The sequence below is a fragment of the Equus quagga genome, chromosome 5, assembly GCF_021613505.1.
Source record: "Equus quagga isolate Etosha38 chromosome 5, UCLA_HA_Equagga_1.0, whole genome shotgun sequence".
In the NCBI taxonomy this organism is placed as follows: domain Eukaryota; kingdom Metazoa; phylum Chordata; class Mammalia; order Perissodactyla; family Equidae; genus Equus; species Equus quagga.
Window position 1 is genome coordinate 34,884,430 of NC_060271.1, and position 70,170 is coordinate 34,954,599.

A 70,170-nucleotide genomic window follows, 5' to 3' on the forward strand; every position below is an offset into this window, starting at 1 on the left:
GTGAAGGGCCTGGCTGCTTCCCTGAGCCCTCAACTCCTCCCAAAAAACCAGTGTGTTGGCAGCCTTCTGCTGTGTTTCTTTCGTCACCTGTGGCACCAATCTCTAATTGTCTTTCACAAAGAACTGCACTTGTGTCAATTATTATTATTGCTTTTTAAATGGATTTTGTCAGTAACTGTTTCATTTCTTGTAGAATTTTGCTTGGTGGTTCATCCAACTGTCTAAATAAGGGGTAGAGGATTCCAAAGGCACCACAAATATTAACACTATTACTTTCACCTCCAGGAGCTACGAGAACAAATGTTACTGTGCCTGTGTTTTAAATGACCCTTCATAGTCTGAGCTCCCGCAAGCCATGAGCTTTGGGACCTTTCTGTTTACTATTAGCTCAGAGTCTGAGTTAGTACTGGACTTCACCCAGGACAACAGAGCGTCACCTATTCCATTAGGAATTGGTGTCACTGTCCGAGTTTTAGAGATGGTAGAGATGTACCCAGCCCACACAAGCTACTGCTGGAGAACATTGTTATTTAAATTGCCAACCTGGCAGGAGATCCCAGCCCTTAAGGATCGCTTCTCCCTGCTGTCCGCGCATTTCAGGAGTACCTGCTGATTGTACATGACCCCTCTGCAACGTTTCTTTCCTGCTTGTCTTCACATGGTAGACTCTCAGATGGTCTCATGGGTTTTGGCTGGTTTTTCTTGTCAGGTGCTGCTGAAATTGTTCAGTTACTGTGTGAAGGTGAAAGTCAACCGGCAGCAGCTGGTCAAGCTGGAAATGAACACTTTGAATGTCATGCTGGGGACTCTAAACTTGGTAAAGAGTGTGGACTGCAAATAGGAAGAGTGAGCCTTGGAAGTCCTGGGTGGGGGAGGACATCTCAATTCTGGACTCAGATGGAATGGATTTGTGGTCTCTTCAAGCCCTTCATTTGTCTAACTGACTTCCACATAGACATGGATCGTTCAGGCTGTCCCTTCTCCTCCTGCTGGCTCACCCCTGTGCTACTGCCATGACACCAAAGAGCTTTCTTGTCCCTTCCCTCAATTCAGATCAGAGACAAGAGGAAGTTAGTGCCTGAAACAGTCCAGACTGCACACTGATGCAAGTACCACTGTCCTCAGGGCAACCAGGAAAGAAACACACACACACACACACAGCTTTCTTGTCACCTTCCTCAATTCAAATCAGAGACAAGAGGAAGTTAGTGCCTGAAACAGTCCACACTGCACACTGATGCAAGTACCACTGTCCTCAGGGCAACCAGGAAAGAAACACACACACACACACAGCTTTCTTGTCACCTTCCTCAATTCAAATCAGAGACAAGAGGAAGATAGTGCCTGAAACAGTCCACACTGCACACTGATGCAAGTACCATCGTCCTCAGGGCAACCAGGAAAGAAACATACACATATACACACACACGCACAGTCTCTGGGAAGTAAGACCATAAAGGAGATCCTTGAGGAACAGATCCCATCAGCAATGAGTGGTTGCAGTCTTATCCCCAGAGTGACTGGGTCTTGTTCTCCCACAGGCCCTTGTAGCTGAACAAGAAAGCAAGGACAGCGGCGGCGCAGCTGTGGCCGAACAGGTGCTTAGTATCATGGAAATCATTCTGGATGAGTCCAACGCTGAGCCCCTGAGTGAGGACAAGGTGAGTGGGGCCCCGTGTTCCATCCACAGACACTGGGAGTCTGCACTGTCTCACTGCCAGCAACGGGCTCATGTGTGTCTTGTTGCGTTAACCAAGAATGATTGAACCTGCTCAGGTCACGGGAGTGCCAAGGCTCAACTAAAGATGACATCCCTGGATTGAAGCCTGAAATCTATGGATTCAGAGGAAATAAAGCTGCCAGGGATATTCTTTCACTCAGAAGCTGCTCATTAATAGAATCTTGGCGTGTTCCAGCTAATAGGGGCCTTAGTCCAACCCCTCATTTCACAGTTGAGGAAACCCCAAGCCCAGAGAAATGAAGTGAGCTGTTCAAAGTTATATAGTTGGCTACTGGTAGAATCAGGCCTAGATGCCCTGTCTTCAACTCCCAGTTCAGTTTCTCTCCACTTACTGCACCCATGCCTTCCTCCATTCTTACTGGTGCTGATGTTTTGGCTGGAGATGAGACCAAATGAATAGCAGGTAGCCTTCATTCACTTGGGGGAGGAGAGATTGTATTGGTGTATTCTGACCACCTGAGACTATTAACAGAGCCATCATAGAAACTAATTTATTAAGTGGAACTCAGTATTGATTATTTCCCAGGAAGTGCTGAGGCACAGTTTCAGGGCCACTTCTGATGGCTCTGATGGACGTGGATGACCTTTGGGGATCAGATGTTGGCTGCAGCCAAAGTCCTGACTCCATTGATGGGTCTTCCTTGCTCTCTCCTGTTGCAGGGCAACCTCCTCCTGACGGGTGACAAAGATCAACTCGTGATGCTCCTGGACCAGATCAACAGCACCTTTGTCCGCTCCAACCCTAGCGTGCTCCAGGGCCTGCTGCGCATCATCCCATACCTCTCCTTTGGAGAGGTGGAGAAAATGCAGATCTTGGTGGAGCGGTTCAAACCATACTGCAGCTTTGATAAGTATGTTGGTTGGACTTCGGACAGCTAAGTGAGAGTCCCCATGAAAACCCTGAATTAGTTCCTTGAGACTGAGGAAGAATCCCCTGAATTTCTCTTAGATTTTTGTGTGCCAGGGGCTTTTTTTAAGGGGCTTGTCTAACTGGGGAGTCAATGATTGAAATAAATTGTGTTAAAGTAGCAATTGGCTACACAGAGAAGGTGAAGTGGTTGGTGAGATGGGAAAAGGGTATGACGAGATGGAGGAAGTCACATGTGCAAAAGCATGAAAATGCAAGAGAACGTTAGGAGTTTGAAAAAGTAGAAGTAAGAGGGAGGGGTAGCAGGAGCCAGATCAGCAGGGTTTTTATGTTATGCCAAGGAATTTAGACTTGATCCTATAGGCTGTTGAAGATTGTTAACCAAGAGAATGATGTGATCAGTTTATGTTATTCCTTTCACACCCTCGGACTCTTTGCTCTTTCCTCCTAGGTATGATGAAGATCACAGTGGCGATGATAAAGTCTTCCTGGACTGCTTCTGTAAGATAGCAGCCGGCATCAAGAACAACAGCAATGGGCATCAGCTGAAAGATCTGATTCTCCAGAAAGGAATCACCCAGAATGCACTTGACTATATGAAAAAGCACATTCCTAGTGCCAAGAAGTAAGAAGCGTCTGTGTCAGTGGCTGCTTTCCTTCTCCTCTTCCTGGTTCCTTTTGAACTTCTTGGCATAAAGTATCACATGTTCCCCTTTACCCTTTGTGGGGTCTCCTTCCCCTTCTGGAAACTACCAAGGTGGACCATTCAGCCACTGCAGAGCCTTGTGGGGCTATGGGAAGGATGGCAGCTTTTTGGTTTCTATTTAAGATTATTCTTTTCTATTTGGCTCCTCAGCTGAACTGGCTGGTCCTTTGTGATTCTTTATGGCACTCTTAAAGGGTCATGTTTAAACATGCCATAGTCAACACCTGGTTTCTAGGTAGCATTTGCTTCTCTGGCCTGCTAATAAGCCTTCCTTTGCTTTGTAGTCTGGATGCTGACATCTGGAAAAAGTTTTTGTCTCGCCCAGCCCTACCATTTATCTTGAGGCTTCTTCGGGGACTGGCTATCCAGCACCCTGCCACCCAGGTGAGTAGCCAGCGTGCGTGTGGACCTTATTCTGGAGAGAGGACATGTAGTGTGGGGGAACCATGCACTCCCTTCTCATCTCCCATGACTGAATGAAGATAGCACCTCGACTAGCCTTGAGACATGACTTCCTCTAATACAGAAGACTCATAGAGTAGAAGGGACTCGGAGTCATCTGGTTCGTCCCTGTATGCAGAGAGGATTAGTTGTAGTTATGATTTCTTCATTCAACTCATTCTTACGTGGGGCTTCATTATCTCATGGGTCAGCTGAGCAGCAGGTAAATGGTGAGGGTCTGGCTGGCCAGAGTGTAAAACAGTTTTATTTCTGGCCAGTCACTGGTGCATTTGTAATACCATCACCACCATTTCTGTTCTGCCTCAGGCAGCTGAAAACTTTGTTCTCAGGAAGCCCATCTTTTCTTCTCTGCTGCTCATTTCTGATCTCTTCCTCACTGGGCTGAGGTATCTGTTACCCTTCATACATCCCAGCTGGCCCAGACTGGATCTTTTTTTAATTAAACTTTTTATTTTGAGATAATTATAGATTCATATGCAGTTGTTAAGAAATAATACAGAGAAATCCTATGTGCCCATTACCCAGTTTCTCCCAGTGGTAACATCTTGCAAAACTTATACAGTACAATATCACAACCAGGATATTGACATTGATACAGTCAAGATCCAGACAGTTTCATCACCTGAGGATCCCTCCTGTTACACTTTTATAGCCCCCTCCACCTTCTGCTATCTCCTCGCCTCTGACCCCTGGCAACCACTGATCTCTTCTCCATTTCTTGAATCTTGTCATTTCAATAATGTTACATAGATGGGATCATACAATATGTAACCTTTTGGGACTGGCTTTTTTCACGCAACGTAATTTTCTGGAGATTCATCCAGCTTATCGCATGTCCCAATAGTTTGTTCCTTCTCATTGCTGAGTAGTGTTCTATGGCATGGATGCGCCACAGCCTGCTTAATCATCCCCCCGTTAAAGACATCTGGATTGTTTCTAGTTTGGGGCTATTACGAATAAAGCTGCTATGACCATTCATGTGCAGGATTGTCTGAATGTAAACTTTCATTTCTCTGGGGTAAATGCCCAAGAGTGCAATTGCTGGTTGCATATTTAGTTTTGCAAGAAACTGCCAATCTGTTTTCTAGAGTAACTGCACCATTTTACATTCCCACCAGCAGTGCATGAGTGATCCACTCCACACCCTCGCCGGCACTGGGTGGTATCACTATTTTTGGTTGTATCCATTCTGATAGACATATAGTGATTTCTTACTGTGGTTGTAACTTGTATTTTCCTAATGGGGAACGATGCTACCCGCCTTTGCATGTGCTTCCTCTCTGTATCTTCAGTCATTCATATCTTTTGTTTTTCAAGTGTTGAGTTTTGGGAGTCCTCAGGGCTGGGTTTTTTTCTGTTTATAGTGTTCTGCCTTGAATATAGTTCACATTCTCATTTGGTAATCTTCTGATGACACCTTTGAAAAATGTGGTAATTTGGTTACAGTAAAAATTCTTCCATATGTCTTATTCAAATCTATATTGTTATTTTTGTTCAATTCAGGGGAAGTAGTCATAATTAGTACATCTTTGTGGAGATAATTTTTCCTACATGAGAGTCTTCACGTATGTTATTTTCTCTATCCTCTAACATCTCTATTTTGAATGTGGATAACTCAAGGAACAGAGTTATGATTTGACTAGTGGCAGCACAATGAGCCTAGAACTCAGGTCAGGGGATTTCCAGGCTGTTCTTAGTTAATAAATTGAATTATTTTCTTTAGAATCAGGGTTTATCTGGTTAGCTACTTGGTGTTCATACTTCTGACCATTCACTTTTTTTTGAACACATTTATTTAGCACCTGTTGTGTACCTGTGCTAGGTTGAGGTAAAAGTGGCAAACAACACAGTCACAGCTTGTGCCTCTGGGAATTCACTGTCTGGTGGAAGATAGAGCCAAATACATAGGGGTAACTGAACACTGAGGTAAATGCGCTGTGGAAGGGGTCAAAGGAAAGAGGATTTTTTTTTTTTTTTGCATTTTTTTTTTATTGAGTTATTGATAGGTTAAATCTTGTGAAATTTCAATTGTACGTTAATGTTTGTCAGTCATGTTGTAGGTGCACCACTTCACCCTTTGTGCCCACCCCCCACCCCACCTTTCCCCTGGTATCCACTAAACTGTTCTTGGTCCATAGTTTTAAATTCGGAAAGAGGATTTTTAAGAAGACAGTATGGCGTCTGCAAAGGCTCAGAGGCAAGAGAGCTTAAAGCATTCCTGGAATTGAAAGCACTTGCATATGGGAGGTGATGCATGGCAGGAGCTGATGGTGGAGACATAAGCATGGGTCCGGATCACACTTTCCAGGGAAGGAAGTGTGGGTTTTCTCCTGAGGGCAGTGCTCCTGGCCATATTATAGAGGGTGAAGTGGAGAGGAAGGTAAGATGAGAGGTAGGAAAAACAATTGGCCGGCTTTTATCATAATCTAGGTGAGAGATGATGGCAGCCTGAACTAGTTAGTGAGGTGGACAGTTGAACGGATTCACCAGAGATCTGGGAGGTGGAATAAATGGATTTGGAGATTGCTGGATGAATCAAGAATTCTGCATAGTTTCTGGATTGGGTGACAATGTGAGTGGTGGTGCCGTTAAAGGAGGTGGAGAACCTAGGAGGTTTGAGGTGAGGTGGAGGAGAGTTCATTACACTAGACTTGATGTGTGGTCTGTCCTCCTGACTAGAGTTTAAGCTTTAGGAGGGTACGGTCTTTGTTACCCCAACCTCCAAAGCTCTGCTTCACACATAGGCACACAATAAACACTCGATGTTGAGTGTGGGGGACCTGTGGAGGAGCTCAGTAGGGAGTTGAACTGTGGGTTCAGCGTTTAGGAGTTTGAGACGTGAGATAGCCTGTAATTTTGCTGAGGCACAAATTTGAAGCGTACCTGCTATGAGAATAGATTTATGAGCTAGGGAGTGAGCTGAGTTGAGTGCTGAGCTGTCACATTGCAGGTTCACTTTGCTGTTTTCAATTTATTGTCAAATATGTAGTTAATTGTCATCAATTCACTTGTGGTGAGGGTGGTGCGGATTTCAGTGATGTGGTGGGATTGCTCAGTGAACTCAGCTGGAGAGCTTTTTCAGGCTACACCTGCCTTCAGTGTTCTGATATTCTCGCGTCCCTGTTCACAGCGTGGTGCTGTAGTGCAGTGACTGCCAACCTTTTCAACCATGGGGGTTTCTTGTTAATATCTACTTCTTAAAAAGTGTTTTCTTATCCCTACTCCTGCTTGTGGTGGTGCCTCTAATGTCTCTAGGTTGAGAAGACTCCTGTGCTCCTGGGTTTGCTGGACCCAAAGGGCTCCAGATGAAGAACTTAGCAGAGTCCTTGGGAATGTCAAGGGCCTCCTCTGCTAGGCGTAGTCACTGAGTTCACCACTCAGGCCCCATCAGCGGCTGCTTCTCCAGGGAATCTTAGCCCCCTTCCCTGTGCCTGAATGCTTCACATATGTGCTCTAATCATCATCATCACAGCCACCCCATTTTATAGATAGAGATGCTGGAGCTGAAGTGCGTAGTGACTGGTCCAAGGTCAGTGGCAGAGCTGACCCCTCCTCCATTTGTCTGTATCTCTCTAAGTGTGGAATCAAAGGATCTAATTGAACCTGAACGGAGAACATGAGATTGTGCACATTCCATTGATTTTTCTAAACCTTTAAGCTCCTGGGAAGAATCCTTATCTACATAATTGGAGGCATGCATCTCTCTGGTCCCTTCTTGGCAGGTTCTGATTGGAACTGACTCTATCACAAACTTGCATAAACTGGAGCAGGTGTCTAGCGATGAGGGCATTGGGACCCTGGCAGAGAACCTGCTGGAGGCGCTGCGGGAGCACCCTGATGTGAACAAGAAGATTGATGCAGCCCGCAGGGAGACCCGGGCTGAGAAGAAGCGCATGGCCATGGCGATGAGGCAGAAGGCTCTGGGCACCCTGGGCATGACGGTAATGCCGCTCCCCAAGTCCCATGTTCTTGCCCTCACTGTTGAGGAGCTGGCTGTGGCACAGGCGTTTGTGCTTCAGGACAGAGCTGGGGTTGGGGATGGTGAAGGCGAAGGCTGGACAGGGGGAGGAGGGAGCTAGGTGTGCAGGCACCGTGCTAGGTGCTTCCCCTTCAATCTTCCCAACAACCCTGAGAGGTGTGACTGTTGTCCCACTCTGCAGATGAGACTCAGGTTAACTGACTTAACAGGGTCACACAGTGAAAATGATGATGCTGTCCATTGTTTGCCTAGGGTTTATTTGCCAGGCACTATGCTTAGGTACCTTACTTGTAAGATTTTATTTAAGCCCTTATGTGCTTCTATGAGGTTGATGTTATTTTACCCATTTTTCAGATGAACTAATTGAGGCTGAGAGGTGAAGTAAATAGGCCAAGGCACATAACTAATAATCTGTTGACAGGAGTTTGAACTTGGGTCTGTTTGACACCAAGGGCTCTGTGCCGTTTTCTCTGTCCACCCTGGAGGAAGCAATAGTCCTGTCCAAACCAGCAAACTTGGGTGTCAGCAGTTTTCAACTCCCATGGGAACAGTAAATGAATCATAGTGCAGCAGCCCTTGGCAGCTGAGCCTTGGTATTGCTGGTACAAAGAAAGGGGGCTTTTTTGGTGGCAAGTGGCAACTTGCCAAAGTTCCATCTGGATGGTTTCCTCTGCTTCAGTGGTTCCTGTAGGAAGAGAATAGAAGAAGAATCTGGGTCTTTACCCTCATTAAAGCCAACTAAAGAGATTTCCTTTCCATGCAACAGACCTTTTAGTGTATGTGGAAGGTCAGCCCTGTTCCGAGCGTCCCTGAGCTTGGGTGGGAGCCTGGGTGGAAGTGCCTTTCTCACGTGCTGCCTGGGCTCCCCCTACAGACGAATGAAAAGGGCCAGGTTGTGACCAAGACGGCGCTCTTGAAGCAGATGGAAGAGCTGATTGAGGAGCCAGGCCTCACGTGCTGCATCTGCAGGGAGGGCTACAAGTTCCAGGTACAGCTTGCTGGGCCTGCGTCAGGAGGGCCTGGCCTTGACGGTGCAGCCTGGCCCCTTGCTCTGGTGGCATCGCTGTCTGGCAGGCCGTTTTCTTCTTAGTAGACCAGGGTCAAGCCTTGCATCTTAGAGCCAGCTGTCCTCTTTAAAGGCAGGAAGGCAAACTGACCTGAGCATTAGCTATCTTTTCAATATTAGTCGTTGTCTTCATCGTCATCATTGACAACGACCACTCATTGGATTCCTTCTGTATCCCAGGCTCTGTGCTCAGAGCTTTATGTAACTGGATAAGTTTATCTTTAAACCTGTAAAGAGCCCCAGTTTCTGAATGAGAAAGCAAAGGTCCATAGCAGAGCCAGAATTTTAGCCCAGCCCTCTCTGACTCCGCACCTGAGCCTTTTAAAATCACACTATCCTGCTTCCATTCAGGACATCTGGAGAGACCTTAACTTTGTAGGCTCTGCCAAAATAGATTTACACCTGAAAGGAGCAGAACAGCAAGTGACCTGTTTATTCCCCTGGGGACTTTTTAGGCTCCTCTCCCATTCAGCTTGGATTTACTGCTTAGCACCCAAGCTGTTGAAGGGCAAGTGCCCTGGGCTGCGAGACTTGTAAGTCTTCTGTAACAAGGCTCCTCGGAGCTGCCTGATAAGTTTTGAAAAGCAAGTGACTTATCAAAAAGGCACTTTATTCTTCATTTTCAGATAAATGAGGCAGAAAGAAAAGAATGACAGTTCAGACTTATATTGCTGCCTTTCCATCTTCTTAATTTCAGTTGCTCCCCACACTGCTCATTTCACTAGGGCTGTGCCTGGCCAAGTATGTAACCAAGAGTCTGAGGGCTCACCGTCACTCCCTCTTCTGAACACATTCCTCCCCAGGAGTGTTAACACCTGGGGCCCCTCGGCTCTGCTTCACCTCCTTCCAGCGCTTGCTTGGCGTTTTTCTTTTTGATGTTGTCTTTGTAGCCTACGAAGGTCCTGGGCATTTACACCTTCACCAAGCGGGTGGCCTTGGAGGAGGTGGAGAATAAGCCCCGGAAACAGCAGGGCTACAGCACCGTGTCCCACTTCAACATCGTGCACTACGACTGCCATCTGGCCGCCGTCAGGTAGGTCCTGCCTCTTGCTGAGTGACTCCTGCAGTGGGCCTCTTCCGCATGTTGCTTCAGCTCTAGACACCTGTGTTACTTGAGAAGGGAGGGCAGCTTGCCCAAGGCCCTGGACTGGGAGGGCGAGGGACCGCCAGCCCTGAGGTTTTAATGCTGTTCCGTAGTCTCTGGGGTGTAGGGTGTTCAATCTTAAACCGTAGAGGCCCAAGAGCCATTCTTGCCATGTGGCTAGGAAAATACACTTGGCTCTGGCCCCAGGCTGGTGACAGCCATCTGAAGCAGTGAAGATATGGCATTTACCATATCGAGGCTACAAATGGCTAATCCTCTCTGTCGAGGCAGGAGTGTGGGCTCACTTACTTCCATAGTGATAGCAAACCCTTCTCTACCCCAACTCACCCAGGCACCTGCTCACCAAATTAATTCCAGCAGTCACTTGTCTCTGCTCTCCCTGTCCAGGCTGGCTCGAGGCCGGGAAGAGTGGGAGAGCGCTGCCCTTCAGAACGCCAACACCAAGTGCAACGGGCTCCTCCCCGTCTGGGGGCCGCACGTCCCCGAGTCGGCTTTTGCTACCTGCTTGGCAAGGTGAGTGTTGAGCGTTTTGCATGGTAGAAAAGAGGGGAATCCCAGGCAATGTGGGGGAAGGTCTGCGGTCAGCCCAGCGGTGGTGACACCGTTTCCTGTCACCTTCAGTGAGAACCATCTCTTTCTCTGCTTCTGGCAGGGGAGCTGGTGGAGCAGAGAGGACCTCTGCTGGGGGAAACCAGCACCCTCAGGGTCTGGTGCGCCGCCTAGGATTTCTAGTTATCTGCTCCCTCTCCATTGTCAGTCTTAGGACCTGAGACACGGGACCCCTGCCTTGACTCTTGAGGCCAGAATTTCCCCAGGTTCACTTCTACAGTGTGTGCCTCTGAGTTTGAAGTAGCGAGCACAAATAGTCCAGTGGCGTGGGCGAGTCAGGCTGCCCTCAAGGCCTCCTCCTCCTGAAAGTCCAGAGTAGAGTAGCTAAAGCTTCTCAGAGAGCCTGTCTCTTGCTGATGCCCTGGGGAACGGCGCCCCACCGCCCAGGCCTGTTTTACAGCTCAGGGATGTAAAGGTACTTACCATAAAACAGGTGCCTGGCAGTACTAATGGTGAAAATAACAACAGGCAACATATTGACATGCCTACCATGTGTTATTATAACATACCTTCTTCAGATGAAATTGAGGCACAGAGAGGTTGAGGAACTTACTTGAGGTCACACAGTTAATAAGAGGCAGGGCCCAGATAGATGGCGATGTATATTGACATAGAAAAAAACTTGTATTTGAAGGTTGAGGAGATGATTCTCAGGAATAGATAACCTTGTCAGTCAGAATAGATAAGTTCTACATTTCTTCTTCCAAAATGTGGAAGTGCATTTCTACTTTCAGATGCGGCCATGGTAGGTCCTGTGACAATTGTCCATCAAGAAATGGGTCACCCCAGAACTGGCAGGTTCTCGTCAAAGCTTGGAGAGCATCTCATTCAGTCACGGCAGAAATGAGAATGCCTTCTGCTCTTGTCTTCCTCCTAGGCCCAGCCCTTGTCCTCCACTCTCCCTGTCATTCCTCTAGCCGTTTCTGTAAGCTTTGCAGCCATCAGGCAGGGAGCTGCCTTCCAAACTGGGTTTTCTGCAGGGAGCTGGCTTCTGTTTCAGCGTTTGTTCTCCTTCTCCCTAGGCACAACACTTACCTCCAGGAATGCACAGGCCAGCGGGAGCCCACGTACCAGCTCAATATCCACGACATCAAACTGCTCTTCCTGCGCTTCGCCATGGAGCAGTCGTTCAGCGCGGACACCGGTGGCGGCGGCCGGGAGAGCAACATCCACCTGATCCCGTACATCATTCACACTGTGCTTTACGTCCTGAACACGTCAGTATCTTGCATCCTACTGGCTGGCCCACCCTCTGTCCTTCTCCCCAAGATCTCCCAGCTTGTCCATATCTGCCCCAGTTAGTTCCAGCGCAGATGTCTGACCTAAGGCAGCCTTGACTGAAGTAGGAATGTGCATCTGCGGCTTTTTGGTGACTTCCTTTCTAAAACTGTCCCATCTCCCACCATGAGCAGCCAAGGGCTGCATCCTCGGACTGACCTGCAGCCAGGAGGGGAGCAGGGATGGGGAGAAGCCAGACCATGGACCCTTCCACATTGATGTAACCTCTGCTTCTACTCACGGGACCCGTTCTCTTGGGTGGGGGAGGCCGTGGGCTGGAGCTGTACAGTCACTGTGAAGGCGCACAGGTTCTTACGGCTGAGGGTTTCACAGCTAGGGATCCGCAGAACCAAGGACCGTTTCATAAGGGGAAACTGGACTTGCCATCCCTGTTGTCCCGTCAGTGAGTAATGCTTCTGGCAAGGGTGAGAGGAGAGGGGGTGTTGCCGATTCTCTGGGAAAGTCAACTGAGAAGGAGGGCAGCCAGGAAAGAACAGATTTGTATTTTTGCCGTATGTACATTATGGAACAATTAGTTTGATCCCTACAAGTGTAATTTTAAAGACGCACTTAGCGGGTAGAGAAGAATATTCTTTCATCTCACCGCAGATTTTGAAAGCAAATCAAGAGGTTTTGTGTACTTTAGCTTTTAGATTTGATTTAAATGGCTTTTAGACCCCATCTCCTAGCAAGACTCTTAGAAAGTTCGGGCAGAGAATTGACAGGCTGTGTATAGTTCACCCAAGGTGGCTGCAGTTCAGTTTAGGCTACAGGACAGTGTTTCTTGTCCCTTCTGGTCTTCTCTCTGTAAGAGTATTATTTTCTCCTTCCCTCCCATTTTCTTGTGAGATAAAAGGCTGACCTCAAGACTGCAGGCGTCGTTAAAAAGATGCACAGACAGGTCTCCATCAGTGCGTTACATCATCTGCTGAGCTGTTTAGACTGTCAGAAGACACACCTGCGTCGCTGACGGCACACATGTCCCACTATCTCAGCTGTGCTTCAGGCCTGAGCCGTGCTAGTTACCATTGTTTGTGGGCCTTTGACAGAGCCCTTGGCTTTGCAGGGACATGTCTCCTTGGCAGGCATGGGGTAGAGTGGACTGCTTCCTTCTCCAGGAAGACAAGCAGACCCAGAGAGGCAGCATGATTGCCCAGCAGAATAGAACCGGTGACTTAAGTGTCACTGGGTTTCTCAAATGCCAGACATTTGTAACTCATGCTCCGTCCCTTAGTTGGAGAGGGAGTTGGCTGGATCCTGGTTATCTTGGTCAGTTAGAGGCTGACCCAGAAGCTTCACAGAGAGGCACTCTTTGCCAGCTACAGACTGCTTCCCTAGCTAGTCGTCTCACACTGGTGTGAGCTTGATCACAGGGGGGCTAGGTAAGGCGGGGCTAGCCGATTTTGGTGGAACATTTGTATATAAAGGCAAGGATGTCACACCATGCGTCAGAGCAGAGTTGAGCAGGTCCTGCAGTGGCAGAAAGCTTCTGATTCCCAGTTCTGGGAAGTCAAGTAGAGTATCCTCATCTGCTCCATCCGTGCCTGTTCTTCAGGGAGCGGAAGGAAGCAGGTGGCTTTGCACCTTCCCCTCCTGTTTCCCCACAGTCCAGTGTCTGCCGGCGCCATCTGCTGACCTGGTAATTTTGATTCTAAGGGCTGCCAGTGTTGCGTCTTGTTTGTTTTTCCCCAACAGAATTAGGCTAGGGCATCAGGCACTCTTGGCCTGAGAGCACCATCCAGGTTCTAAGGAGAGAGTGTCGCCAGAGATGTATGACCAGGAAGGACTCAGTGATCTCTCAGTGCCAATTCAGTGACCGCTAGTCAAAGCAGTGTCATGGAGGGAAGATGGAAAGTTAACGATGGATAGGCTCTGGAGCCAGACCGCCTGCCTTCGAAGCCCAGTTCCTTCACTCCCCAGTGTGTGACTTTGGGCAAAGTATTTATTTTCTCTGTACTGTGGTTTCCTGGTCTGTAAAATTGGGGTAGTGCTAGTCCCTGTCTCATAGGGTCATTGTGGGGATTAAATGAGATAATCCGTATAAAGCTCTTCGAACAGTGCTTGGCATTGTATGCTCATCATTATCACTGTAGTTTAGGCAAGAGCAGGAACAAGAAGCCGTACTTGCCTGGAAGGAACGGTTCTAATGAAGGAGAGAGGACACAGATACAGAAGAAAACAAACCAAAATAGCCCAGGGACAGAACCAGATGTGAATGCAATGTGAACAAGTTAGCTATAATGGGTCTACGTGGAGTAAGGGAGAAGGCAGGCTGTGGGCTCCGAGTCAGGGATTCTGGACTCACATCAGCTCCATCACTTACTGGCTTGGTGACTGGGCAAGTCATTCCACTTTTCTGGGCTTCAGATACCATGGTAAGAAGGTGCTAGCCGTCACCTTCCAGAGTGGGTAGGACACTGCGATGGCAGAGTGTTCGTGAATGTGCCTGACACCTGCAGGGTGCTCGAGAATCGGTAGTTGTTTGGAATTGTGTTGGAGCTGAGCTCACGGGTGGGGAGGGCAAGGAAGATGCCCACCACAACGGACTTGGAAGGGGAAGCAGCACGTAGCTTGCCAGGGAGGAGGTGGGAGGGGTCGTCCAGGATGGGCAGGAAGCTTCAGTGATCCAAGTGTTCAAGAAACTTAAGATGAGAAATTGAGCAAACCCTCCTCCCGTCTTGCTGCTGGTGCCCGGCTTCTACCCTGGTTTCATCGTGCCCCTTTTGTTCCAGAACCCGAGCAACTTCCCGAGAGGAGAAGAACCTCCAGGGCTTTCTGGAGCAGCCCAAGGAGAAGTGGGTGGAGAGTGCCTTTGAAGTGGATGGGCCGCACTATTTCACACTCCTGGCCCTTCACGTCCTGCCCCCTGAGAAGTGGAGAGCCACACGTGTGGAAATCCTGCGGAGGCTGCTGGTGACCTCTCAGGCCCGGGCAGTGGCTCCAGGGGGAGCCACCAGGTCAGTGCTTGCTTCAGGAAGCCGTGTTCTGGGCTGCCTGGTGCCTGGGTTATGTAGTCCCAGGGTGTTTAAAAGCTGCCTAGCAGCATCTGCGTGCTCACTGAAGGTGTGCTTATTTGACTTGGTAATTGATCCTGACCCTTCTCAGTCTGTCATGCTGAGAGTCTGGGTGCGATGGCTGGCAGGTGCCTGGCCACCTCTGGGTCTGGTGTTCAGCCATTAGAAAGGTGGAGCCGGCTCACCTCTGTGGAAAATTTCAGAGAGGAAGCCAGCCAGGCTCAGGGTGGAACTACTGACAGGAGAATTTCGGCCAGCAGGGGCTGAGATGGCTAACCAGGTCTCCCCTGTGTTGCTGGTCTGGGCATAAACTAGGAGAACTTCTGCATAGCTATGCTTGGGGATTTTCTGTTCTGATCATTAAAAGCTCGTCACCTCTCTCCTTAGTCACATTCCTATCCCATCTGTCCCACGTTCCATGAACCCTTCTTCCTCCCTTATTCCTGCGGACACCTCCCAAATAAGGAATGGCGTTTCAGGAAGGAAGTGGTCTTTGTGCTCATGACCTTGCTGTGAGTTGGGTCAGATGGCAGGTGTCTTGAGAGGAACAACAGCAAACAACAGCTACAAGCCCTCTGAGAGGACCACATGGATTGCCACAGGCTGAGTGGACTCGTGGACACCACTCTTGGATCATGGTGGCCCCGTGCAGTCTCTGCCCACCTGGGCTACCGGGGAGGGTATGGGTTTGTCGGCTTGCCTCTGCCACTCAAAGGAAGTCTGCTTCACTTCTGGAAGATTGGTCCCTGTGAGTCTGCTTTCACTGGGGTCCGAGGGAACATTTCCATACTTGTAGGCCAAAAAGGGAGCAGAGGGGAGCTTTCAGGTCCCTGATGATGACAGACCAAGTGGAAACAGCCATGTGCCTGAATTGGCACACCTGGTGTCTTCCCCTCCATCAGCTCTGATGTATCAAGCATTGCTAGTCTCAGGTGCCTCACACCCCCAGGTGGGAGCTCTACTGTTGAACCTGGCCAGTACAGGTTCTTTTGTAGAGTTGGCGGGGGGCAGCGGGGGTGGGGGGGACACGGACGAGTCTTATTAGATTTGTACCTAACCCCTGTCCCCGTTCCAGACACAGCGCTTTCCGGTGTTTCCCAAGAGTCGGAAGCATTAATAGTTAACTAGCTGCTAGAAATCAAAAGTTAGATGTAGAGGGTAGCAAGGTGTCGATGAGCCAGGCTCAGCCTGCATCCGTAGCACATACAGTGGCTGTTGACTGGGCACAGGGTCCCGGTGGCAGGGGTGAAATTTCAACCCACAGGAGCTGTTTTGTTTTTGTTTAGGAGACCAAAATTCATTACTGTTCCAGGCAGTTAAGGAAAAGCTGATTTGGTCATAGCTTAATAAGGAAATCCAGGGTGAGCTCTACTCGTGAGTTGCCATTTTCTCTGTAGTAGTTTAGTCACCTTTACTAATTAGCCTTAAATAATTAAGTTGGGCTGGGCCACTCAAGATTCCTCCTTAGCACAGCAAAACAGTCCCAGAGAAGGACCAAACCTGGCGTGGTTGGGGGCTTGAGTGGGGTGTGTCTGAAACAGACTGCAGGGGTGCTGGGTGCCAGCACAGAATTGGGGTGCCCTCCCAGGAGAGACCATGGCTGGAAGGACATTTGAAGGTGTCCTCCTGCTGGTTGGGGCAGCGTCATTGGAGCAGACTTTGTCCTAAGTCCATTATAGGGTGGGAGGCAGTAGCAGATACACGACAATGGAGCTCTAGGAACATGCACACAAGATGTTGACCTCTTCTGCTTGTTTTACATTTTGGAAAAAACGGTCCTCTGCCAGGAACTTGTAAGTTTTTAAGCCTGGGACTTTCTTAGGCTTTTGTCAGAGCCTTATCTGTTACCTTGTCTGCCAGCATGTAGAACTGCAAAGAAATGGATTACCGTCCTCATCCACAGGCCCGCCTTACAGTGATTTTCACTTTAGGCTGCAGCATCGTCACACATGGCAGGTGGGGAGAAAGTAGGTGTTTCGGAGGATGTTGGGGTGGAGGGAGGGTATGGGAAGCATATTTTAGCAAATGGGATTGTCTTATTTTACTTTACTTTTGTTAATGAATTGAGCATTACTGAATGCAGATATGGATGGCCTGTCCCGTGGCGGGCCGTCCCTTCACTTGAGGCCCGTACAGTGAAGTTCAGCCTCTATAATGACATCTCTGCTTGTTTCATTTTTATGATTCTTACATATACACACGCATGTGCACTCACACGTTTTAATACTAAATTCTAGTCCCTTTAGTTATGAGCTCTGTTCTAAGGTGTAGACTGTCCATGACAAGGGTTCACCCAGCCTTCATTGGCCGGTTACAGATGTGAAGGCAGTTTGCCACCAAAACGTCTTAGAGACTTGGGCAGTAGACACCGAACCCCAGCACCAGTATTCCACTCGCTGTGCACGGGGGAGTCTGGTCTTTTTGTGTTTCACAGTGGCTCTGCCTGGTTTAACCATTCCTCACACCAGGAGTGTCTGCCGAGAAGGCAGTGGATGTTGTCACAGACAGCCCCCGGGATTCCAAGGGACTGACTCGTCTTTAATCCTAAGCTGAATCACTGGATTAAGCAGAGATGATGCTGGTTAGAAACAAAGGGGTGAGGTGAGCAGCTCCAGGATTATCCAGGATTTAGAATGTGTCGGGGAGGTTATATCCTCCGTCCCAGATGTTACTATTGCTCAACACGTTTTCCACCAGCTTGCTGTTTTTAACATGGCACATGGATGACGAATTACTATATTTGGCTAGTTTAGGTCTGCTGACTAAAAATTTTCCCAGTGGGAATGTGAAGACTGAAGTTGGCTTTGTTTCCTGCTTCATATGAGGTCTTGTCAATCCAGGAGCTGGTGTTGGGGAGGAGCCCGGGAAACACGGTCTCCTGGGCATCTGTTTAAGGCTGTATTCGGTTGCCATGTTGCAACTTCCATCTCCCCTCTTCTGGTTTACCCTGATCTGGAGGGAGTCAGTACTAATGATGAGCATTTCATGGGACGTTTTGTAGTAGATAAGCCGCGGGGTCCAGGGCTTCAGAAGTGCTTGCGCACAGATGCTGTTTCCCGAGAAGATAGGCAGGTGGCTGGAGTGAGTGATGCATAGATTCCTGTGGCTCTCCCCTTGCTCCCAGGATGCTCTGCTCTGTCCTTGTAAGTGCCCTTCCAGGGTCTTCGTGGGTATGGAGTTTGGTTTTCTCTTCCAGGCTGACAGACAAGGCAGTGAAGGACTACTCTGCTTACCGCTCTTCCCTTCTCTTCTGGGCCCTGGTCGATCTCATTTACAACATGTTTAAGGTAAGGATCCATCGTGGGCTCAGCTGGTTTCTGCCAGGGTGTAAGATAACCTGTGCCGCTGGCTCTGCCCTTGCCTCGGCTGCCGCATGGCCGCTCCTCCACTGACCTGTCCTGAGAAACAGGCTGAATGTGCCCTGAGAAGGGTCTACCCTGTAGCTTAGACCCCACGTCTGTGATGTACACTTGTGGCCAAGATCCCTCCTGCCGCCTGCTGCACACACCCTTCTCCAGGCAGCTCTTCCTCCCGAATCCCCCTGGTTTGCTCCCTCCCCTCTGTCTGCAGAAGCTCCATTGCCCTGTGTGCCTGTGACGTGCTCCAGCCCAGCTTGTGATGGGGCCTCCTCTCTGCCTTGAGAGAGTCAGAGGGCTGGGGGGTGGTTCCTTTTATAGTCTCAATGGAATGGCTCAATTGAAGATGTTGATGATTCCTTCTCTTTGGGAAATGCAGATGTGAAGGATGTAGGGAGGCAAGAACGCAGTCGCCTGTTGTGGCTTGTAGGTTCCCGTGAAGCAGTGTGTAATCAAGGGGCTGTAAGAGGAACTGAATGAAATTTTGTTGTTCCTGGAAGCAAAACATCCTCCAGGGAAAACTTTGATGTCTATGGGAGGGCTCTCTTTTCCCTGGATTGGAATGGCCTGACGGTCTTGAGGCATTAAGTAATCCTTCCTCTGGGCCTGTCTCCTGTTGGTTCTTGTAGAAGGTGCCTACCAGCAACACGGAGGGAGGCTGGTCCTGCTCTCTAGCGGAATACATCCGCCACAACGACATGCCCATCTACGAAGCTGCTGACAAAGCCCTGAAGACCTTCCAGGAGGAGTTCATGCCAGTGGAGACCTTCTCGGAGTTCCTCGACGTGGCTGGTCAGTGTCAAGGTTTTATCTTCCAAAGATCTTCTGCAGTCAAACCCATGTCTGTCTGAGTGGGGCTGGCCATAGCACTTTCACCCTCACGTGCCAGCAGAGACAGGCGGGAACCAGCCCGTGGGCCACCACCAGGAGGCCTGGGAGAGATATGTAAGCCCCGGTGCTTGTGACGAGAGTAGCAGCTCCAACATGTGTTGTGTACACTCTACACCCCAGGCCCTCTGCTGCTCATTGTGCATGCATCTCCCAGTCCACGAGACACCCCTGTTATGGGGTAGGAACTGTGGTTATCCCCACTTTACAGATGGGGTAACTGAGGCTTTGGAGATGAAATAAGTTTCTAACGGGGCAAAGCTAGAAAATTGGTAGAGCCTCTTTGATTGCTGGTTTTTTATGACAGTTCAGAGAATTAACACGGACCTTACCTGTCTTCCTTCTGCCTCTTGGGGACTGAGGTCTCCTAGCCACTGCTGCTCCCGGGCAGACGTGGGGATTGCAACTCTGATTCTCAAGATAAATGATAAATGTCGGAACAGAGCAAAGAGCATCTCTGATTGTAAGAATAGGGCAGCACTTTGCATTGGTGCCCTATGCGGTGTCTTCAGACCACCCCTCGTCCTGCAGCTAGTAGGAATGAAGTTCACTGTTCTCACCTGTGTGTGGAGTCTTTATGCAACAGATTTGTTATCCTGATTGCAAGCACATTACAATTTGTTTGGATTTTGTAACCAAGCATCAGGTGATAGCAGGGGGAGGTGACTTGGGCCGATGCCTGGGACAGTCCACCTAGGATTAAGAATTCAGTGCCCTCTCAGGTGGTGGGCACCGCTGTTTTGCAGTCCCCGTCACTGCCGTCCTTTCTGAGGTGAGGCTCCCAGAGCCAAGGCAGAGGTGACCGAACCCACCTAATGCTGTTGGGAGATGTTTCACTTCTCCCTGATGGTCACTGTGGGAATTCTGTGAAGTGTAAAGAAGCAGGAAAAAAGTTCTCCGCTGATCCCACTGTCAGAGAATGCCTCTATTAGCACTTTTCCTGTCTGTCTGTATCCTCTGGGAACTAAACCCTCAAAGGTCTGAGGTTGGTGCTCTGTGAATTCCTGTCTCCTCCCAGCTCAGCGCCAACCGATGGAGTTTCTCAAAAAGCCCAGGGGCTTCCAGTTTGGCCATCTTTCGCCGTGGCCTCACTGGAAGCTGTGAACCTGGGTGGGCCTTCATGGGCCTCGTGCCTCCGCATTAGCGACAGTCAGTGTTAGCGCCGCTCCCCTCCGCTTCCCTGTGAACTTCACTGACTCGTCACTGATCCCACGAGCATCTTTTCACCCTAGGCGTTTTACCTTAACTACACTCCTTGCCTTCGTTCCAGAAAGTGACCCCTGACTGAGAGCAGGTAGCCTGTGTGTTTGTGTCCTCAGTGCTGAGCACCGTGCCTGTCCCCCGTGGGTCTGCTGGATGTCTGAACAGACTGTCAATATGAATGCAGGGGTCCGAGTAAGAGGAGGAGGAGGTTGGCAGGCAAGGAAGGCGTTCTCCTCGGTTCAGGGCTTCGCGTCAGCCCTGGAGCTGGTGGCAGCCCTGGCCTGAAGCAGGGGAGAGCGAGAGCCGTTGGGGGGCCTCTGTGGCCTTCCCTCTGAGGCCAGGTTTTACAGCGTGACTTTGTTTAAACAGGAGAAAATCTCACAACATCAGATGCACCCTACTCAAATGCAACGACAGAACGCCTCCCCAAACCTGCCCGCGATGGTCGGTGCCCCTCCTCCTCCATTAGTGCAGACGCTGCAGAGAGGGCGCCAGGCCTTGGGGTTGACAGCTCCACATTGGTTAAATGTGAGCACCCTGCTTGGTGACGGAGGGGCAGGGGCCACGGGGGACCTGATGCCGACTGAGCACCTTCTGTGCGCTGGGCACTTTCACATTCATGGCCTCACTTAATCCCCATAGTAACATAACAAGGATTTGTCGCTGTCCCTATTTGATAGGTGAGGTAACAGAGCTCCTGAGCTCTAGCAGCTTGCTTGAGGCCCAGGGACTAGTGGTTGGGTCGAAGCTCAGAGGAGTCCTCTGCTCTGCTCCTCCTAGCCTCTAGAGCAGTGGGATATTAACCTTTCTTTGGTCCTATATCCCCTTGAGGGTACGCTGACGGCTGTGGACACTCTCCCTCTGCAAGACCCCCCTCCATTTTGCACACGGTTATCAGCGGACTCACAGACCCCCTGCGGTGGTCTCTGGACCCGGGTTTAGAACCTCTGCTCCAGGGAGATTGTGAGGCTGGCCTCTGCCACTTTAGTGCTTTACCTCAGGCAGCAGCGCCTGGTTCCAGAGCACGACTCCTCTTACACATGAGAGTGTTTGCTTGGTGACTGGCCCCCTAGTCATGCTGATCTTCAGGGAGCGCCCGTGTTGGGGCTTGTTGGAGCACAGTGTGTTCTCTGCGTGGATGCGGCAGCCGTGACTCAGTGGGGCTGGGGGCTGTGCGTGCCTGCTCCTAACCAACCTCTGTCTCTGTGTTCCAGGTCTCTTATCAGAAATCACTGATCCAGAGAGCTTCCTGAAGGACTTGTTGAACTCAGTCCCCTGACCATCACATGGAAACTGCAGCTGACAAAGATTGAAGCTAGCTTGCCTTCCATCCCTCTGTGTTCTTCCCTCCTGTGCGTTGATCCCCCAACGGGATGCTGCATCGTTACCCCTGCCTCCTCCCCGCCCTCATTTCTTCTTGGAATGGCTTGGGGTTTTTAGGCTTCCTGTTTTATCTTGTGTGTGTGGTGCACTAGCTGTGAAGTTGTCTGTAACCCCAGCCATTGAAGGACCTGTACATACCTAGGAGCCACGAGTTGTCCTGGCCACCCTAATACTTGAGCGTGCCCCTCTGGAGAAATAAACGAATGACTTAATGCGCATTGAGAAAGAAGGTGTCGACTGTTGCTTAGACCCGTCCGTAGTGACACTGCAAAGACGTTCCCTGACTGCACAGCCCTTACGGTATCCGCACAGGACTGATGTGTCAGAATTGCTGTCTCTGGGCCTCTTGTCAGCACCAAATGGAGCCTGTCTGCTCTTGGCCAGCAAGTTGGGGCACCAAGTTTGATAGCTCTGATCGTTCCTCAGACAAACCCCTTGGCTTCTTAGTTTTTTGGTCTTAAGAGCTGGAACCCAAAGACACGTGGAGCCTGACGGTTTTCTAGTCCTTGGCTGAAGGCAGGCTCCGTACAGTAGGGCATCGCCTTCCTATACAGAGGCATTTGATGTGTCGCTGCTGCGCCATGTGAGGAGGCCTCGGGGCCAACTTTAGAAAAATGAGTAGCTGCCCTTTACTGAGTACCTGGGCACCCAGTGTGTGTGTTATTCCTAGTCTTTCTAATAACCTGCAAGAGAGGACCTGTAGACTAGCGTCACTTGCCCAGGGCCACCCAGCCAGGGGCTGCCAGAGCTACAGCTGTGTGCCTGTGAAGCCGTGGCCTGAGCCACTATGGCTGCTGCTTCTGGGGGCCTTGAGACCTGCTTCCCCGTGCTGGGGGCCGTGGCCCTCTAGCTGGTGAGGCAGCATGACTCCTCAGAGCCTCTCCCCAGATTTTAGGGCAAGGCTGACCCAGGTAGCATGCGCGGGCGAGCTTGCCAGTGGTCATCCCCTTTTGTTCTCCGTGGGCTGCTCTGCCAACTGCTTCTCCGAGTGGCAGCCTCCTCTATCTCAGTGTCTAGTTTATGGGGCTCCATCCTCAGGCCAGACCATTTGGGACAGGAGGTTCCTCTGGGCCCTTTAGGAGACTGCCACAGCTAAGACTTCGTGTCCCTTCCCCAGAGCCCCTGACCAGGCACCCACGAGCAGGCATGAGTGTCATGCTTGGGGCTAAGCCAGAGAGACAAAGGTGATTTGTTGCAAGAGCCCAGCTGGAGGCCCTGGCAGACGAGAGCGTGTGTGCCCATGTGTGCGAGTGCACGTCGGTGTTGGTGTTGGGTGACACGGGTTTCCGAGGGACTGACCTGCCTCTGGGAGCAGGGTGCAGTGTTGTCTAAGTGGCGTCAGATGCCCTTCGCTCAAAGCCCGGCTCCACTGCCTTTTGTGTCTCCACAGTCTCCTTACCTGTAAAGTGAGAATACCCGTATCTGTGGGGTAGGCTGGTTGCCAGGTTCACATGAGGTTATTTGCCTGCCGTGTAATAAGGAAATGGCTACTTTTATTATTAATGAATTCATTTTCAGTCTTCAAGATTTTGCCTTTTTCTTTAACAAAGCTGCATGTCTCCGGTGAGGTCCAAATGTGTCTGGTGGAGAAGGGAGAAGGACCTTGATCTTGGGACACTGAACACAGCAAGTTCATCCCTTCTCGCACGTCCGTCATCTCCCACGTTGCGGTGGTCTCCCCGGGAGACCATACTAGGTACACGTCAGCGTGTGGAATCGCTGTTATATAACATCCTGGCAGGGAGTAAATTGGAGCAGCTTCATCTGGGCCAGCAAAGCAAGAAGGGAGAGTGGGGAGGTGCCAGTATAAACAGGATTGTACCTGCTTACCAGGTGCCGGGCTTGCTGTTGGGGGTGGCGCCGTTGTCGGCAGAGCCACGTTCGTAGCGACACTTCAGGGCATTTGACACCTCGGGGAGTTGCCAAAGCTCATTACAAGGTGTGCACTTATTTCTCTTTGCCTTTCATTTTTTTATTTCCTGCAAAGACCTCAGAGAATTTTGGCCCAACCCAAGCACATCAAGTTTCTTGTTTTCACTGTCCCAGCTTTTTTGTGGTGACTGCGCTGGGTGCCTCCCAATGGCTCTGCCGCAGTCTCAGATTGCTGACGCGGTGGCCATGCAGGTCTGTGACAGGTCCCAGAGCAGTGCCTTAGGCAGAGCTGGGGCAGGAGTGGCAACTGGTCTGGGGAGAGAACTCCCCCCCCACGCCCACATCTCATGGCTGCAGCATTGAAGGACACCAGGCGAGAGCCAGTTAGTGCCTTCCTTCCCGAGCCATTTCTGGGCCAGTTGTCTTTCTTAACCTGCAGCCCCAGTTGGGGAATTCCAATGATTCTAGACTGGCTACGCCTGACGATGGCTGCAATATTTAGGCCCCTGAAGTCTGCGTTCAGCAATAAAGCCAGAGAGGGGGTGTCAACCCCTTCTAGCATTGCTGAAGCCTGTGGCCTTGCTCGGTGGGCCTCACATCTCTCCTGGCGCCCAGTTCAGTACTCTGTAGGGGCTGAGTGGGAGGCTAGGTGGCTCCCTTCTTCACGAGGCCCCCCCTCTGCCCCTCCCTGTCCCTGGTGGTTTGCTGAGACCATGGGCTGTGCTAGATTCTTCGCATTTCATTCTCGCGTCGACCCTCCCAGTTCACAGTGGTACTTGCGCCTTGCAGATGAGGAAACGGCCCCCAGAGGAAGTGACTTGCCTGCTAGGAAGCCAGGCACTGATGGGTGAGTGGGACTCCAGAGTCGTCTGCACATCGCCCACTGCCACTGTTCGCTGGAGTCTTTAGTGTCTACTTGGTGCCAGGCGCCGCCGTGCCAGATGCCAAGGGTGCAGCAGTACGTCAGCAGTCTGTGCTCCTGGAGCTTGGATTCCTGTGAGGGGCGACGGGCAGTAACTGGGTAAAGACAGGGATGCAGATGGTGGTGTGGGGCACGGGGCTGTGGCCACCATGCAGTCTTCCAGGGTGGACGATCGGGTCAGTGCCTCTCCACCTCTAACCTACCCGCCGGATTCCCATGCCCAGCTATAGTGGGCGTCCTGTTGGTCGGTCAGCAAACCCCAGTGGGGCACCTATTTGTGTTTGCCTCCTGGGCAGTTAGTACTGCTGCTTTGGCTGGGTGGGCCCTTGGGGATTGGGGACAAACCAGAAAGGGAGATTCACTCTGCTTTCTGGCTTCAAACTATAGCCTGGCTCTGGCTGTATTCTCACCACCTCTGCGCCTGTCTCGGGGGCTGTGGAATCCTCCTTGCGGCCTCCCTGCTTCCTCTCTGGCCCCTGCAGTCTGTTCTCCAGGCACCAGAGCCGTCATTTACAAGTGCCAGTCAGACTGTTGCTCCCTGCTCGCACTTGTTCAGCTCACGCATTCACCTTTAGAATGGAGTCTCAGCTCCCTGTCACGGCCCCCAGACCCTGTGTAAGCGGCTTCCTCACCTAGCCCTTGGCCTCATCGCCTCTCCCCCTCCCTCCCCTGTTCCACACAGGTGCCTCCTTGTCCCCTCAATTTGCTGTCTCTTTCATGTCCCTGTTGATGGTTTCTCTCTCTCAGCTCCGTACTGCTGGTGGCTGTCGCTTATTTACTGCTGTAACTCCGGTGCCTAGACCCGTGCTTGCTCCGTAACGGGCACTCGCTGAAGATTTGTTGAATGGACGATGGCACCCCAGGATCTCCTTAGGGGACTGTTGGGGTCAGCTGTGCTCACAGCCCTATGTGGACTCTGGGGCCACGGGAGCAAATCGAAACCTCCTTCTGGTAACAGGCTGGAACGGGGTGGGCCCACCGGGTCCTTCTTCACCAGCCCCTCACAGAGACTGGGCCGAGGTCCCGGAACGTGCTGGCGGCAGGGCTGGGCTCAGACCTGGTTGGAGCCCCCAGGTCCGAGTCCCTACTGGGGCTCCTCTACCCGCTGTCTCCTGCCACAGGCAGCCCCAAGGGCAGGGCCATTTCTCTGCCTGCAGTCAGCTCTGCTCTCCCAGGTCACAGCGAGCCTTTTTAAGCTGGGCTGGTCCCAGCAGGAGCAAGGGGACAGCAGACAGAGACAAGATAAGTCCCCAGGCTGAGCTCCCTGGAGCCGACTGCCGACCAGGGCAAGGCCAGGACCGAATTCTCAGCTTTTCTTGACCCTCTTTCTGCCTCATGTCTGGTTGGTCGTAGCCCGGATGCAGAGCAGGGAAGAGGGCAGCCTCCAAATAGGACAGGGGATGGGGACCAGTCTTTCCCAAGCGCCCGTTAGAAACTGGCGCTTCTACAGCTCCTCGGTCAACCCCTCCTGCCGTCCTTGCAGCAGGTGGCACCCCCTTTTCAAGACAAGTAAACTGAGGTGCAGAGAAGCGAACAGCCTGCCTGGGTTCACGCAGCTGAGAAGGGCCAAGCCGAGATGAGAACTCAGACATCCTCGTTGGAGAGAATGTTGCTGGCATAGGGAGAACTGGTTGCAATTAATGCTGGAGGGGGGACCAGAAGGAGGATGAGGGTGTGCAGGGTGACTTTGAGGTTGACCCAGCTTGTTCCCTCCTGTCCCCAAGACCTGGGGAGACGTGCTCAGGGGCCTGTGCCTGAGGATGCTTTTCCCAAGCCTGAATGAATGCACCGCGTGAGCTCTGAGTCTGTCACCTTGTCTGCCCCAACTGTCCCCCGGTCTGCTCGGTCTCCACAGGGGCTCCTGCTGGACCTGCTCTGGGCTGAGTGCTGTGCCAGGCATGACCTCTGATCCTTGGTCACTACTGTTCTTCCTGTTCCACAGATGAGGAACCTAAGGCTCAGAGAGGCAAACTCACTTGCCCCAGGCTGCACAGCCCCTAAGCAGGGTGCTGCCGCTGTCCAGCCGAGCCTGGCTTGTGCACTTGGTCCTACCCCCATCCGATCTCAGCACAGATTTGCTTAGCTGGCCCAGCTCTGCTTAGCTGGCCCAGCTCCCAGCAGGAGGGCACAGCTCTGGGAGCCAGGGCTTGGCTAGGGGCCCCAGGCGAGTCGGGAGCTGCAGCCACAGGTTCCCTGGGCTCGCGCTGGGTACCGTGCACAGGGCTGGGACCGATGAGACACGAGGCCCCAGGAGTCAGCCACGGACGGGGACAACCAGGCAGAGGCGCATGCCCATCAGCCCTGATGCCAAACAGGGCAATTAGGAGGCGGCTTTTGTTCGGAGGGGCCTGCGTGCCGGGCGAGGAGCTGCAAGCGGCAGTGGCCCCGGTCACACGGGCCCCCTACCCCGCCTCTTCACGTGGCGGGCCTCTGCTCACCCGTGGGGATGGGGTCACAGTCCGGCGGAGTGGGACTGCACACGGTGACACAATGCTGCTCTGTCTCCTGTCAGGCTCCGGGAGAGGCGGGCGGCGGGCGGGGTCTTTTCACAGCACAGGACACGGATCCTTCCCTCCCCGCCGGCTGCTCGCAGCCCACAGGGCTCTGGCTGCCTGGAGAGTGACCTCGAAGGGGGTCCCAGGCCCACTGCTCTCACACTTCCCTTCCTCTGCACTCACAGCCTCGGCAGCCCCCTCCTCAGGCCTCTGGTGTGGGGGGCTGCCCTCAGCACCTGACAGTCACCTCCCTTACGCTCTGGCTGGCGGAGGTAGGCGTTGTCAGCTGTATCAAAACGAGGGGATCGAGGCTCAAGGACGGGGGTTCTCCAATGACCGTTGCCAGATGAAATTCTGGGTGCTGAGCCAAATCTGCCTTTCACGTAAACGACAAATAATTTTTTTAGTATACAATTTTTTAGTATAAGTTTATCCCATTCCATAGTTGGGACATACTCCGACTAAAAAAAGCGCTTATCATTTATCTGAAATTTAACTGCACAGCCTGCATTTTTATTTGTTAAATCTGGCAAGCTGGCTCAGGGCGTTGTTGAACCCACAAATTTAAACAAACTCTGGCCCTGACATCGAGGAAGCCGCCTCTACTTCAGTGGGAGAGACAAGACCCAAAAACAAGTCCCCGTGGTGGGGGCCGAGGGGGCAGCAGGTCCCCTGGCCTGGAAGCTGGGGAGCTGGCATGTCTGGGGAACTTCAAGGTCGGCAGGCCTGGGGAGCAGGGGAGTGGCGTGAGGGGCTGGTGAAGAGGCCCATCCTGGGAGCCAGGAGGAGCCTGAGGGGTGACGAGCAGGGGAGGCAGGTTCCAGAAGCCTCTGCTCTGGCCTTTCAGCAGCAGCTACCCCTTCACAGGACTGGGCTGAGACCCCCCCGTGGGCCAGCCCCTCCCCTGCACACCTGCGCTCCTCTACTCCACCAAAGCTGCTCGACTCCGGGGGTGCCCGAGAGCCAGGGGTGGGAGGTAAAGTGGTTGGCGTCGGAGTGTGGGATCAGATTTGGGTTCAGAGCTGGCTGTGCAGCCTCGGACCAAACCCCTCTCCTCTCTGGGCCTCAGTTCCTTCATGAGGAAGATGGCCATACCTCATTGGGTTGTGCAGCACCTGGTGCCCAGGAGGCTCTGGAAACCTGAGCTGTCGGTTATGAGTGACTCACCCCCGGGAAGGGCTTTCAGATGTGATTTGGGTTCCATCTAAGGAAAACACAGCTGACAGCAGGGCTCCTCTGGTGGCAAGAGCTGTTTGAGGTAGTGAGTCTCCTGTCACTGGAGGCATCCAGGCAGAGGCTGGTCCACTGGCCGTGGGTCATATGTTACACATGGATGCTGATGTTGAAAGTTGCTGCCAACCCTGAGGGGTGGAGAGCGGGTAGACGTTCCCGGGCTTTCGAGTCAGATGGTCCTGGGTTCTAATCCTGGCTCCTCCGCATTGTATGACCTTGGCAAGCTGCCTCGCCCTGCAACCTCAGGGACGTCCCCTGTAAAGGCAGAAGCAGTGGTGCCTCACGGGGTCATTGCGACCAGGTTTGCAAAGTGCCCAGCTCAGAGCAGGTGCCAAAGAGTTGTGGCTTCTAAGACGTCTCCTGATGTGGGAACAGAGCTTCCAGGAGCCTTTCACAGGGGCCTGCTGGGAGCCGCCTGTCCCTCCGGGTACTCTGGCTGTCCCCCAGTGGGTGGGGCTGGCTGTGGGGACAGTGGCCGACAGGTTTCTCAGAGTCTGAAGGGAACCTGGAGGGAGCCCTCCACCCTCCCCAGGGCCTCCCAACCCTCCGGGTGGGGCTCGTGGGGCCCAGAGCCTGGGCTCTGTGGTTTTCTCCCTGCTGGGGACACTGAGGCAGCCGTGAACCTGTGGGGAGGTCAGTGCTGCTCTGGGTTGCTCGCGGCCTGGGAGAGCTGTCAGGACAAGACACACGTACAGGCGTGGATGTTTTCATTTTATTAACTCTTGGAGGGTGGAGGGTGGACAGAGCTCTGTCCAATTAGCAACTTTCAGGAAACTGAGCCCCAGAGGGGCAGGGACTTGCACAGGCTCATGGGTACCGGCCACTGCGGGGCACGCAGCCTCATCAAGAGGCTGGTGGAGGTGCCGTTCAGAGGAGGCCCCAGACCGGGGCGGGCGCCAGGCGCTTGCCCTCATCGTGACAGCCAGCCAGCACGGGCCTCGCTCCGTGGCAAGTGCTGAAGGAGCATTTAGTCCTCAGTGCCCATGAGGCTGGCACCGTCACATGCCCCTTTCATAGGCGAGGACACTGAGGCCACAGTCCCCAGCCGTCATCTCTTTGCCACCTCATCTCTGTCCAGGGGCGAGGCAAATCTGGCCTGAGAGGAGAAAGTTTGTACATCTTTAAATGGTTGGAAATAAAACAAAGAAGACTATGCAACAGAGACCTTGTGGCCCACAAAGCCTAAAATATTTGTATCAGGTTCTTTGCAGAAAATGTTCACCGAGCCCTGGTTCAGGCGAGGGTTCCAGAGTGGGTTAGGGAAGACACACAGTCTGGGACGCCACTGCGGCCCCATCAGCCGATTCAAGTCCCTGATGCTCTATGCCGCCCTGTGTCTGAGGTCGCTCTGCCCAGCACCCCCAGTCTGACCCCCAGCTTGTCTGCAGTGCCACTTGCCCAGACAATGCCCAGGTTCTGGCCCAGGGCTGAGGCGAGCAGACAGTGTGACCAGTGATGAGGGTGGTGGCGTCGCTGTGGGAAGGTGGAGCGGCTCTGAGGGTCGGAGGACCCGACGCCAGCCGGCCTGAGCAGTTGGGGGAATCCGTCGTCGTACCAACAGCTGGCCCAGAGGGGAGACCCAGGAGGGGCTGGTCCAGCGGCTCAGCCAGGCTGGCAGGGACAGGGTCCCCGAGCCAGCGTGTCCACGGGCCTTGTCTGTGGCTCTGCCCCCAGGCTGGCTGCTCTCCAATTCCCAGGGGTCCAGATGTCACATCCAGCCTGACCCATCCAGAGGAAGCCAGGGTGCGCATTCCTGCCTCACTTCTTGGGGAGCCGCTCCTGGAAGAAGAAGCCCTCAGAGGCGTCCGATTGCATCTCATGGGCCGAAGATGAGTCCCTCTCCTATCTCCGCCAGTCCCCGTCAGGAGACACGGGAAGGCTGAGCTTGGCTCAGACCAAAGGGCCCCTCCCTGGGGGCACAGGGTGGGCACCCGGGCTCCGAGCAAGCAGAAGCAGTGCTGTCGGGTGGGTGGCGATGGTGCCTTCCCTGGGCATCCTGTGGGCTCCCAGCCTCCCTCAGCCCCTTCATGCTTGCTGACAGCACTGGCCAGCACAGGCCACCACACTCCAGACAGTGGGCATGCCTGTGCCCCATGGCCACGGCCACCACTGCTGGCCCCTAACGGCGTCCCACATTGGTCCTGTTTCTGTGCTTCCTGGCTCTGATTCCAAAGTCTGGGCAGGCTCAGGGAGGCTGCGAGAGCAGGGGCCTGGACAGCCCGGGGCGTGGGGAGGCAGGGCCCCGAGGCTCACAGGAGGGTTCAGATGAGGCGCAGTCCGAAAGTGGGACAGCACCGCCTCAGACAGGTGGCGTCAGACGCCTGGCTCACCCCAAGTGGTGACCTGGAAGGTCGGAGAGTGATGACGAGGAAGCTCTGGTGTCAGGCAGCCTGGGTTCTTGTCCCAGCGCCGCTGCGCGCCACCGCCTTGGGCAAATGGCTTCTCCGCTCTGGGCCTCAGTCTCTTCACCCGTGAAAAGGAGATAGTAGTCCCTACAACACATTAAATGAGCCTGTTACCAGGAGCCACCCTGGGTACCCGGCACAGGGCAGCGTCAGCAGACGTCCACCGAGCCCTCTGTTCACAGGAGCCGGGGCCAGCATCCAGAGGAGGCAGGAGGAATACCGAAGGAACGAGCGGATGGGACTGGGCCCCAGGGGACTGGGGTAAAGGACAGCTGGGATCTTAAGGGAGGGAGAAACCACATCAGGTTGAGGGTGATGTGCAACCCTCGGGGAGGGCTTCTTGGAGGAGGTGGCGTTTGAGACAGGGGTTCCTAAGTGGAGGGAGCAGAGTCTGAAGAGGGGCCAGGGACAGCTGTGGTGGAGAGCGTGTGGAGGGAGGCCAGCCCCTGAGGTCTGGGGCCGGGAATGTCTTGGGAAAGGCCTGGGGCCAGGTGTGCGGGTGGTGTGAGCTGGGAGGGGCTGCAGGTGCAGGACGCAGCTGGGGCGGCTGGGAGGAGGTGCAGGACAGTGAGGAGGGTGGCCTGGCCTCAGTGGACACGACCGCTGTGTGACCCAGGGCATGCCCTGCCCTGTCTGGGCCCTGCTCGTCCATCTCTAACTTGAGGGGATTGGACGAGACCAGCCCTGCTCCTGGTGCTCCTGGAAGCCCCCAGAGGCCTCCCCCTCCTTCTCAAGGACAGCGTGGGAGCTGGGCCATGATGCAGACTTCTGGGCCCCCCGGCCCTGCCGCCCACATGTGCTGGGGGTGGGCATGTTTTTCTGATGACGATGGTGATGACAACAAAGGTTTATTGAGCGCTGACTCTGTGCCAGGCCCACTTGACCAGCATCATCTCCTTTGACTCCTTCATCCTTATAGTGACACCTCAAAGTACATGTTAGTCAGGCCTGGTGCACAGCGGTTAAGTTCACATGTTCCGCTTCTCAGCTGCCGGGGTTCAGATCCCAGGTGGGGATATGGCACCGCTTGGCAAAAGCCATGCTGTGGTAGGCGTCCCACGTATAAAGTAGAGGAAGACGGACACGGATGTTAGCTCAGGGCCAGTCTTCCTCAGCAAAAAGAGGAGGATTGGCAGCAGTTAGCTCAGGGCTAATCTTCCTCAAAAAGAAAAAAAAAAAGTAGATGTTAGTATCCTCCCACTGTACAGATGAGGAAACTGAGACTCAGAGAAGGTGAGTATTTTCCCTGGGTCACACAGCAGGTAATGGTAGAGCAGGAATGTAAATCCTAGTTTGTCTGATTTCAAAGCCCCTTTCTCAAATGGCTCATTCTAGAACGTGGACAGAGCCCGGGAGCCCTGGCTCTAAGGTGGGTCCCCTGCCCAAAAATCCCTGCCGTCCTCCTGGCCCTAGACCCCAGAGGTGCTGAGCTGCCCAGCCCCCCAGCTCAGTGGTGAGGCTGTGCAGGTAAGACCCTGTCCTGGGGGGTCTGCCCAGGATGGCCAACTCCCTGGGACCTGAGGCAGGAGCAAGCGAGTCTCATCCAGCTGGGAGTCCACCCCACAGCCAGTATATGGTGCCCACTACCCTGGGGACCGTCGGGGTCGGGGCATGGTGGTCCCAGCTCTGGGTCAGCTGAGTTGGTCTGGAGCCCAGGTCGGCTCTCGGCTTAGTGTTCAAGGCCACTCATGGAGCCCAAGGCTTTGACGCATGTCAGTGACACAGAAACATGAGCAGACTTCGGTCAGTGGTCATTATGCTCCAAATGAGCCCCATTTGGGACCCCTTAGTGTGATGGGGAAGGCAGACCTTCATATTAAAACCTTCTGAACCCCAAAACAATAGTGACCTGCTCAAACAGGCACACGCAAGTCATCTGATTGAGCTCGGACAGGGCCACCCCCCTGCAGCTCAGGCGGGACTCCTCCCTGTGAGCCAAAAATGTGGCCACCAGCCGCCGGGTGCGTGGACCGCGCTTTGGGGTGAAGTCCTGGCTCCTGTGGTTCTGTGGGGAGCCCAGGCGTGGCCCCCAGTCCCCAGCACTGGAGCGAGTTTGGGGAGCTGCTGCCGCAACCTTGATGTGTTTAAAGTCCTTCCTGGGCAGCCACCAGGATGTGACCTCACAGTGGGCGGCGGCCCTGCACATCCCCTCGCCTTCGGGGCACGGCCCACCCTCACTGCCCAGGTGGATGCTCCATCAGGCAGGCCTGTCTGTGTTCCCGTCTCCTGGCGTGGCTCCACCACCCTCACCCTCACTTTCCCTCCTGAACCAATTCCTCCTCCCACCCTGGCCCTGAACACTCCAGCTCCAGCTCTGTCCTTCAGGATCCTTCCATCTCTCCACCCACTCTGTCGGCTCCTTCACGGCCTGGTGCAGCATCGTTCCACATTTTCCAGATGGGCAAACCGACACCCAAGTTGGGGCGATGGAGGGACCTTGCAGGGAGGGCTCAGCATGTGGTTTCCAGAGACCAATGACACCTTTTTCTTTGCTTCACACATAGCACTTAGTTGTCTTTTTATTCTCTTTTGTTCTAGAACATCTCCACCCCACAGCACTGGCTTTTTGAAGATTCTGGGTCGGTGGTCTTGTAGAATGTTCCACAGCCCGGTTTGTCCGGTTGTTTCCTTCAACTGTCGTTGAGCGGGCTCCTCTCCCCGCCACGTCTGTCCCGGTGGGTCTACCGGCTGGAGAAGCGTCTCCTGAGTCTTCCCGGTAACGCGGGGCCTGGGGACTTGGTCCAAGTGCCTCATGATTGGCGATGACTTTGGGTCCCTCGGTTAAGGAGGGGACCCGCAGGTTGACTGACGGCCCTCGAATCCTTCATTCCTCAGTCGCCTGGTGTGAATTAGAGACGCCCTCTTGGTGTCTGCCCTGCAGGAACGCGGTCAGCCCCGGCCGAGGGGTGGACAGAGCCTGTGCTGCGTGCTGGAGGGTGAGGCTGTGATGGAGGGGACGTGAGCCGGCGGGAGGAGGTGACTGAACCACAGGGCAGAGGGAGGGGACACCTGGGCTGGGTCCTAAACCTCTAGCAGGACTTAGGCCATGGGGGTTGGGGGGACAACAGAGGAAGGACATCCCAGACAGGACAGCAGAGGTGAAACGTGAGAGCCAGAGGCAGACGGTGCTATCAGGGATTGCAGGTGTGAGAGGGAGCCTCAGGTTTGCCCCTCGGGGGGAAAGTGTGGCCCAAAGCCAGTGGCCAGGCGCCCTGAGACCTTGGGGTCTGCCGGACACACCCGGCCACCCCTTCCCAAGGTAGGTATGTGGCCTGCTGAGCTGAGCTGCCAGCGGAGCCACCTCCCCAGGTGGAGCCACTCAGCTGCCTCCCTCCGCCCACCCACACTGTCTCCACCTGACATCTCTATCTAGAACACCTCTAACCCAGCCATCGGAAAACCTGCTCCAAGAGGTGCCCCTCCCCCGCCCCCCTTCATCCCTTGCCCCAGCTCAGCCCCTTCTCCGCCTCGTCCTTGAGAAAGCCTTGCTGGCAAAACCTGAGCGTCTCCAGGCCCCTGGCCCTCTGGCCGATGCGGACTTAGGCCCTGAAAGGGCCCCTTGGGTCCGCAGACAGGCCTCGGAGGGGCGGGAGGGCTGGGAGCTGTGACATAAGCATCTGACACATCCCACTCCTGCCTTCCTCCGGAGTCGGGGGCAGCCTGCTCTCCCTGCCCCACCGCCAGGACAGGCTGCTCCATCACTCTTGGCAGAGCCAGTCCCCTGGCCAGGAGGCTGTGACTTCATCTCCTCTTGGGCAAGCTCTGTCTGCCAGGGTGGGGCTCCTACCAGGTAGAGGCTGGCACGTGTCTGTGCACCTGAGCCCAGGCAGGCTGGAGGGACAGGGAGGCAGCCACACAGCCACGATCCTGAGGTCCCTGTCTCTTGGGATTTTCCCAGCCTGTGCTAAGGTGGGCCACAGTCCTCCCTGATGGCCTGGGGCCTGGTCTCCAGAGGCAGGAATTCTCCTTGTCTATGACTCTGCACCCAAAGTTTAGAGTTAAGGGCAGCCAGGTTTTAGGAGACAGAGGAAGCAGACAGTTCTCTGTGTGCATGTTCCTAAGTGGGGCTGGGGGACGGGGCACATGCCCCTAAAAGGCAGTGAGGCTGCCTGGCCTGTGAGGAAACCACTGTACCCACACTGGCCTTTCTGTTCCTCCAACAAGCCAAGGTTTCCAACCCCAGGGCCTTTGCTCGTGCTGTTCCCTCTGCGTGGAACACTCTCTCCTCAGACTCTCATCAACTCCTTCAGGGTTCTCTGGTCTCAGTTCACATGTCATCTCCTCAAAGGGGTTCTTCCTGGGCATCTGTCCCATCACTCTATCCCTTTGTCCTGTTTTATTGTCTTTGTAGCATCTGTCATGCTCTGAAGTTGCCATATCTATCCACCTGGTTGTGTGTTAACAGCCGCCCCCGCCTGGTCATCGCTTGATCACAGTCCTCTCTGGCTTGGGTGTAATTCTCTCCTTAAGCCTCAGATCCCTGGTACCCTGAGATCCCCAAGGGCAGGGATGCGATCCTGTCCTCTCTGTACCCCTGGCACCGAACTAGGGAGATGAGGCTATTTCTACCAGGGGTCTCGCAATTTGTCCCTTCAAGGATAAGCACCTTTGGGAAACTGAGGCAGCTCTCAACTCATTTCTGTCCCCAGCTCCATCTGCTGGACCTGGACTTACCCCTACCTGTTCACGGGTCTCCTCCTGACCACCCTGGGAGCAGGGACAAGGTGTTCACGGTGTGTGTTTGCCCCGGTGCCTGGCTGGGGCCCTGCGTGCGGTGGGTCCATGCAGTCCAGGTGCTGAACGAGCTTAAAAGGAAGGAGGAGGGAAGGAAGCCAGACATGGCCGTGCCGAGGGGCTCCTGGTTCCCCTGGATCAGCGGTTTTCACACCTTATTATTTTCCAGCCAAACCCTAAACAGAAGCCCCTCCCAACCCCCAACCCTACCCCCTATATGAAAAGTGTGAGTTCTGACTCTGGGGACGTTGTCTCAGTGGGGCTGGGACTCCACCTGCTTGGCATGCCCACCCCTCCCCGACGTGCGCCACTGCTCCCTAGAGAACGGAATCAGGACCACTAGTTAGAAACAATGGAATCATCTCACAGATGGAGGAGCTGACAGGGGAGTGACAGGCCCAGGGCAGCATCATGAGCCAAGGCCACCCGAGGACCTTTCCGTGAGGCCCCTTCCCACTTCCCAGTGACCTTGCGGTGCCTTGGCTAACGCGAGCCCCCCGTCCACCAGCAGAAGGCATTTCTGCGTAGCCCATCCTTTACCAGGACCACAGAGGACTCTCAGGGCCAAGGTCTTGCCTTCGATGGCCCCTTGGCTGGCCACGACCTTCTCCTCCACCCTGGATGAGAGGCGTGGGCCCCCCAGAATTCACTGGGGAGGGAAAGGGGGTCCCTTTAGTGTTCCGGGGGTGGGCAGAGGCCTTGGAAACACCCAGCAGTCCTACCTGGTGGGCATTCATCCACTGGCCTTAGCAGGTGTCACATAGCTGGGGCCACCCCGAGACTCAGTTCCCCTTCTGTGGAATTTGGGGAAGAAAGGCTGTTCCCGCCATGGGGAGTGGCGTCCCCAGCAGGCCAGGTCTGTGCTGAGCTCAGCGTGGGGCTGACTCACATGGTGCCTCTCCCAGGGCCCAGCGCAGTTGCCCCAGCTCAGGGCCCCGTCCAAATGTGGGCCAATGAGTGTGCCATGGCCTGCCCAGCCCCCCTGCTGGCAACACGGCCTGAATGGAGCCACAAGGGCCAGGCAGGGGGAGCCTCCCTCACTCATAGGTGGCTGTGACCCTGGGCCTGATGACTGGGGGGTTCTGTCCTGCGCTGGGGCTGGGCCCACCCTTTGAGGGTGGGGGAGCGTCTGTCCTGGATGCCCATGGGACTCACTGGGGACAATGAGGCAAATGAGGGCTAATCCCACAGAACGTCCATTAGTTTGCTGGTTCCAGTTAAAGGGAGTGGGCGACTGGGCTTCTAGGAAGAGAGGGTGTTGTCCAGCTCTGCAGCATCCGGGATGCTGCCCAGAGAGGGAGCTCTGAAGAGCAGGGACGGACCCGCCACACCCCGCCCCGTGTGATCAGAGCCACACGCCTGGGGGCCTCAGGGCTGCTGTGAGCCCTCCTGAGCCATGCCATCGTGAGGAGGGAAGCAGAGGTGGGGTGCTGGAGGAGGAGTGGCCTGGGCCCGGGGTCCTGAGGGTGACTCCTGGCCGTGACGCCCACGGGCTGACTGATAGGGACCTCGGTCCAGTCTCTTCCCCAGGCTGAGCCTCAGTTTCACTGACTGTTTACTGATCCTTGCCTCGTAGGGCTGCTGTGAAGATTCAGGAAGTTTACTAAGGGCTTTGTAGACTGCGAAGAACTGAGAAAATGGTGAGTGGTTTTTATTATCTGCCATAGGCAGGCAGATCCCCCCCCCAGTTCCCGAGTTCATCCCCGGGGAGGCCTGGGGACCTTGCTGAAGCCACGAGCCGGCAGGCGCAGAGGGGCTGGTGGATGGCCCTGCAGAAGGGCTGAGGGGCGGGTGCCTGCCTTCCCTCCCCCGGGAGAGTCAGTCCTGGTCGAGGCTGGGAGCGTCCTCCATTCCCCTGATGCTCCAGCTGGGAAAATCCACCTGGGAGATCAAGTGGGCACCTCCTCACCACCTTCTAGAGAACAAGTGATCCAGAGCTTACGGGCTCCTCACACGGACCTGGGTTCGAATGTGACCTTCGCCCCTTCCTAGCTCTGGTGAGGAGAGTGACCACCGGGATAACCGTGGCCCAGAGACAGTCAGGACCTGAGCAAGGGGAGAAGGCACCCCACGGAGGGGTGACCTGGTGTGGGTGTCAGAGCCCCAAAGGGGGAGCAGGGTGTCTACAGAGGGGGAGGGGCCTACAGGGGGTGTCAGAGCCCCAGCAAGGTATGGAGGTGGCCGGGTGGAGGTGAGCCCGAGGCGGGTGAGGGGGACGTCCCTGTGTGTGTTGGGGGGCGGGAGGGGTGGCAGCCGCAAGAGACTGGTTACTTATAAAGGGATTGATCAAACTGGTAAATATGTTGAGGATAAAAGAAGCTCAGATCGTCATGTCAGAGAAGGCAGTTACAGATACGGAAGGGGGAGAATGAAGACGACCCCTGGGGGGTTTGAGGTGTCAGTGTATTCACATGGTTTTCAACGTAAGAGATGCAGAATGAGGGCCTGGGAGCAGTGTCTCCCAGCAGCAATGAGCACATTTAGCACCCAGATGTCGGCTCCTGTCACCGTTCTCTGCTACAGGGATCAGGGCTCCTTAGAGACAGGGCTGATTCTAGGCCGAGGCAGGGAAAGGACAAGGTGAAGCTGGAATAGCTTGTGCTGGAAAATAAGGAAATGCTCAAAGAATGATGGAGACGGGGCACAGTGCCCCAGGAACCATTGAAGGGCCACCACTGGCCGTCTCGGGGAGAATCTGAGCATTAACACAAACAATAACAGTAACGGATTGTACGCCATTGATATGATAAGAAGCCATGAGTCCATACTGTATAGATAAAGTGAATAAATTGAAACTTTGTTGAGGAATGGGATACTTACATGGTCTCAAAGTATCTCCTCACAACCTACCTCTTGCCTACAAAGGGAGAGAGAACTTGACGCTGGAGAAACCTGGAGGTCACCACCTTAATTAAGTGACCCAATTTGACATCACCAGTCATGGAACCAAGTCAAAGCCAAGCAGGTGCCACCTGGGGTCGTCTTGCCACTGATGAATCTGGCTATAAGGAATCATCGACCAAACCCAAATTCTACAAATTAATTGACCTGAAATCTTCAAAAGTGTCAAGGCCGGGAAAGGAGGCACTGGTCACTGGTTCAGACTGGGAAGGCCCGACCACTCAGGATTCTGACCTGGGTATCTTGCAATGATGGGCATTTTTGCTGGGACAGTTGGCAAAACTTGCCTGAGGCCTGTGGAGCTGCAGGTGGCAACGTCGGGCGCTAACTTCCTGATTGGATGGTTACACTGTGGTCGTGGAGGGGAGCGTCCTTGTTTGTAGAAAATAAACACCAAAGAATTTGGGGTGATGGGGCCTCAAGTCAGCCACTTATTCTCCGGCGGTTCCAGAGAGAAAGTTCTTGGTATTATTGTGAAGATTTCCTATACGTTTGCCATTGTTTCGAAACTTTTACAACTCTTAGTATAAAAACACGTGTATAAAATAAACAACAAAAGAATTCCAAAAATGAGACCAGCTGAGTGCAGCATGTAGATCTGACGGAGTACGCGCTCACCTAATATCCATAATTACACTGATGACTGTCGAGCTTCCTGCGTCTCTCGGCCTTGTCTGTTCTTTCTGCTCATGCCTGTCACCTCTCCCCCTGCTCAAAAGTCACCTCCTTCAGGAAGTCCTCCATGGAAATGTCTTGTGTATGGGTGACTGTGGTCACTCAGCCTCTCCTGGGACCTGGCCTCCTTAACATCTGCTGCCCATCCTCCTGTTTTTTGCTGAGGAAGACTGGCCCTGAGCTCACATCTGTGCCCATCTTCCTCTACTTTATATGTGGGACGCCTACCACAGCATGGCGTGCCAAGTGGTACCATGTCTGCACCTGGGATCCGAACCGGCAAACCCCGTGCTGCCCAAGTGGAAGGTGAAAACTTAACTGCTGCGCCACCGCGCTGGCCCCTCCAGCTTTGTTTTACAATTGTCACAATATTCACAATTGTCGTAGCACAGGAGGGAAGTCCAGGAGGGGGTTGGACTGGATGACACCCCCGTCCCCAAGCTCCTCTCGTGCCCTAGCCTTCCAGCATCATCTGATCTGGGGTCCCCCCCTTTCCTTGGAGCAGGTGTCTTCCCAGAAATCACTGCCTCAAGGTCAAGGCCGTTTTCATCACTCCTGTCCCAGAATCACAGTGAATCTGGGTCAAGAAGTCTGTCCCCCTGCCCACTGGCAGGGCCCATCTTAACCTGGCTTGGAAAAGGGGGCCTGATGGTCTTTCTGCATTTCCAGGGAACGGGGTCCTCGCGGGCAGGGCAGCCTCCGCAGAAGGCCTGCCTTCACGCTCCCTCCCTCGCTCCTTCACACGCTTACTCGGCCACAGGAGCTGTGCACCCCTGGTCACACACACGGGGCGCTCACTCTGTGCCAACCGCTGAGCTGGGCGCTTACCCATTGCTCATTTAACACTCGCATGGTGTGACGAGGCAGCTGCGGGTGCACGCCCATTTCACGGGTAAGGATGTGGAGGCGCGGAGAGGCCGAGCCCCCAGCCGTGGTGCCTTCTCTGCAGAGAGTTGTAAGGCCTGGGCCAGCTGCTCCCCCTGCGTTTGCTGGTCTCATCCCCACAGCCACTGTGGGAGGCCCACACCACTCTTCATTTTTCAGGGAGCCTGAAGCTTATACAAAGATACCTTACTCTTGCAAATTGTACAAAAATCTTACTTTTGAATACAAAAATATCTTGTATTCAAAAGTAAGAATACAAAAATGTCTTACTTTTGCAAATTGTATAAAACACACAAGCAAGGGAGCCCAGGGCTGGGGCCCCTCCTGGGGCCTTGGGGGGTCTTGAAGCGTTAGTACCCTGGGCTTCCCGGTACATCAACCCAGGCTCAGAGAGGTGGGGTGACTTGCCCTGGGTCCCTCAGCTCACGAGGAAGATCTGACCTGATTTCCTGGGAAGCCTTCCCTCTCCTGTCCTCTCTCCTAGGTCACTTTCCCAAGGAGAGCCGGGCCAGGGGAGGGCGGGGCACTGTCTGGCTTTGGGGTGGGGCAGCTCAGAACCCCTGCGTGGACTGACTTTCAGAGTCACCTCGGGAGCTTGTCAAGAAGACATGCTCCTGACCCTTGGCCCCCAGAGACAAATTTAGTGGGTGTGGGGCAGGGCCTGGGAATCTGTATTTTCAACGGGTCCCCAGGTAAGGCAGGTGCAGTCACCTCTTTGGGGACACACTGTCCCTGGGACGCCCCCTCCTGCCCCGTTGCCTCTTGTTTGACTCCCTGCCAGGCTGGGCCTGGCACTGTGGCCGAGGTCTGTGTTAACACGCCGTGGGCTGAACGGGCCTCACTCCTCAGGTATGCAATTAGCAGCCCCAAGAACAATACGTGTGTTATAGCCATTACGGCTCCAAGCCTGGCTAGTAATTTGCTGTTCCCTTTACTGCAGCAACAAGCTCTGGCTTGGGAACAGGGGACAGAGCCCTCTCTTTTCATCCTGGCATTCCTGAACACCTGCTCGGGGGGTGTGAGAGAGCAGGAGAGACACTTAACACTGTCCAGGACAATCCGGGAAGACTTCCTGGGGGAAGTGGCTGCTGGCTGATGGTATACAGACGGGGTGGACACCATCCGTGCTCTTGTGGGGCCCGCAGTCTGTTGGAGACCAATAAGTCGAGAAGCCACTGCCCCCAGAGGGGCAACTGTGTTAGTGGTCAGGAGGGGCCCAACTCCGCTGGGGTGGGGGCGGGTTCTTGGGAGGAGAGAACGTCTCCACGGAGCCCTGAAGGTGAGCAGAGGTGGGCCGGGTGGGTGGAGGGGGGCTGGAATGGGTGGATGAGTTTTCTGGTCAGAAGGAACAGCATGTGCAAAGACCAAGGAGGCTGGAGACGTTGACAAGGCCTCGACAGCCACGCTGAGGGTTGGACCCCACCCGAAGAGTGATGTGGGGAGGTTACATTTTTCCAAAGGTGGCTGTAACACTATCTCCCATCTCACTTCTTTCAACCTAACGTTGGCATTCCTCCCATGCAGTGCTGGGGTCTACGTCTCCTTGAACCTGTGGGGAGATTTGTGTGTGATGCTCTGGGACCTCCAAGGTTAGGTGGTAAAAATGCCTTTCTGCCTTGCTCTCTTGGGATGTTTGCCCTTTGAACCTGGTCGCCATGCTGTGAGGAAGGCCAAGCTGGTCCGCTTGGACAGACCACGTGTCGGTGTTCCAGCCAGCAGCCCTGCCGAGGTCCAGCGTCAACAGCCGGACACGTGAGCAAGGACTCCTCCAGATGATTCCAGCCCCACCCGTCGAATCACCCCAGCCTTCGAGTTTTCCTAGCTGAGCCCCAAACATCGTGGAGCAGGGTCAAGCCATCTCTGACGTGCCCTGTCTGTTCTTGACCCACTGTCTCTGAGCATCATGAAGTGGTGGTTTTATGCCACTAAGTTTTGGGTACCAGTAACTTGCACAGATGTTGTGGGAGGGCTGAGATTGGGGGCGGGGGTCCTGTTAGTGAAATAAACCAAATTTGAAGTCCCAGCACCTTAGAGCCAAGAGGAAGCTCCAAGGTCATGTCTGCCCGCCCCCTCCCCCGCCCCCGGCCCCTGCCCCACGGTGCCAAATGACCGTCCAGCCTCCGCCTGCACACTCCCAGTGATGGAGTGCTCATCTCTCTCTGGGCTGCCCTTCCCTCTGTCCTCAGCACTGAGTGTCACAAAGTTCTCTCAGGCTGAATGGAACTCTGCCTCTGTGAAGCACCCCCGCGTGAGACATTCTTCTGTCCTCAGGATTCCCAGGCAATCCTTCTCTGCCCTTCAGAGATCTGACGATGGTGACCCTACATCTATCCTTCTGTGCAATTAGCAGCCCTAATTGTGTCACCCGCTCCTCACATGGTTTCGAGTGGCGGACCTGGGTTCGAGTCCGGGCTCTGCCATGTCCAGCTGTGCGGCGTGGGCGACCTCTCCGAGCCTCAGTGTTCTCATCGAGGACAGGGCTGACAGTAGTGCGCCTCCTATCGCTGCTGGGACGGTGACAAGAGTTACTGTAGGGAAGGCGTTCAGCGTGGGGGGACACTCCTCACTGTCAGTTCACATTGTGGGGCTGTACCCCTTCTCTTGCTGCCTCTCACGGCTATTGGGAAAGTCAGATGAGACCAAGGGCAGGAAAGCGCCTCACACGCTGAGAATTACCAGCATGGGCATTATGCTGCTCCTATTATTATTTTAAAACCACTCGGCATTGGTTTAACCTGCTCCTGGGGACCAGGCAGAGGCTGAGGGGGCGAGGCCATCCTTCAGGGGACACTGTGAGGGCATTGTCCTCCAGAGTCAAAGGCGGCTCTGTTCGTGGCTGTCATCCTCTCTCCCCCGGCCTGGCTCCTAGCCGAGTCGCCCGCAGCCGGGAAGGCTCTGACCTGCCATCCCCACGCCCACCACTTCCTCATCAGCGTGAGGTCGTGTCAGTGGCAGGGGCTTTTGGAAAGAGCGGAGGGTACTGAGGGTCTGGGGCAACGGCTGGAGTGGGGCTCACAGATCCCCAATCTCTCCTTAGGACACCATGACCCTGGGGTTGTCACCTCATCTTGAGGTCCAGGTTTCCCTGGACGCCCCCTGGGCAGTTCGGCCAACCTGGATAGTGTGCTGGGCCCTGTGCTCGGCTTGCGTTGACCGAGGTGGCTTGGGCTGCCAGAGATGGAGGGAACAATGGGGGCTCCTGGGGTCCCTGCGAGGAAGGGAGGGGGCTGGAGGGCGAAGGTCCTGGCCCCTCTGCCGGCTTCAACCACAGCATCTCCACTGGATCTGATTTACATAATGGAGTTACATGTAAGACTTTGAAAATAATTTTTTTAAACTAAAACAAGATTTGAAAACACTTGCTCTAGTCCACTGAGCCTAGAGAAGGGGATGAATTGCCCAGGTTGCATGGCCAGGCAGGAATGAACCAGAGCCCGAGGGAGTAGAGATGGGCTCACTGCCTCCCCAAGCATCCGTCTCCCCTTCCCCACTTCCCCATCCAGGTGGGACCCAGGGCTGGAGCCTGTGATCCAGCTAAGCCAATCAGGGTGTTCCATTTCTCTGGCCACAGGGATTGGCTCAGGGGTGGATATGTGATCAGCGTAGGACCAAGCAGAGTGACTCTCAGAACTGGGAATACTGGGAAGGGGATGCCTTCTCCTTCCTCCTGAAGGTGATGGGAGCACTGTAGCCCCAGAGCCCCGGGGTCAGGACTGAGCCAACCATGAGTGGAGCCAACTCTGTAGCAGGCAGGGGGAAGATGAGAAAAAAGGTGAGCCCTTGGTGATTTTTAGAGCAGCTGTATCCAGCCTCACCTGAAGCCAGATCTGCTTCTGGACTTTTGGGCCAGGAAACCTCCTTATTGTTTGGTCCAGTTTGAATTAGATCTTTAGTTCTGTTCCACAGCGTTGCAGCTGAAAGCATCTTCCTGCTCATGCAGGTGTTCGCTCCCAGGCCTGGGCAATTGGTGGTGCCACGACGATCAGGCCTTTCCAGGCTCATGGTCCTTTGACCTCTGAGACTCTCCTCCAGGTTGTTTTCATCCCCTACCCTCTAAAGATGCTGGCGGTGGGACCCAGACAGGCGTCCACACCAGGCTCCCAGCCCGGCCCTTGGAAGTGGTGCATCTGCCTTTCTCACGGAGGCCACGCACCTCAGCCCACCCGCCATCCCCAGAGCCTCGGGCCCTGGGCACTTCAGACCCTGACTCATCCACCTTCAGAGGCCCCAGCACCTGAGCTATGAGGAAGACGCCTTCTCAGCCAAATTCCCCTCGGCCTCTGGCTGGAGGCGGCACAAGGAAAGCTCAGAAGGGGCCGCCTCCCGGCCTGTCAGGACCCAGCTGTGGCCCAGGTGTTCAGAGGTCACCCAGGGGCTCTTCCTACACCCTCTCTGCCCCATTGAGGGCAGCAGCCATAATCACATACTTACCGTGTGCCGAGCGCAGGGCCCAACACTTTCAGGGAAGTCCTTTCCTTATTCCTCGCTGCCTCCTAGGAGGCCAGCAGCGTGGACCTGGGGTTCAGCCCAGGGACTCTGGAGCCAGGTGGCCCAGGTTTGAATCCTAGCAATGCCACATACTAGCTGTGTGACCTTGGGCAAGTTCCTTAACCTCCCTGTGCCCCAAATCTCCTCCTGTAAAATTGGGATGCTGCCTGATAGACTCTTGAATGAAGAGTTAATACACAGAAAGGGCCTAGGACAATAATGTTAGCTATTGTTATCATTCCCATTTTACAGATAGCAAAACTGAGGCTCAGAGAGGAGGAATAACTTTCCCAGAGCTCACAGCCGAGTAAGCCAGGTCTGTGTCATTCCAGAATCAATGATCCATTTTATTGATACTTGAAGTCACTCCCTAAATGGGTCACTTGAGTGGTTTTCTGCAGCTGGGACCAGCCAGGCCCTTGGGATCCCACAGGAGGAATCTACCCTGGTCTTTAATCTGGTCACACAATTTTAGTGGAGAGCCTGGAGACCATCGATGCCTGCGCTGTCCAAAATGGCAGCCGCTAACCACGCGGCCGGCACGCCCGGGGTGTGTAGCTGGTCGAAATTGAGACATGTTCTACGTGTAAAATACACACAGATTTTGAAGACCTAGTACAAAGAATATAAAATCTCATGAATACTTTTTTACATTGACTACCTATTGCACTGACAATATTTGGTGTTAAAATTAATTTCACCGGTTCATTTTTACCTTTTTTGTGTGGCTACTAGAATATTTATGACTCACCTTGTATTTCCATCGGAAGCACTGATTGCGGCCATGGATCCAGTTTACAGATGAGGACGATGAGGCTCCGAGGTGTGATTTGCTTTAGTCACAGGGTTTTTCTTGGCCAAGCTGGCCCTCCAAAGTCCCACCCCAGGGCTCTTCCTAGGAATGCCTGTTTCTGCAGAGGTGAAAGGTGAGCTGGACCGAATGGTAAGGAGCCTTCTGCCACAAAGATCTCTTCTCCATGCCACGGTGGCTCTGTCTGTCCCTTGCCAAGTGCCCCTTTCCCTCCTGCGCCACCTCCACACGCACCGCCCACCACTGCCCTCTGCGGAGACCATAGTGTCAGAGAAGCCCCCAACCCAGGGGTCTCTGAGAGGCTCCGCGGTCAACCCAGTCCGCCTGAGGGAAACACCGGCAGAACTGTTCCAGACAGAACACCCATCTCTGCTTCCAAAGGCCGCCGGGATGGAGGCTCCGTCATCCTTCTTGCTCTGCTCACCTCCAGTCTCCAACACTCTCTCGTCAAAGTCTTCCTGGCGTCTAACCCGCATCCCTCATGCTGCAGGGTAGGCCTCCTTCCCCTTAGGCTGGCTTCTGAGGGTCTTCTCAAGAGCGGGCTGGGGGTGGAGATCACGGAAAAACATCGTGGAACCAGCTGGATGGGATGAGCTCTTCGAGGGAGCCGCTGCTCGTCCCCCTGATGGTGGCTGCTGGCTCCGTGTCTCCCCCTGAGCATCCTGCAGCAGTTCTTAAATAGGGGCGACCTCGCCCTGTGGTCTCATGAGCTCTCACTGCTGGTGCCCACAGCACATTGTCACCCCCTCCCTTCCCAGGAAGAAAGGTGCCACTTTCCAGCGACAGCATGTAGACAACAGTGTAGGACATTGGCTTTCAAACGTTTTGGTGACAACTTACAGTAAGATACATTTTTCATCACGACCCTTTGTACAACACACACACACCTGAAACAAAAGTTTTACGAAACTAGCCTTCCCTGCACAGGTTTTTACTCTTTTCTACCTTATTTCATTAAAAAAATGCTTCTCGTGTTCCACTAAGTCAATTTCACACCCCACTAATGGGTAACAATTTGCAGATTGAGAAATGCTGGTCCGGTGGACCAGAACTTGGGCTCTGGCGAGAGTCGTCTGTGCCTCATTTCTACCGGGCGAGGGAACACAATGATCCTGAATTTGCAGCGCTCCGTGAGGGCTGGGAAAGAAGGAGGGAGAGCAGCCAGCACTCAGCAGGTGCCCAAGAAAGAGGGGACCTCTGGCATTGCTGCACAGACGTGCCAGTCTGGGGCTGGGGAGGGGGGACCTCACCTCTGGGCTGTGACTTGGGGATGCCAAGGATGGATGTCCGGGACGGATGTGTTCCCCCGCCCAGGGGACCTCAAGTGTCACGGTTAGATAGTCATTCCTTCAGGGTGACCATTGCCCTGCCCAACGTGGTTCCTTCGACGTGTAAGCGCTCCTCGTTGGAGGGGCGACTCGGGTCCCCAGAACTTTGGATGTGTGTTTGTCAGACTCTCTCCAGCCTGAGGAACAGGAGGGATGGAAAACCAGGGGGAAGAATGTGTCTGGGAGGTGGGGTAAGGAGTTGGTGAGAGCCCTGGAAGGTCTTTCCGGAAACCTGGATGTAATCTCTGGCCTCTGTCACCCGCCACCCTGCCCCCCGCCCGCCCCAGCCTCCCAGGAAGCAGTACTCTGGGGTATAGGTCTGGCTTCACCTCACACAAGCTGAGGGCTTTCAGGTAAGTCCCCTCACTTCTCTGAGCCTCAGTTTCCTCGTCTGCAATCCTGTGGTTGCACGCCCTGCCTCGCTGGACCGGGGGTAGGTACGAAGCTTCGAAGACTCGGTGCTTGTCAAGCACCCCACACCACTGCTGCACATAGTAGGACCCAGTGCATCTTAATTTCCCTTCCCAGCCCATCTCCCCTCTCTACAAACCACCTAAAAACCTGCTCTTGGGAAAAGATCTGTCTCATCAGGCAGTGAGTTCCCCATCATTGGAAAGACTGGAGAACCAACAGAGTTGTTGTAGAAGGACTGAGACAATCCTGGTTTCGGGCACTGAGTAGGTGCTTTATACATGTCTGTTGAGTAAATAAACAATTGTGATTCCTGTTTGGGGATAGAGGTTGTTCTAGAACATTGCTGAAACTCGGCCACACATCAGAATCACCTGAGGAATTGAAAAAATATGGGTGCCTCGTTCTCACCGCCGTGGATTCTGACTTAATTGGTCTGAAGTGCAGCCCGGGCACTGGTATTTTTAAAATCTCCCCAGGTGATCCCAAGTGCAGCCATGTTTGAGAATCAGAGCACCACGTTTCCTTCTAACTCCAAGATTGTAAGAATGTGTTATAAAGTCATTTACACTTTAGTATAAATTTAAGTCACGTTACCTCCGGCGGGCACTTCCGAAACACGATGTCCAGAGCTCACAACAGAACCACAAGGCACGTCCTGGTGACCTGGTTTTACAGTGAAGAAACTGAGACCAGAGGAAGAGGAGGGGGACTCGAGGTCACGTCACTAGTGAGTGACCCCTCGGTATCGTCCTTTTGGACAAAGGGACACATCGGTTGTCACTCCCAGGCAAGAGCTGCTCCCCAGAGCCCCCTTACAGCGCCCACGCGAGCCTGTAACAGAGCTGGCGGCCATCAGCTGATGGCTGGGTCATGACACAGCTGGGAGGCAGTCAGGGTCTGCGCCCCCAGCAGAACCATGCTGGGGAGCCCCCCGCCCTCTGAGGCAGGGCAGAAGCCTGCTGCCACCAGGTCCGGAGAGCCCACCCAGCCTCCTGCCAGAGGGGTCTGTGGGGACAGGAAGTTCCTCCAGGGCAGCTTGACCCGCCCCAGGAGGGAGCCAGGCACCCACGATTGTCGGTCAATGTCCACCAGCTGAGCTGAACTGAAAGAGGCCTTTTGGCAGGGGCAGTGTTGGGGGTTGAACTGTGTCCCCAAAAGACGTGTTCCAGTCCTAATGCCCAGTATCTCAGAATATGCCCTTCTCTGGAAACGGGGTCTTTACAGAGGTCATGGAGTAAGATGGGGTCCCCGGGACGGGCCCCAATCCAACGTGGCTGATGTCCTTCTAACAGGGTCGTTTGCACACAGGCAGACACGCTCAGGAAAGCCGGTGTGAAGACGGCAGTGTGAGGGAGCCATCGGATGATGCTCCTACGAGCCGAGGGGAGCCGAGGGGGGCCAGCCCAGACCAGGGCAGGGGAGGTGGGAGCAGGCCCTCCCTCAGAGCCCCCAAGCCTGCTTCTAGCCTCCAGAACTGTGAGACAAGACGTCTCTGTGATTTCAAGCCATTGTCTGGGGTTCTTTGTTGTGGCAGCCCTAACAAGCTGGGGCGTGGGACCTGTGCCCAGGGCCCTGCGCGCCGAAGGGCCCGGCTTGGTCGAATGCCCTGCGGTTGCCATCCTGAAATTCTCGATGACTTTTGAACAAGGGGCCTACATCTTCATCTTGCCCTGGGCCCTGCTAATGGTGTAGCCGGCAGCGCTTTCAGACCTCCCTGGCGAGACCCCGCCACAGGCCCAGATTTCTCCCCGGTGGTCAGGACCCAGCTCAGCACTCAGCTGTGAACTTGGCCCCAGCAGGGTGGGGGCCCGGGGTAGGAGCCCACTGGGCCTCTGGATGCCTCGTTTCCCCAAGGACCCGCTCAAGCTGGGCTTCCCCCATATGGCCCTGAAATCAGGGCCCCTGGCTGCCCTTGCCAACCGCAAGTCCGCCCGACTCTGAGCCAAGAGAAGATAAACGTTAGACTTTTGCAAAGTAGGTGGTTACCGGGAGCTAAGGGACCTGGCCGCCAGCCCGGCGCCCTGCCTAAAGCACCGCGACGTCTTCCACGTCGTGCTAACTCAGGTCACATCAGCCAGCATTTCTAGACTCCTCCCCAGGGCTCACCACCACGATTCCGCACAGAATGCTCAGTCAGTGCCTCCCGGGAGTTCGCCATCACTGTAAGGATCAGTTCCTTGTTTAAAAGACAAACTAACCCTCCTGGGAGGCAGCTCACCTGGTGGGGGGGGGCCGGGGGTGGCAGTTTGACGGGCAGCCTCTGCAGAGCTGGTGCACTTTGTCCCTCATGCCCAGTGTGGGATGAGCGGGATCCGCTCCTTAACCTGGTGGCCAGGGGAAGCCCCGGGCAGGGAGGAGAGAGAGACCGAGATGGGAAAGGGGCCTGTTTCTCTGGGATGCTGAGGTTCCAGCCAAAGCAATATCGTGGGTGCTCCCATTAACTCCCGGCAACAACGCCAGGACCAGAGAGAGAGATGAACTAAAGCCGGGATAATTGAGGGTCACAGCTAATCCCCAAATCTGACTTGAGCTCTGAGTTTCACAGCGCAGTAACTTTTCACCCGTGTGGGCTGGTGGGAATTCTCCTTTCTCTGGTGACCCGTTACAGCGGTTCTGGAGGAGGCGAGGGGCAGGACGGAGGAGGCAGGGGGGAGAATGGCCCCGGTGGTCGTGGTAGCCCGAGACCCAGCCCACCAGCCCTGAGGTCCCCCAGCCCAGACTGTCTTTCTTCCCTCCCTCCCCCAGCCATTCCTCCTGGGCGCCCTTGAAGACTCCAGCAGGCATCGCCTCCTCAGGGGCACCTGCCCTGATACGGCCATCACCCACCCCACCTTGCCGTGCTCCATCCCTTTACTCAACCCGTTTTACCAAGATTATCTATTTACCCATCTTTCTTCCCGACAAGACGTTGCATCCTTTCCAACTAGAGCCTTTTGGATTTCACATTTGGCTCCTGTGCCTCGTGTGGGACCTGGAGCAGAGGAGGACGTTTGCACTGAATCTTTCTGGGAGAGAACAGTTCAAGGAGGCAAGAGAAGAAACTGGAAAACCAGTGAGGAGGAAAACCATCCAAGAAAGCATGGTCAGACGTTGAACATACGGATGGATAAAGGAATGAATGGATTGATGAAGAAGAGAAAGATCTTGGGGCCCGGTGGAGACACAAGCCTAAACCCATTTTGGTGGTGGGGGGAGAGTTTGCAAGGGTGGAGAGCAGGCAGGTAATTTTCACCCTCTTCCTTTCACCAGGATCTCAGCAAATCGGAATGGAGGTAGCCCTGCTTGGGAGGAGCAGTCGGAGGCTGACATTTTTAGGGTAATCCCTGTGGTTCTTTGGGGCCAGTTCCTGGCGTGGACCCCGTGCCAGAAACCAGGGAAAGGAACACAACCCGCCACCCTCACTCCCGGAAGAGCTCACGCCACCCAGGGAACAAGGCAGCCGTGGCAGCTCGCTGGAGTAAGTTCCAGTGATCACCAGGAAGTTAAAGGCACCCCGGGGGGGTGGGTCAGCACCTTGATGCCGGTTTTCAGACTTCTTGGCGGGAAAGCCAAAACCCGCCTCAGAGCTGTCGGAGGCCTCACATACGCCCCCACCTTGGGCGGGGGGCCGGCACGTTTGGGGTGTGACTGGTTGGGGGCGAGGAGATGAATCGGAGGGCGGGGTCGTGTCCTTGGCACAGGAGGCACGGGCTGGGTTCACCCCTTCACCTGGCACACACCTGGGGCTCTTGTATTTTGGCTCAAACCAAGGATGGCGTCATCCATTCTTTCTGAATGATCATTAATTACCACTGAGAAAAAGCGCCGGCTATGGGATTTGGGGCTTTTCCCTCCTATTTCTTTCCTTTTCCTTTTAATGAGTGCAGTGTGATCCGTAGGGGCCTGTTCCCCTTTTTAGGGCAAGGCTGCTCCCCTTCCCTGACTCATCCGCCTGGCTCCCTGGCCCCCGAGCGGACACCGTGCCTGTTGAAGCTGTCCCAGGGACACCCCTCCCTCGGAGGGTGGCCCCCACCTTCGTGCTTGCGAGCCTGAGTCAGCAGTGATGTCACCCTTGGCTTGGTTCTCAGACAAGCACCTTCTTGCCTGGCCTGCTGGGTTCCCACTGGCACCCCAACTCCACCCTGCCCGTCGCGTGGGCCGGGACCCCGGGCAGGTGGTTAGTGACTGGAGCCGGGCTCCAGGCCCGTCTGCTCCTCATTGCCTTCACCTGGTCCTTACCCCAACCACTGGTGGCTGACGGCTGATTCTGGGCTAGGCTCTCATGTGAGGACCAGGTATGCAGGTAACGAAGGCCTGGTGCCTGGTGGGCCAGGGGAAATGCAATCAGAGATTTCCGTGCCCCGGACTATTTGTGCAAGGCTGCATGGCAGCACTGAGTGGAGAGCCCCAGAGGCCAGGGAAGGTGATGCTGGAAATGAATCTTGAAGGATATACCGGAAACAGAAGAGGGGAGGGAGCATATGAATCAGAAGGAACAGCATCAATCAGAGGGAACAGCATGTGCAAAGGCCCAGCGACATGTTTAGGGGAGCAAGAGCAGTTTTCATGATGACCTCAGGCAATGAGCGGGAAGGAGACCGTGCCTGGACAATGAGGGGCTCTATGCCACACTAAGGATCTCAGGCCAAGACCTTGGGGACCACGGAAGGGTTTGAGGTAGGGGAGTGACAGTTCAGTTTTCAGGGCAGTGATGCTGGTAGCAGGTAGGGAATCTGGAGGGAAGGTGGAGACAGGTGTCAGGAAGCCCAGGTGGAACCTGTCACAATAGTCCTGAGGAGATAGGGAGAGGTTCTGGATCAGGGCGTGCAGGGAGGCAGAAAGGAGGGCGAGGGTTTGGGGAGCTCAGGGCCCTGCTCCCTTGAGGCAGCAGGTGCTTATCTTAGCTGACAGTGGCCCTTCCTTGTTTCCAGCCTGAGTGCCTCTTCTCCGCGATGTCCCCCAAAGGTCGGCTTCACCAACGTGTCACCGCTTACATCACATGACGCAACGTGTGTTCACATCCACTCTCTTGTCTGCGTCTCCGCCGGCCCTCCTTCAGGCTGAGAGGAGACTGGGGCACCACTGGAGAGACGAGGGTGCGGGCAAGCAGAGGCCAGGAGGCTCCCCAGCTCTCCTGCTTCCAGGAGGCAGCTGGACTCCAGAGCAGGTCTCCCAGCTCTGGCCCAGTGCTGTCCCACTTCACTGCAGGGACTCACGCTCCCGCCCTCCATGGCAACCTGCACAGCAGGAGACAGGCCTCCTCGCATGCTGGGACAGAGCAGGCTTCTGAGTCAGACGACACAGTGGCAGGTCCTGGGTTTCCCACTCTCTGTGTGACTTGGGCAATAACTTGACTGCTCTGTGCTTTAAGTCTCTCACCTATCAAGTGGGGATATTCTCATCAGGTGGATGTGAGACTTCTGTGAGGTGGCACGTAGCCTGAACGTGGTCGATACAGCAATTCTGTATTATAATTGGGAACGAAGCCCACCGCCTCCCCTGGCCTGCCTCCAATTATCAGAGCACCTGAGGATTTTCGGCCGACGCCCTTCTCCTGACTCCAAGGTCAGGTCTACCAGGGTCTCAACGCCCACCTGCAAAGCGAGGACCTGTGTCTCCGGGAGTTCGCAAACGGCAGCTGCCCCAGTGCGGGACAAACGTCTGGTGGCTGGCTGAGCTGGTGCGCCTGCCTGGAAGGCCCATCAAGGTGCTCTGCGGCTGAGGGCTCCCGTGAAATGTCCATGTGCACTCTCGAGCCTGGCCTTGGGGTCAAAGCAGGCGCCTGTCCGTGCTTCTGTTTCTCTGCTCCCCCAGCCCCTACTGGGAAGAAGTGGGTGAAAATAGATACATAATAAAGTCACCAGCAAGAAGCATTTCTTTGTGTCGGCTGTAGGATGGGCACCCGGTACCCGGGTCACTAAGGTCCATCCCTTCATCCGTGTTTTGGTCTCTCTTAATAAGCTGAGCGAGGACTTGGAGGCAGTAACTCATCCACCCTCGATAAATATGCCAAAGAAATTGTTAGGCTCATATGATGCAGTACCGCACGTCCGTAAAAATGATGTCCTAGACCCGTATTCAGTAGCACGGAGCTGGGCCCACAGTATTTTGTTAAATGAAAGGAGACAGTTACTACACAGAATGTAGGACATAATCCTATTTTGGCAAGATATATATAGTGTCCATGCCCAGAAAGAGTCAAGAGAGAAATCACCGAAATGTCGACAGTCGATGTTTCTGGATGAAGGTTTACGGGCGATTCTCACTTTCTTAGCTCGCTCTCCACGGATTGTCTAGGACGGAGGTTGGCAAACTGGCCTGCGGGCCAGACGCAGCTGTGGCTTGTTCTCGTTCAGCCCGTGAGCTAAGAGTGGCGTTTACGTTTTTAAAGGGTTGTAAAAACAAATAAACAAAAACCAGAAGAATAGCTTATAGAGTGTGTACGTGAGCCACACAGCCCAAATGACTTAGGGACTTTACGGAAAAGTTTGCCGACACTTGGTCTAGGAAAAAAAATTAACGTTGGTGTGTATTACTGCTATAATAATGAAAACAGCAATTTTTTTCCTTTTTGGAAGGTAGCAAATTTCTCCTTAGCAAACAGAGGCGCCCACAATCACTGCTTCCTGTTCGATAACATACCTGTGGGCGGGGCGCTGTGCCAGACTCATCCCTCCCTCCCTCCTCCCTCCCTCCTCCTTTTCTCCTCCTCCTCTTCCATCTCCCAACTTTTCCTGAGCACCTGCTATGTGCCAGAGCCTCACCATCCGATGGGGACACAGACGTAGGAACTGGTCATCAGGACGCTTTGTTCTAAGTGCCACAGTGCACCTGTGGGAGGGTGGGAGGGTGCTCCCTGGAGGACTGAGCTTGGGGTCTCCTACAGTCACCTGGGAGCCAGGACAGGCCCTCAGAAAGGGGACTCAAAACACCAGCCCACCTAGGCCAGAGTCCCCCAGAGAGAGGTGACCAGGGGTGCTTTGGTGACCAAGAAGTGGCTTGTTGGAGTATTTCAAAAGTCCACTGTCAACACATGGAAAACAGAAGTGGAATGCTGAGGTGGCAGGGGATCGGGTGGCCAGAGGCTGCATGAGAGGGGCTCAGAAAGGCGTTCCTGGGGACGAGAAGGTTGTGAAGTGGGGGCCTGTAGGGGGTGAATGTGGAAAGCAGGGCAGCGCATGCCAGGCCAAGGAACTGGCTTCGGCCTGGGGGGATGGGGAGCCCCTGAGGGGCCCGAGGAGAGAGAGATGCTGGGGCAGCCTCACAAGGGCCGGGCAGAGTGGGGCAGGGCAGGAGGCAGGGAGGCTGGGAGGCTGTTGCAATCAGGCCGGCTCCTGCCCAGCCTGCTTCCTGCAGCCTCGTCCTGCAGGCCCACCCCTCCCTCCCACCCTGTCTCCTCACGACAATAGAGGGAATTGGGAAAGGACTGTGTGGGGCTGGGGAGGGAAGGCCGAGGGACACCCCTTCCTGCCTCTTACTCACTGGATCTAACTTTCAGTGCGTCTCTCAAGGCTGAGTCACGCTGAGATGAGCGCGCCTCTCCTGGCAGCCTGGAGAACTGAGGCAGCGAGGCTCCAACCTCAGGCCGCCTACCTAGGCCCTCTCCTGGGTGCTGGGGTTTGGGGACAGCCAAGCAGGCCAGGCCCAGCTGGGCCCTCACTCCCCCGCACGTCCCAAACACCTCTTAGCTCTTGGTGCAGAGTTAGATGCTGTGCTGGGGCTCAGAGCTGGGGCTCAATCAAGGCATGAATAATGCAAATCCCCCCTCTGCCTCTGTGTGACCTTGGGCAAGTCACTTCACCTCTCTGGACCTCAATTTCCTTATTCTAAAACAGGGATAACAAAATGATGTTCCACATGCAGACTGAACGCCACGATGCCCAGAAAGTACGTAGTAGGCTTGCCATAAGCATCGCTTCCCTCCTCTTCAGCTTATAAGGAAACTATGTGCTCTGCCCTCGAGGGTTTGCTCCTGGAGCCGGGACAGAGCGACACCCTGAGACAATTAGACCCACTGATGGAGCTGAATGGCATCATTGGACCCTGCCCTCACAGAGAGCAGTTTACACCCCAGACCTGTGTGGCTCCTTCAGGTCATGGAGGACGATGCTGTGGTCACATGGGACTTCTGGACAGTTCTTTGAACAGGCCAGGTCCCACTGCAGGCCTTGCACAGAGGTCCTCTCCCCCCGCAACTCTCCTTCTTGCCCCCCGCCCTGCCCCCACCCTCCTGAGATCAAAGCAGCGTCCACGGAGTGGTCACGCCTCCGCCCTCAGAATTAGCATAGGGAGGCCAGACCCAGTTTTTGCAACACCCCAGGGAGATTCTAATTATTCCAAGAGGTATCAGGAAACTCTCTAGGCAAGATTACATTTAATTCACTTTAATTAAAAAAAGAAATGACAGCCACCTGGCACTTTGGTGGGTGGAAAGAGGAGGGAGAATGCCTGGGAGTGAAGTCGACAGCCTGACGTCCCCACTCTCTCAGCTCCAAGGAGGCTCGGCCCCTCCTGGAAGGATGGATGGTCCCTCCTTGTGTGCCCGCAGGACCTGGAACTCCAGAGGAGCCTCGTCCCATTGCTTCGCAGTGACCGGGTCACATGCCTTTCTGTCCCATTGGACCGGACGCCGTCTCCATGGCGGCTCGTCTTCCAGCCAATTCTGCCCAGAAGGTTGGCGGTTTGTGGCACACGGATGTCAGACCAGACGTGAATGTGGGTCAGAACATCTCTCTTTATTCCCACAGTTCTTTCCTCCACAACAACTTTCTTGTTCCTCATGTTTTCACAGCTTTGCTGAGGTTTAATTCCCATTCCATAAGATTCACCCATTTAAGGATATAGTTCAATGAATTTCACTAAATATATAGAGTTGGGTGTCCCCACCCACAATCAAGGTTTAGTACACTTCCAGCACTGCCAAAATTCCCTCGTGTCCCTTTGCAATCTCCAGCCCCAGGAACCCTTGACATGCTTTCTGTCACTGTAGTTTGGCTTTTCCTAGAACTTCACAGAAATGAAATCAGACGGTGTGTGGGCTTTGGTATCTGGCTTTTTTTGCTTAGCATGTTTTTTGGGTTCATCCACATTGTAGCTTGTGTCAGTTTGTTCTTTTTTTATGATAGTCATGCGCCACATAACGAAGTTTCAGTTGATGGCTGACCGCATAGACAACGACGGTCCCATAAGATTAGCACCACAGACCCAGATGTGTAGTGGCTTATACCATCTAGGTCTGAATACACTCTATGATGTTTGCATAATGATGAGGTCGCCTAACAACGCGTTTCTCAGAATGTACCCCGTCATCAAGTGACCCATGACTGTGTTGCATGGTATTCCATGGTATGGATGCACCACATTTTGTTGAACTTTCTCCTGTTGAAGGACATTTGAGTTGGATCAATTTTTTTTAGATATCATGAATAATGCTGCTATGATCATTGGCGTACCAAATTTGATTTGGGTCTCTTTTAGATCTTCCAATCTCTTCTTAACAAGTTCAATCTTTCCTCTAGTTTTTGAGCATATGAAATGCAGTCATATTATACGTCTTAACGTCCTCTGCTAAGTCTAAGATCTGTGTCAATTCTGGGTCGGTTTCAACTGGGTTGGTTTTCCTCCTCATTATGAGCGGTATTTTCCTGCTTCTTTGCACGCCTAGTAATTTTTGATTGAACGCTTGACTTGTGAATTTTACCTTTTAAATATTCTGTATACCTATAGATATTCTTGAGCTTTTTTCTGGGACACAGTTAAGTTACTCAGAAACACTTTGATCCTTTTGGGTCTTGCTTTTAAGATTTATCAGTTGGGACCAGAGCAGCATTACTACCAAGTCAAGACCCTTCTGCATACCCCACCCAGTGCCCCATGAATTGTGAGGTTTTCCGGTCAGGCTGATGGAAACAGGCTCAGTTCTCAGCCCTGTGTGGTCTCTGGTTGCTGCTCCCTCTAATCCACTGGGATGGGCTCTTCTGTGGATTTGGGTGGTTTTCTCACAACTGTGCTCCAATCAATACTGCGATGCATATTTTATGGGGACCCTCTGCAGAACGCTGGGGCTCTTTCTCTAGGCAGCTCTCTCCTCTTGAATTCTTTGCCCTGAGACTCTAGCCACCCTTATCTCCCTGGACTCTCAGCTCTGTTTCGTCAACTCCATGGGCCTGCTGGGCTCCACCCAGCTTCCCCTCCCAGTGCTGCATCCTGGAGACTCATTCAGGGCGGTGAGCTGCAGTAACTACGGGACTCACTTCCATTGTTTCTGTCCTTTAGGGACTGTGGTCCTTTGTTGCCTGATATCCACAGTCTTGAAAACTGTTGTTTTTTATCTTTTGTCTGGATTCTCTGTTGTTTCAAGTAGGAGAGTAAATCCAGTCTCTGTTATTTCACTTTGGCTGGAAGTCACCCTGACTGTCCTTTTAACAACCGTAGGATCTGTAGTGATGTCCCTTTTCATTCCTGATATTAGTGATTTATGACTTTTTTGTGGGTCGGTCTAGCTAAAGGTTTACAATTGTATTGATCTTTACAAAGAATGAACTTTTAGTTTCTTTGATTTTCTTGTTTTCTATTTTATTAATTTCTGCTCTTCTCTTTACTGCTTACTTCCTTTCTTGTACTTACTTCAGGTTTAATTTGCTCTCCTTTTTCTAGCATCTTAAGGTGGGCAGTTAGATAATTATTTTTATACCTTTTTTCTTTTCTAGTATAAGCATTTAAAAATATAAATTTCCCTCTCAGCGCTGCTTGACCTGAATCCTGCACATTTTGTTATGTTGTGCTTTAATTTTCATTCAGGTCAAGATATTTGTCTAATTTCCATTGTGATTTCTTCTTTTGACCATGAATTATTTAGAAGTATATTGTTTAATTTCCACATATATGGGTGAATTTCCCATATTTCTTTCTGTTATTACTTTCTAATTTAATTCTCTTGTGTTTAAGGAACATACTCTGTATGATTTCAATTATCTCAAATATACTGAGACTTATTTTTGACCCAATACTTGGTTTATCCTGGTGAGGTTTCCATGTACATTTTAAAAGAAGGTATATTCTGCTTGTTGGGTGGAGTTTTCTAAACGTTCATTAGATTAGGTTTTTTGATAGTGTTCTTCACGTGTTCCGTATCCTCTCTGATTTTCTGACTGCTTTTCCTATCGGTTACTAAGAGAGGAGTCATGAAATCGTCACATGCTTAGGGGCATCGTTATCATATGCACATACACTTATAATCTTTATGCCATGTTGACCTTTTATCATTATGAAATCTTCCTCTGTCTACAGTAGTAACCCTTGATTTAAAGTCTATTTTGTTTGTTATTAACATGGTCAGTCCAGTCTTCTCTTGCTTCCGCTTGCCTGGTACATCCTTTTCCATCCTTTTCCATTCTTATAGACAGCATACAGTTGAATCTTGCCTCTTAATCTTAATCTGCTTTTTGACGGGAGGTTTAATCCATTCATATTTAACGTATTATTGACCTGGGTAGACTTGGTCTGCAATTTTGCTGTTAGTTTTCTACTTATCTCATCTCTTTGTTTTTGTTTTTTATTTTTTTGGTGAGGAAGATTGTCACTGAGCTAACATCTGTTGCCCATCTTCCTCTGTTTTATGTGGGATGCCGCCACAGTGTGGCTTGATGAGCGGTGCCAGGTCCACACCCAGGATCCAAACCTGCGAACCCTGGGCCGCCAAAGCAGAGCATGTGAACTTAACCACTTTGCCACCAAGCCGGCCCCTGTCTCAGCTCTTTGCTGTTCCTCTGTTTCTTCTATATTTTCTTCTTTGTGTTGAAGAATTTTGTGTGTGTGTGAGGAAGATTGTCCCTGAGCTAATATCTGTTGCCATCTTCCTCTTTTTTGTATGTGGGACACCACCGGAGCATGGTTTGATGAGCGATGTGTAGGTCCATGCCCAGGATCCAAACCCATGAATCCCGGGCCTCTGAAGCGGGGTGCATGAACTTAACTGCTATGTCCCCTGGCCGGCCCCCCAGTTTTTAATTATATAATGATTCTCTTTTTTGACATCTTTTATTGGCTTTTAGTGGTTGTTGTAAGCATTGCAATATGCATCTTTACCTTATCATAATCTAATTCAAATTAGTGACGACTAACTTCCACCAACTTTGCACAGCATAACTCAATTACCCACCAACCTTTGTGCTGTTGTCATCGTACATATTACATCTATGTTATAAACCCAGTAATATGGTGTTATAATTTTTGCTTTAAACATTCCTATATCTTTTAAAGAAATTAAGAAAACAAAAGACAAAAATATACCACATAATTACCAATTTCAGTGCTTTTCATCCCAACATGTGGATCTGGATCAGGTATCATTTTCCTTTCATTTGAAGTTTTTGTTTAGTTTACCTTTAGTTTTTTATTGTAATGCAGATCTGCCAGCAACAAATTGGCTCAGTTTTTATTCATCCGTAAATGTCTTTATTTCACCCTCACTTTGAAGGATGGTTTTACTGTGTGGAGAATTCTTTGTTGAAAAGTTTTTTCTTTCAGCGCTTTGAACAGATCATTCCAATGTCTCCCGGCCTCCATTATTTCTGGCGAGGACTCAGCTGCTTTCCGTACCCTTGTTCCCCTATATGTGATGCGCTGTGTTCCTCTTGCTGCTTTCAAGATTGTGTCTTTGTCTCTTAGCAGTTTGACTCCGAGGTACCTACATGTGATTCTCTGTGTGTTTAGCTTTCTTGTTGAGTTTCTTAGGTCTGTTAGTCAATGCTTTCCACCAAATTTGGGAAGATTTTGGCCATTATACTTCAGGTATTATTCTGTCCACTTCTTTCTTTTCTCTCCCTCTAAGGCTACAATTAAACATGTATTGGAATGCTTGATATTATCCTGAAGATTTCTGAGATTTGTTTGTTTTTTTGTTTGTTCTTTGGTGAGGAAGATTGGCCCTGAGCTGACACCTGTGCCAATCATCCTCTATTTTGTGTACGGGACGTCACCAAAGCATGGCTTGATCAGCAGTGTGTAGGTCTGTGCCTGGGATCCGAACCCGCAAAACCTAGGCTGCAGAAGTGCAGCACATGAACTTAACTGCTAATCCACCAGGCTGGCCCCTGTTGATTTTCCCTCAATATTTTTTCTCTGTGTTTTTCAGTCTGGAGAATTTCTACTGATTTATCTTCAAGTTCACTATTTCTTTCTTCTATTTTCTCATCTGTACTATGGAGCCTATCTGGTGATTTTTAAAGAATTTTCGTTATGTTCTTTCTAGCTCTAGAATTTTTATTTGCTTTTTAAACAGTTTTAATTTCTCTGTTGAGAATTTCTATTTATTCACTCCCTCCTGGTATATTTTCCCTTAATTCTTTGAAACATATTCCTTTAATTATTTGAACATATTTATAATAGCTTTTTTGAGGGTTTTTTGGTCTATATTCAACATCTGGGCCTACTCAGAGTCAGTTTCTATCAGCTGCTTTTCTTCCCCTTACATGGGTCACACTTTTCTGTTTCTTTGCATGTGCAGTAATTTTGGGTTGAAAACTGCACATTGTAGATAATACATTGTGGCGACTCTAGGCTGTTTTGTTTTTCTGAAGTTGTTGAATTTTTTGGTTTTAGTGGTTAATTAACTTGCCTGGACTCCCACTGAAAACTCTGTCTCTCCCACAGTGTGAAGCTACTAATATTTCTACTCATTTTTATTTTTCCTATTTTAGCTCAGCTCCCTAGGGGTCTCTCCTGTGTCTGAATAGTTCAGGGCCAGGCAATGATTGGGAAGGGGTTATGCCCAGATACCTCAAGCCAATAAGGATTTAACCCTTTGCCACCTGTGCTCTGGGTGGGTTGAGGTGCTCATTCAAAGGTTCCAGTTTCAGGCATGCTAAGAAGAAGAGGGAGAAAGCTTCCAAGTGTCCCCTGGCTTTCAGTTTTCTCTGCGTGCTCTGGGGTCTCCCACATTGATGCTTGGTTTAGCATTCAGCCTAAGATGTGGGAGGAATTTGTTGGCGTGGACCTTCTATGGGGCATAGAGTTCTCCAGAGAAACAGAAGAATAGAATATGTAGATATAGATATATAAGAGGAAACTTATTATAGGAATTGGCTTACCCAATTATGGAGGCTGGGGAGTCCCGCAATCTACCAACTGCAAGTCAGAGAACGAGGAGAGTTGGTATAAGTCATGCCAGGTCTGAAGGCCTGAGAACAGGGGAGCTGATGGTATAAGTCTGAGTCCAAAGGACTGAGAACCAGGCGTGTTGATGTCTGAAGGCAGAAGATGATGTCCCACCTCAAGCAAAGAGCGCAAACTGGCCCTTCCTCTACCTTTTGCTCTATTCAGGCCCTCAGTGCACTGAAGGATGACCACTTAGGTTGTTGAGGGCGACCTTCTTTACTCAGTCTAACAATCAAATGCTAATTGCTTCTGGAAACACCCTCATGGGCACACCCAGAAATAATGTTTTACGAGGTATCTGGGCATCTCTTAGCTCAGTGAAGCTGACACATAAATTAACCATCGCATGCGGCCCTCTGACTTTCAATATCTCCCTGTTAAGTGTGCCATCCTTGAGCCATGGCCACCACCTTTGACCTGCGAAGCTGTGGGCTTTTGCTCCCCTTGCCAGGAGAGACCCGACACCCCCAGGCACGAAGTCCACAAATTCACTGTTCCTGCTCTCTGTAGCAGTTTTCCTGAGTAAAGACTTGTCACGTCGTTACCTGTCCTTGGTCATTTTCCAGTGCTCTGTTAGCAAAATAATTTTGTCCAGTCTTATGCTTGTTTTCTGTGGAGGAGAATTGCTTAGCGTCCTCATGCTGACGTTACTGGAAATCTTGCCCTTTGTGTTTCTTCAGGATTTTATTTTATTAAGCAACTAAAACAAGTTCATCACAAATATTTAGAAAATAAGATAACTTTTTCAAATCATGCATAATCTATTGCCTAGAGATAATTGCTGTTGACATTGTAGGTATATCCTTTCATATCTTTTAAAACATGTGCATTAAAAAAACAAAAAATGGGATAATTTGATATATACTTTTTTGTGGTAAAATACACATAACTAAAATTTGCCATTTTTACCATTTTTAAGTATATAGTCCTGTGGCATTAAGGATGCTCATGTTGTTATGCAACCATCACGAGCTGTCTCTAGAACTTTTTTATCTTCCCCAACTGAAACTGTGTATCCATGAAACAGCAACTCTCCATCCTGCCCCCCAGCCTCAGGCAGCCACCGTTCTACTTTCCGACTCTATGAATGTGACCACTCCAGGTACCTCACATAAGTGGAATCATACAATATTTGCCCTTTTGTGACTGGCTTATTTCACTTAGCATAATGTCCTCAAGTTTCGTCCAAGATGTAGCAGGTGTCAGAATTTCCTTCCTTTAGGCTATTCCACTGTGTGCATATACCACATTTTGCTTATCTATTCATCTTACGTCGTTTCACGTTGAGGTTGTTTCCGCATTTTGGCTATTGCGAATGATGCTGCCATGAACATGAGTGTACAGATATTGGTTCCAATTCTTTTGAGTATATACCCCAAAGTGAAATTGCTGGATCACATGGTAATTCTGTTCAATTATTTTTTTTTAAGATTTTGTTTTTCCTTTCTCTCCCCAAAGCCCCCCGGTACATAGTTGTATATTTTTAGTTGTGGGTCCTTCTAGTTGTGGCATGTGAGACACCGCCTCAGCATGGCCTGACGAGTGGTGCCATGTCCGCGCCCAGGATCCAAACCAGTGACACCCTGGGCCGCCGCAGCAGAGCGCGCAAACTTCACCACTCAGCCGCAGGGCCGGCCCCTCTGTTCACTTTTTTGAGGAATCACCATACTGTTTTCCAAAACGGTTGCACCAGCAATGCACAAGGAGTCCAATTTCTCCACATCCTCACCGACACTTGTTATTGTTTATTTTTTAATTTTTGATAATAGTTTTCCTAATGGATGTGCAATGGTATCTCACTGTGATTTTGATTTGCATTTCCCTAATGATTAGTGATATTGAGCATCTTTTCATGTGCTTAGTGGCCATTTGTATATCTTCTCTGGAGAAATGTCTAATCGCATCCTTCGCCCATTTTTAATTCAGATTGTTTTTTGTTGTTGTTGAATTGTAGGAGTTCTTTATATATTCTGGATATTAATCCCTTATCAGATATATGATTTGCAAGTATTTTCTCCTATTCCACGTTTTGCCTTTTCACTCTGTTAATGGTGTTTTTTGATGTACAAAAGTCTTTACTTTTTTAAATTTTATTTTATTATTTTATTTTTAAACTCAATTTACTTAAACTAAAAAGAAAACAAAAATGTTTTAAATTTTGATGAACTCCAACTTATCTATTTTTCCTTTTGTCGCCTGTGCTTTTGGTGTCATATCCAAGAAGTGATCGCCAAATGCACGTCGTAAAGCTTTTCCCCTATTTTTTCTTCTAAGAGTCTTATAGTTTTAGCTCTTACATTTAGGCCTTTGATGTATTTTCAGTTAATTTTTGTATATAGTGTACGGTAAGGATTCAACTTGATTTTATTTTATTTTGTTTTATTTGCATGTGGATATCCAGTCTTCCCAACACCATTTGCTGGAAAGACTGTGCTTCTCCTATCGAATGATCTTGGCACTCTTGTTGAACATTATTTGACCACTTACCTGAGGGTTTATTTCTGGCCTCTCTACTCTATTCCACTGGTCTATACGCCTGTCTTTATGCCAGTATCATACTATTTTGATTACTGTAGCTTTGTAATAACTTTTGAAATCAGAAAGTGTGAGACCTCCCGCTTTGAGATTCTTTTTCAAGATTATTTTGGCTATTCAGGGTCCTTTAAGATTCATATGAATTTTAGGATGGACTTTTCTATTTGTGCAAAAAATATTGAGACTTTGATAGGGATTGCCTTGAATCTATAGATGATATACACCATTTTTCAACTATCGTTTTTCACAAAATATTATGAATATATAAACAATATATCATGAATATCTTTTATGTTCATAATATGCTTCAGCAACATCATTTGTAAAGGCTGCATAGTATTCCACTGTGTGGATATATTATAATTCATTTAATTATACTCTATTGTTCAGCGTTTAGGTTATTTCCCATTTTTGATACTATAAAGAATGCATGATGACCATTCTCGTACATTATTATCGTTTCACATATGGCCTTTTGTATGTGTGGGGTTATCCCTGAGTTTTGACTATAAAGAGAATAGTGGCGTTGAGAAGGAACTTGAAAAACTATTTTGTTGTGCCTCCTCCGTTTTACAAATGGAAAACCAAAGGCTCCCAAAGCATCAGCGATCTGTGGCTGGTCGTGCAGTAGCTATGGCTGTGCCTGAGTCTTAGCTCCATCCAATGAGCAGCTACCAGAACTTCCTTCATGGGCAAAGTAGGGTAACAATATTCACCGCACTGGGCAAATGAGGCAGCTCTGAGCCCAGCGCAAAACAGACATTTATTAATATTCTTCCTCTCGTTCCTCTGAGCATGCCTGGAACGAGAGCCCAGGGTCTTTCTGGATCCTGTCTTTCTCTTACTGCAATGAGAGCCCAAGACACTTTCTAATTCTGTCGCCTTTCTTTCAGGGAAGGAAAGCAAATCCTTTCTTTCTCTTCCTTCTATATATCTAAGCACAGCGCTTATTACTTTAATTAACTAATTAACATTTATATTAACTATATAACATGTTTTATTTATATTAATTTATATTTTATGTAATATAAAATTATAGTTTATATGAATGATTTGCCAGGCATTGTTCTAAACACTTTTTGAATGTTACTTCATTGAACACCTTCTAGCTGAGAAAATGAAAACTTGCATGGACTGGGAAAGTGCACATCCGACGGCCGTTTGTCGGTCTGGAACGATGACACGGATATGTTGCAGCTGTAAAATGTCATGACAACCCACTTCCTTCAGTGACGACTGCTTTGTTACTCACCGAGAAACTTTGCTCCCTAAAATCATAGGCTGCCGGGAGCTTTTCTGCTTGAGATTCCATCGGTAGGAATTTTGGAGAAGGACGGAATGTAAGAATGAAACACACAACTCTCACACTGAGGATGTAAGTCACTTTGACACAGAGAAGCTGCCCTGACTCCCACCCAGTGCGGGGCTCCAGACAAGGGATTTCTGAACACAATATTCCACGTCTATCTTAACTCTGCGGTTGCAAGGAGACAGGACTCTGGGTCCACTTTCAGTCCTAACTTGATGTCGATCCCTTTACACACAGCCCTGCTTTACTTTGAGGCTATCAAAACACCGCTTCGACAACAGTCCACCCAAATGCCACCCTTCTCCAAACTTGTATGGGAACTCTATCTTCTCCTTTGTTTCGTTCCTTTGGTGTGTGTTTTCTCTTATTGCGATGGGTTGATAAACTGGACTTTGTTGGCCTATATCTTGTTCTGGATGACCGCTTGATTGGGTTGGGACATGACTTTTAAGCCTCAACCCCAAGAAACCTGGGCTGCACGTCACCCCTAGTCCAGGGCTTCTCAAACTTGAGCGTGCGTCAGCATCACCTGGAGAGCCTGGTAACGCACAGACAGCTGGCCCCCACCTCCCAGAGGCTCTGATTCAGTAGATCTGGGTGGGAACCCTAGAAGCTGCATTTCTAGCAAATTCCCAAGTGATGCTGATGCTCCTGGTTCCAAGGGACTACACTTTGCAAACACCGCCTGAACCAACCTGCGTCATCTTAATATAATAGCATTGTAATGATTAAGTGACAAGTGTATGAAGAAGAAAGTTCTGGATTTGGCATATAGTAATTGCTCAATAAATGTAAACTATTACTATTATTTTTCAATGAACGACTCAGGTTCTCAAATAATCCAGCATCCATCCATTCTTTCTTCCAACACAGTGACAAGCTCACTCTTGGGGTCCTGGGAGCTTACAGTCTTGGGGACAGATAGACAGCCAGCCAATCACAACACATGGCAGAATAAAATAAGCTCCTTGCACAGATGTTGAAAACACAAAATCGGAGTCATACTATAAATATGTAATTCTGTATATTTTCCCCACCAAGTAGTTCTATCACAAACATTTCACCGTGTCATTATTTGAAAACCTCCCAAGCCAGACATATTAGCTTCTGTCGATGCTGAATTCTGTTTAACATTCCGTTGTTGGACATTTCGTTTCTTCCAATGTTACTAACATAACTCACTCTCTTGTGAGAGTGTCTCAACTATTTGTCAGAACCACAGATGACTTCTTTAGGAAAGAGACCTGACACGGGGAAATGATCGGGGCAAAGGGCATGAACTTTTAAAAGCTGTTGTCCAGTTTCTCTCCATCTTGGAACAGAAAGGTTGCCGTAAAAGTTTCCAGATGGCAACCTCTGTGTTCCTTTCAGCAGATTCCCATGATTCTAAGCACCGAGCAAAGATGACAGGGTCCCAGCAACAGATGCAGAAGATGTTCACCGTCAATCTTTGCCTTTCACTGCTCCGCTACGTGCTGGCCCGGATTCTCCTGGCATCCGTCTCCCCTTTTCTTCCTTGGTTAGACAGCAGTCTTGGGCCCGGGTTTGCAGCTTCCTTTACCGTCCCTAATGGTGCATGAATTGTTTTATGGGTTTCCAGTGAAGTGTAAAGCTCTGGGAGGGAAGTCATTTCCTGGTGACCTTTATTTAACCCAAGGCTTGGCTGAAGTTTGAATAAACTGAGGCAGGCGTTAATAGAGCACCAAGTGGGTAAGCCTATGGCCAGCGCTCATTTAAAATAAATCACTCTTCAAAGGGAGTAGCCACCTCACCATCATCGCCACAGATGAACCAGCCTTTCCTGTGTGTAGAGCGTCCGTGTGGGCACCCCGTGCCCTCCCTGCCCCATGCATCTACCTGCTCAGTCCTGCCCTTGCTTCTAAGGACTCATGCCAACCCCATGGGAGAAACACCCCCAGGTGCCCACAGCCCACACTTGGTCCACCCCTGAGAGCTGCACCGGGCACAGCTCATCTCTCTCAATACACCTATTGTTGGTCCATTTCACAGCACAGAAACTGAGGCTGGGAGCAGAGTGGGAACTTGCCCAGAGGAGAAAGCAGCAGAGCCCGTGTTGGAAATCGGATCGCCTATGTCCAGAGGCCAGACTGACTGCCCCATGTCAGTCCCGCAGGGTCATCTGCGGACTGCATGCTCTGCCCAGAGTCTTTCCCCACTGCTGATCGTTTGCATCACATTTGGGGCGGGTGTCCACACGTCTGTCTTGTTTTATTATTTTCTCGTAACTCGGTCGCCTGACTCGCTGTTCTCCAGGCCACCCGGGCTTAGCACAGGTGGCTCAGAGGGGCTTGAGGATGTCTCTTTTGCTCTTCCTTTTCTTTCCTATTCCTTCCTTCTTCCATCCTCTTGTTCCTGGAAGGAACAATTTTGGGTAAGTACACCTGTTTCAAGAAAATATATCAAGGAGGGGGAAACGTCTTCCTTCCACCCTTGTAGTTCAGCTTTTCTTAGAAAGACCTCAGTTGTCCAGATCACCCTTCCCCTAAACCCGCTATGATCTTAAAGAAAGCAAGAGCAATTCTAGGCAGTTCAACATTTAACATTCATAAAAGTTGACTGAGCAATTTCAGCTGGGCAGGCCACACCAGGAGTTCCCTGTAACGAGCACCATCCCGCTGCCCCTTCTTTGTTCCTTCCTCCCATGTTTACTGGGCGGCCTCCCTGGGCTAAACGCCCGGCTGGGGACACATGGGGAGGTAGGCAGCCCTGGCTTCCTTGGCGGTCCTCACGGGGCCAGGATGACAGGTGCTAACTGTCAAAGACGGCCCAAGGGGCAGTCACTGGTCAGCATAGTCTCTCTTTTTTTCAGCTTTATTGAGGGTATAATTGACAAATAAAATTGTAAGATATCTAAAGCGTACATGGTGATGATTTGATATATGCATGCACTGTGGAAGGACTCCTCCCGTGTGGTTAATGAACACATCCATCATGGATATATATTTTTGGCAAGAACATTTAAGTTCTACTCTCTTCACAAATTTCTGTTACGTAAGACAGCGTCATCAACTCCTAGTCAACGTGTTGTCCATTAGGGCCTCCGGTCTTACTCATCTTAGAGCTGAAAGTTGGTCCCCTTTTACCACCTCTCCCTATTTCCCACACCCCCCAGCCCCTGGCAACCACCTTTCTACTCCGTTTCTATGAGTTTGGCTTTTTCTTTTTGTTTTTTTTTTAGAGTCACGCATAAGTGACACCCTGAAGTATTTGTCTTTCTCTGTCTGGCTTATTTCACTTAGCACAATGTCCTCAAGGTCCATCCACATTGTCACAAATGGTGGGATTTCCTTCTTTCTCGTGGCTGAGTAGTATTCCATTGTATACATGTATATACACCACATCTTCTTTCTCCATTCGCTAGTTGACGGACATGGAAATTAAGTTTCCGTGTCTTGGCTGTTGTGAATAATCCTGTAATACATATGAGAGTGCAGACGGCTCTTCAATATCCTGTTCTCGTTTCTGTTGAATGTATACCCAGCAGTTGGATGGCTGGATCATATGGTATTTCTATTTTTAGTTTTTTGAGGAACCTCCATCCTGTTTTCCATAGCGGCTGCACCAGTTTGCATTCCCAGCAACAGTGCACGAGTGTCCCCTCTTCCCCGCATCCTCACCAACACTTGTTATTTCTGATCTTTTTGGTTAGTCATCCTTGCGGGTGTCGGTGATAGCTCATTGTGGTTTCAGTGTCCATTTCCCTGCTGATGAGTGATGCTGAGCACCTTTTCATGCACCTGTTGGCCATTTGTACATCTTCTTTGGAAAAACGTCTCTTCAGATCCTCTGCTCATTTTTAAATCAGATTGTTTGGTTTTCTTGCTATTCAGTTGTGTGAGTTATTAATATGTTTTAGGCATTAACCCCTCATCAGAAATAATGTCATTTGCAAATATGTCCTCCCATTCTGTAGTTGCCTTTCATTCTGTTGATGATTTCCTTTGCTGTGCAGAAGCTTTTTACTTTGATGTAGTCCCGCTTGTTAATTTTTGCTTTTGTTGGTGTCAAATCCAAAAAAAAATCACCACCCTGCGTCAGGGAGCTTACTGCCTGTGTTTTCTTCTAGGCAGCGTATTCTTTATGAGGCAGGTATTGCCAGGATCCCGGACTGAATCTTCTGCTCCCAGAACGAAACGACGAGAACCATCGACGGTGTGTGATTTATTCTCTGGCAGCCACCCAAGGCTCCCACTGCTCCTCCTCAGCTACCACCTGGTGGCCCCTGCACGCCGTGTCCTGTGGAAGACACAAGCTGGGTTCACAGGGAACTCCCGTGGGAAACTCCTGTTCTGTGCATTCGGCTGATGTTTTCTGTTGCTAAAATCAAACCACAGTAGTGCTTGCTCAAATCACGGGAAAAGAAAACTAAGGGATAGAATATTTTCAGTTATCAGTTTTTCCATACCTACCGTCTTTTGTCTACACCATAATTGAGCGGATGATAGCATCTGATTTAGCCACAAATTAAGTTTAATCCACTGATATTTCATAATGTTCTCCGCAAAGCCACTTGAACACGCTGGGTAACGGCTGGCCTGAACTGTCAGAGCTGGAAACTGCCCTCAGGGGCTGCAGGCTGCCTACGGATCCCCACCCTTCCTGTGTCTGCAGCCCCAGTATGCGCACGCTCCCCCTTGGCCCTCAGCCCACTGCTCTGGGCACGCTGTCCTTCTCCCGTGCCCGGGACAAGCCATGGTCGGCCTCTCTGCAGGCGCTTAGCTCACGGCTTCGCTCTGCCTGGGTGATGCCTGGTCACAGTTTCCATCTCCCACCCAGTTATGGCTCCTTCAGGAGGCCCTCCCTGTCCCCATCCATGCCCAGTCCAACTGGGTCAAACCCCCATTATAGGCTCTTGTAGCACCACACAACTCAGCTGTATAATCACAGCTGTATTTTAATATTCATTTATGGGATCATTTGATTCATGTCTGTGTCCCCCATCAGCACGTGAGCCTTCCAAGGGTAGGGAGTGGGAACCGTGTGTGTGTACATGTGTGTGTAAGAGAGAAATTGCTAATGTGTGCATTGTGCACATAGGCGTGTTTCCTTTCCATCATTTCCACTGTGTCCAGCATGCTGCTTGCACACATTAAGCACTTAGTACATGTTTGTTGATTGAATAAGTGTGGTGCTGTGTATTGCTTTAGAATCCTTTTGGTGGTGGTGACTTTGTTTTACGAACAGAGAATCTGAAGACCAGAGAGGTGCCTGGTGTTAGCCGAGGTCCCACAGCTGGAAAGGGGCAGAGCTGGGATTGGAGGCCAGGCCTCTGACTCAGCCCAGTGCCCTTTGCACTACTCTACGCTGCCAGCTTCCCTTGAGGTTTGGTGGGTTAAACAGAGGCTTCA

The 70,170-nt window shown here is 51.9% G+C and overlaps 1 protein-coding gene and 1 long non-coding RNA gene across 6 annotated transcripts in view; both read left to right on the forward strand.

The window, feature by feature from the left end:
* UBR4 (ubiquitin protein ligase E3 component n-recognin 4) overlaps nt 1–21,876 on the forward strand; it is a 127,210-nt gene extending 105,334 nt beyond the window's left edge. For all 5 annotated transcript variants that reach the window (XM_046661117.1, XM_046661119.1, XM_046661121.1 and 2 more), the window contains 14 exons: nt 710–817; nt 1,542–1,661; nt 2,402–2,592; nt 3,061–3,234; nt 3,600–3,699; nt 7,500–7,718; nt 8,631–8,744; nt 9,713–9,855; nt 10,315–10,440; nt 11,559–11,753; nt 14,547–14,771; nt 18,025–18,115; nt 18,814–18,976; nt 21,490–21,876. In XM_046661117.1, the coding sequence (XP_046517073.1) occupies nt 710–817; nt 1,542–1,661; nt 2,402–2,592; nt 3,061–3,234; nt 3,600–3,699; nt 7,500–7,718; nt 8,631–8,744; nt 9,713–9,855; nt 10,315–10,440; nt 11,559–11,753; nt 14,547–14,771; nt 18,025–18,115; nt 18,814–18,976; nt 21,490–21,554 (2,034 nt within the window). In that variant the 3' untranslated portion in view covers nt 21,555–21,876. The remainder of the gene's footprint in view (nt 1–709; nt 818–1,541; nt 1,662–2,401; nt 2,593–3,060; nt 3,235–3,599; nt 3,700–7,499; nt 7,719–8,630; nt 8,745–9,712; nt 9,856–10,314; nt 10,441–11,558; nt 11,754–14,546; nt 14,772–18,024; nt 18,116–18,813; nt 18,977–21,489) is intronic.
* Nucleotides 21,877–48,909: 27,033 nt separating this feature from the next.
* LOC124240064 (uncharacterized) lies at nt 48,910–52,639 on the forward strand. Its single transcript, XR_006888756.1, has 3 exons — nt 48,910–48,983; nt 49,567–50,278; nt 51,766–52,639. It is a non-coding gene; the product is annotated as an uncharacterized LOC124240064 (long non-coding RNA).
* Nucleotides 52,640–70,170: the final 17,531 nt, after the last annotated feature.